The sequence below is a fragment of the Sminthopsis crassicaudata genome, chromosome 3 (genome assembly GCF_048593235.1).
Source record: "Sminthopsis crassicaudata isolate SCR6 chromosome 3, ASM4859323v1, whole genome shotgun sequence".
NCBI classification, from domain to species: Eukaryota; Metazoa; Chordata; class Mammalia; order Dasyuromorphia; family Dasyuridae; genus Sminthopsis; species Sminthopsis crassicaudata.
This window is the reverse complement of record NC_133619.1, coordinates 643027855-643099943: the sequence shown is the minus strand read 5'-3', so window position 1 is coordinate 643099943 and position 72089 is coordinate 643027855. Positions and strand designations below refer to the sequence as shown.

At 37.3% G+C, this 72089-nt stretch overlaps 1 protein-coding gene and 1 long non-coding RNA gene across 2 annotated transcripts; both read right to left on the bottom strand.

Annotated features, from left to right (window-relative positions):
* Window positions 1-14057: 14057 nt before the first annotated feature.
* Window positions 14058-29204, bottom strand: LOC141564538 (uncharacterized). The gene is made up of 3 exons (XR_012488648.1): window positions 28918-29204; window positions 22075-22271; window positions 14058-15227 (listed from the first exon to the last, which is right to left on the bottom strand). It is a non-coding gene; the product is annotated as an uncharacterized LOC141564538 (long non-coding RNA).
* A 5166-nt stretch (window positions 29205-34370) lies between these two features.
* Window positions 34371-65909, bottom strand: LOC141564537 (sulfotransferase 2A1-like). The gene is made up of 7 exons (XM_074307113.1): window positions 65630-65909; window positions 48611-48865; window positions 46147-46355; window positions 39225-39351; window positions 38389-38483; window positions 35625-35805; window positions 34371-34997 (listed from the first exon to the last, which is right to left on the bottom strand). The coding sequence occupies exons 2-7, from the start codon at window positions 48750-48752 to the stop codon at window positions 34879-34881; spliced, it is 873 nt and encodes a 290-aa protein (XP_074163214.1). The 5' UTR covers window positions 48753-48865; window positions 65630-65909; the 3' UTR covers window positions 34371-34878.
* Between the last annotated feature and the right edge of the window lie 6180 nt (window positions 65910-72089).

Sequence of the window (72089 nt, the reverse complement as noted above, 5' to 3'; positions counted from 1 at the left end):
AAACTGCTGCATGGTTCTTTGAGAATGCTGAAATCCTAATTAAGGAACTGGGGTTACAGGAGTGGAAAAACAGATCAGAGAGACTGCTGGGTGTCTGATGTCTGGCTGTTTCTAAGAAATAATCCCCCAAACTGAGTCTGTCAGGGCAATTCCAACAGAATAAGGGATTTCAAAGTTAAAGCATAACCAGCAAATCATAGTCCAGTAAAGTTAAGGACGTCCAATTCAATCTGAACTAGTGAGATAGGGGGTAGGGCAGAAGTACCTAAGAAAATATACCAGCTTCCCTAATTTTCTATATCTTCCTCCCTTTTTTTTTTCTTACAGAAAGTTATTATCAAATAACCATTCCATATATAAATCCCAAAAGTGAATCAAAATTCCTTTACATATACATATACATAACAGATTAAAAATCCCTGAAATATAACAGTAATAGTTATACAAGTTTAACAATTTCCATTCCAAGTCTCAAACACAATAATACACTTAAAATTTTAAGAATAATTCAGCCACTTTCCCACTCCCCCATATCAGTCCAAATTACATCAGAAGTTGCTAATCAGTAAAATAAGAGAGTATTGCCCATTATCCTGAACATATGCAAACAGGCAGTCAGGAAACTGAGGTAAAATACTGATAAATTTTTTTTTAAAATTTTTATTTTATTTTATAATTATAACATTTTTTGACAGTACATATGCATGGGTAATTTTTTACAACATTATCCCTTGCACTTACTTCTATTCAGATTTTTTCCCTTCTTCCCCCAACCCCCTCCCCCAGATGGCAAGCAGTCTTATATATGTTAAATATATTACAGTATATTCTAGATACAATATATGTGTGTAGAACCGAATTTTTTGTTGCACAGGAAGAATTGGATTCAGAAGGTAAAAATAACAGTTTACATTCATTTCCCAGTGTTCCTTTTCTGGATGTAGCTGGTTCTGTCCATCATTAATCAATTGGAATTGGATTAGCTCTTCTCTATGTTGAAGAAATCCACTTCCATCAGCATACATCCTCGTACAGTATCATTGTTGAAGTGTATAATGATTTCCTAGTTCTGCTTGTTTCACTCAGCATCAGTTGATGTAAGTCTCTCCAAGCCTCTCTGTATTTCTCCTGTTGGTCATTTCTTATAGAACAATAATATTCCATAACATTCATATACCATAGTTTACCCAACCATTCTCCAATTGATGGACATCCATTCATCTTCCAGCTTCTAGCCACTATGAAAAGGGCTGCCACAAACATTTTGGCACATACAGGTCCCTTTCCCTTCTTTAGTAGTTCCTTGGGGTATAAGCCCAGTAGTAGTATGGCTGGGTCAAAGGGTATGCACATTTTGATAACTTTTTGGGCATAATTCCAGATTGCTCTCCAGAATGGTTGGATTCTTTCACAACTCCACCAACAATGCATCAGTGTCCCAGTTTTCCCACAGCCCCTCCAACATTCATCGTTATTTGTTCCTGTCATCTTAGCCAATCTGACAGGTGTGTAATGATACCTCAGAGTTGTCTTAATTTGCATTTCTCTGATCAATAGTGATTTGGAACACTCTTTCATATGAGTGGAAATAGTTTTAATTTCATCATCTGAAAATTGTCTGTTCATATCCTTTGACCATTTATCAATTGGAGAATGGCTTGATTTCTTATAAATTAAAGTCAATTCTCTGTATATTTTGGAGATGAGGCCTTTATCAGAACCTTTAACTGTAAAAATTTTTTCCCAATTTGTTACTTCCCTTCTAATCTTGTTTGCATTAGTTTTGTTTGTGCAGAAACTTTTTAATTTGGTGTAATCAAAATGATCTATTTTGTGATCAATAATGGTCTCTAGTTCTCCCTTGGACACAAACTCCTTCCTCCTCCACAAGTCTGAGAGGTAAACCATCCCATGTTCCTCCAATTTATTTATGATTTCATTCTTTATGCCTAAATCTTGGACCCATTTTGATCGTATCTTAGTATGTGGTGTTAAATGTGGGTCCATGCCTAGTTTCTGCCATACTAATTTCCAGTTTTCCCAGCAGTTTTTGTCAAATAATGAATTCTTATCCCAAAATTTGGGATCTTTGGGTTTGTCAAAGATTAGATTGCTATTTTTATTCACTATCTTGCCCTGTGCACCTAACCTATTCCACTGATCAACTATTCTATTTCTTAGCCAGTACCAAATGGTTTTGGTGACTGTTGCTTTATAATATAGCTTTAAATCAGGTACACTTAGACCACCTTCCTCTGACTTTTTTTTCATTAGTTCCCTTGCAATTCTCGACCTTTTATTCTTCCATATGAATTTTGTTGTTATTTTTTCTAGGTCATTAAAATAGTTTCTTGGGAGTCTGATTGGTATAGCACTAAATAAATAGATTAGTTTGGGGAGTAATACTGATAAATTTCTCTGGATAACCAAATACTGCCATGGTTTTCTGTAAGACCTCATGAATGGCAGTATCAAAGGCCTTAATAAAAACAAACATTTTGTAGTGACCTTTGTGCTTCTCCTGGCACTTTTCTTGGAGTTGTTGAGCAACACACATCATGTTAAGCCTTTCTCAACCCTCTTATTACACCCCTGTGGACTACTCTAACCTGGTAGCTCCCCTTAGAGCTACTCTTAATGCCTATCTGTTGACAGCAAGGCTAAGCCACACTTAACCATCTTCAGGCATCAACCCGGATCCCATAGAGACAGACCACCAGGAGGTAGGGGGGAAGCAAAAGAGAACTTTATTCTGAGATATACATATTTATACCCCACTGATGATATGGGGAAAGGGGGAGGTCCTCTAGGAACCTGGCATAATGGGATTGGCCGGAGAAGAAGGAGGGAGGCATGCTAGGCTTTGAGAGCACTAAGGAGGGAGGTGTGGTACCTGGAGTCAGACACCTCTTCCTGGGGCTGTGTCCTACCTCCATGTAGGACTTGCCTGCACCTCAGAACCTCTCATCCCTCAGGTCCTCCCACATGCCTTGAACTGCATTCCTTACTTCTAGAGGCTTTTTAACCCTTACACCTCTGAAGCTACACAGGCTTTCAGGTAAATGTCCATCTTCCAGGTGAAAGATCAGCCTACTAAGGAGAACTCTGGCAAGAATTTTGTCAGCAATGACTAAGAGAGAGCACCCCACTATCATTATCTCAGGACAATCTGTTTCCTTTTCTTTTACAGGTGAACAGCAGAGACTTCCTTTAGCTCCTGGAGATAACCTCCTCTTGCCATTTAATCTAGAAAATTTTGCCCCACATTGGGCGCCAATATGTAATGTGCTGTTGTCTCCAGAGACTGCCGATTGCTCTCTGGGAGGAGATCTGCTGTGTCAACTCAAATCTCTGGGACAGATTCTTCTTCCTGTAGAGAGCCCTTGTCTCCAGACAGTTGCTGCCAACTCTGGTCCAGAGTAGAGAATCTTCTTCCTCCAGAGAGCAGCCTCAAGTCTGGTCCAGACAAGACTCTATCTCTTGAGTGCCGCCCTCTTTTATCCTCCCAGAGAATGGGCATGGGGTAATGCAAGGGCTTCTGGGAAAAATTACTTTCACCAATGAACTTGCTCTGCCTAAGCATGCAAGCTCCTCCCCAGGAGTTCAAAGGGGTTAAACTCCTAGTAAAGACCAGAACTAGAGAATTGTCAAGTACCGACTTAGCACTTAGTAAGAACCTAATATCTCATTATCGCATTAGCACTTAGTAAGAACCTAACATCACACCACCTTGGTGGCAGGCTCTCCTCCACTTCTCTGCTGAAACCAAGACTCCAGAAGGCCTCCAGAAAACCAGCCAAGCCCCCAAGTGAAGGAGACAATAAAGGATTTGGACTTTAACCCCTGGATACTTGAGTGGTGATAACTGAACTGAAAGGAAGGCTGGGAGACCCCAAGAAAACCTTAATAGAGAACACTACATTTTAGAGAGAAAATTACACTCATGTCTTCCTGACTCCTGGCTTAGTGCTCTATGCCCTGTGACGCCTTCCTGGTGGCCCCATGTTCCCCACTCTTATTTGTTCCTTTAAAATCAGGTCTACCATTAAGGAGTCACATTCCAGGAACAGTACTCAGGCCACAAAATTAATCAGCATAATAGCTCCATTCTGGGGCCTGGGATTCTGATTGGTGAGGTTTCATCAAAACCTGCCCTTCCCAGGCTCACCACACTGCTCTTTCTCCCCAGCCATTTCATGGCCCACCAATGGGACTAGGATCTTATTCCCCCCATTTTTTTCACCTGTGACTGGAAAAGTTACCAAATTAGCCTCAACTTTCTTGGGAAGTATGCATCAGCCAGTTGCCCTGGGACATAGCCCCTCTTCCTAGGCCAAGTTTTTCCTTAAAAGGTGGTGAGATTGTTCTTGTCCTTTAGCTGGCTCTAGTGATTGACATGCTGATCACCTGAATACCAGATGTCCAGAAGGAGCTCCCAGTATTCATGGCTGCTTGGTTGCAAAGCCTGATGGACAACTGGTGCAAGGAAGTTATACTAGGCTGAATTGTAATGTTAACTTTCTGTAAGTCTTCTGGAATGGGTTTTGGTTTCAGTGGAGGAATGCAGGAAGCAGGAAAGCCACCACGAGTCTGATCAAAGATGGAATCTCTGTGGCTGTCCTTGTCCTAAGTTTAAATATTCTATTAGAAGTACATCATCATAGGTGCCAATCTTATAGAATAGTTCTTGCAGAACTATACTAAGTATATATAAACTAGATAATCATTATTTTAATTCCACTGAATTAATACCTTGTTTTAGGATGAAATCAATTATATTGAGCCTTAAGTATATTTCTTCAGAGTTCCTGCCCTTTATATTGAATCAATTCAGTGTCCTTGTGAAGAAACAACTTTGTAAAGTTTTATTTTGGTTAAGCAAAACTGCTTTTGTGACCTGTGAAATGCTCTACATTGGTCTCCTTTGGTTCCAGCCCAGAACCTAACTTATTAAAATACCAGCCTATATCAGCCTGCTTCAGACACTCTCCAACTGCACTCCCAAATGTTGTGACTTCCCTGGCCAACACTCCCTTCTGACTATGTTTTCCCTATTAAAATGTAAAATCTTTCAGCACAGGGACTGACTTGCTTTTTATATGTGTAACTCTAATGCTTAGTGAAGTGCTTGACATAACTGAGGGCTTAAATTCTCATTCATTAATATTTAATAATTTTTTTTTCAAAATTGACTTTTTGTATTAGGCTAATTCATCATCTTGATAGCTATACTTTAAAATTTTATCTATGGACATGTAATAGCATAGCTTTAGATCCAGTCTTGAATTTCATTTCCTCTGAATTCCTCAATATCTCACCTTCTATTGTTTTTCCTAAATTTGGGCTTTAATTAGGTCCCTATTTATGCAAATAATTAATTCCATAAAGGGGTCCTATGCCTTCTAATTTTAATTATTCAGAGTTATTATTATGAAACATATATCCACTTGCTAGAGCCCAATGAAAAAATGCAATGTGAATGTGAATCATGTGTGCATTTACGACATTCATTCCGCACACTAACCAGGACCCGGCTGTAATTCTCTATATACTCAACTTTAGTCAATATAGGTGGAAAACTTTTTTTTTAACCTTTCCTTTAAAGCTTTTGAGGGTATATTTGCAAAACTCAAAAAAAAAAAAAAGTCTTCTCACCAGCTTTCTTTATATGTAATTTATCCTTTGTTGTGTGCTGTTATTTTAAGCTAGAAGTGTTCCAGGAACCAATGGATCAATGGGGATGCAAAATCATCTCATTTTGCAAGCTATTCATCATGACCAGGTTGAAGTCACTGAATTTATTTCATCAAGGCAAGCATTATTTAACATTACATAATCTCTTAGCATTATGAATTTGTTGAGAAATGATTACAGTCACCATCATATCAACATGCAGATCATGCCCACAACATTCAGCATTCATTTATGTTTAAATCATAGGCTTAAAAGGATCATTCCATAATAACATTCAAAGTGTGTGTGGCAAAAGTATAATTAGGATGTTGAGCAAGGGATCCACACTGGAAGCTTTCCTTTGGGAAGCAGCATGGATATCCTGTGCCTCAATGTTCCTTTTCTTTCTGCTAGCTATAGAAATAGAAGAGAATACACAGTGAAAGAATAGGGATGCAGGGAGGAGGCAGAATTATCACTATTTGCTTATCATATATCATATATGTCAATATATAGATGGGTTGATCAATTAGAGAACACCAGATATTCTCCATCTCAGCATTGATCCCATAGGAACATCCCCTTCATCTTCTCTTGGTACAGCTTGTTGAATGTTTCCATTTGAATCACCGTGAAGTAGTTTTCCCAGTCTCCACAGATTCCTGCCAGATATGGAATAAGGGCAACAGGTGCTGGGGTCATGTTCTTAGTGATCATTTTTTCCATACCCTTCTCCTTCCCTGTTTGACTCAGGAAGAAGAAATGGGTAGTCTGTAGTGACTGATATTTATGGGACAGCACCCTTCCCTGCAACCAGTGAGTTCTCTTTATCATTCATGTAGTATTGACAGACAGTCTTATCTCTTCCTCTTATTCCTTCTCTGCTTGTTTTTCCTCAGACCCAGAAGAATTTGGGAGAGGTTTTCTTGGATACTCATGCATCCTGTCTCTGAGTGTATCATTGCATAAAAATATACTACTATAAATTACATTAATGAAACAAATTCTTTGACTGCCCTCTTTCTGTCCTACTGTTTTGTGATTCACACTTTCTCTGATTCTGTTTCTGGATACCTAAATGTCAGTTGGGAGGGAAGAGAACCACCTATTTAACTCTCTTGTGGTCCTAGACCATTGCTTCTCACCTTTTCTTATCACCATAATTTTGACAGATTCCATATTAAAATGGTTTGTTTCCCAGGATGTGCTTTTTCATGATTTGGAAGGAAGCATTCTCCATGAATGAATTAATTTCTTCCTCTCTCAATTCCTTGTCCAAGAATTGGCAAATTTTTCCCACACTGACCTTATGATTCAAGGAAAAAATACAACAACCTATAATGGTGGGATGGAAAAGTCCTAGGAAAGAAAAGGAGAGCCCCAAAGTGTAACAGAAGCAGAAATAGGGATTTTAGATGAAAAGAGAAAAGAAAAATCTGAAGGGAAAGATTTGAGGGAAAAAGAGAAAGCACTATGGACAGGGAGAAAAGACAATGTTGTAGGTGCTAAGGAATAGTGAGAGTGGGAAGGAGCACAAGATCTGAAGCAAGAGTGAAAAGGGAGTCAAACAGGAAAGGATAGAAAGAAGATTATTTGGAGGTAGAGTAGGGAAGAGGAACAGGAAGTGAAATAAGAAATTATGGTAAGTGGATAAAGAACTGATGTGGGAAGTAGAGATAAAGAGAGAAAGATTGAAAAGAGAAGACAAAGCAAATGAGAGAAAGAAAAAACAATTGGAAGAGATGAGGAGAAAAAGGAAAAGAAAATAGACAAGCTGGAGTAAAAGAGAAGAGAAGATAAAAAAGGAGAACTGGAAAAAACAAAAAATAGAAGATTTGGAGAAAAAGAAAGAAATTACATGAAAATAGAAGAGTTGAACAGAAAGAAATAAAGGAAGAGAGAACCGAAGGAAGAGATAGAGGGAAAGAAAAAGGAAAAGAAAATAGGGAGAAGAACTGTAGACAAAGAAAGGAAAGAAAAATTGGAAGAAGAGATGGAGGGAAAAACAGAAGAGAAAACAGGAAAAGAAATTGGAGCAAAAGGAAAAATGAAAACAGAAAAGAAAAAGAAAAATAAATAAAAAAGAGAGAAAAGGAGATAGAGGGAAAGAGAAAAAAGAAGAGACAATGGGGGTAGTAGCTAGGTGGATAATGCACCAGCCCTCAAGTCAGTAGGACTTGAGTTCAAATTTGACCTCAGACACTTAATACTTCCTAGCTATGTGACCCTGGGCAAGTCACTTAACCCTAATTGCCTCAGGGGAAAAAAAGAGAAACCAGGAACAAGGGGAAAAGAAAAAGAAAGAAAAGAAGAAGATATGAAGGGAAAGAGGAAAAAAGAGCAAGCTGGACCAAGAGTTTGAAGGGGAAGTTAAGGGATACTGAGTAGGTGGGGGAAAGGGAAACACTTGCTATTAAAAGGAAATGCAATAGTTGAGGAGATGTAAAAGAGAGAGAAGAGGGATTAGAAAAAAGTAGAGAAGAGAAGAGCAATAGGGTAAGGTCATAGAGGGGAAAACAAGAGAACTCTGAGGAAATTTTTTAAAAGCAAAGAAATGAAGAAGGAAGAAAAGGACTAGGCAAAAAAAAGGAGGATTGTTAGAAGAAGAAAAAGATTAGGGATGAACAAAATCAGAAAGAAAGAAAAGGAAGGAGATCAGACAGCAGGGAAAATAGATGTGGAGGTTGGGTAAGAGAAAACTTAAGAAATTCCTGAGGAGAAGACAAGAGGTCTTTCTTACTCAGGATTGTGGGAGTTTCTCCCACCAAGTTCCCAAACCACACAAAGAAAATCAGCCTCATATGGCTGTCACAGGGAGAAACTTCTGACAGATATGGAGATATCCTGCAAAAAGCTCTTGAGAAATGCCATGTTTTCTCCATGGAAGAGATTCAGAGCAAGGGGATATAATTGTCCTGTCGGCTCTTCAATTATAATCCTTCTCTAGGAGGAGATTTCTTTTCTGTAAAATCTTTTCCTCTGTGAGCAGGTTTCTTGGGAAGCTTCTGGAACCTCCAGCCAGACTCTCTCCTTCCAGAGCACCATCTCAACTCAATCTCCTGTCACACTAACTCCAGGCTCAATGCTGCCTCTTTTATCCTCCCAGAAAATGGGCATGTGAGAACTCAGGGGCTTGTTGGAAAATTACTTCAATCAATGAACTTGCTCCTTTTAAAGATTGTGTAAACTTCTTTTCAGAACTCTTTTAAAGGTGTAAACTCCTTTAAATATGTAAACTCCTCCTCAGAGGTTCAAAGGTGTAAACTCCCCCTAAAGGCCACAACTAAAGGTGTGAATGCTGAGCTAGAGAATTGCCCAGATAACCTGAGTTCTCACCTTGTAATCCTAACATAACTGGACCAGAGGATGGATGCAGGATCAGAGCTAGCAGATACTATAAAGAACACTTAATAGTCTGATTTTTGTTTTTTTAAATAAGTTACTGCATCATATGTTGGTACCTTCAGAACCAAACACTGTCATATGGAGTCTGGCCTCTCTGAATTGGGACTCAATCTTCCTTTCTCTTTCTCAGCTGCTCTGTTGATGCAGTTTCTGACATGCTGGGTTGATACCCAAGCTTTCTCCTTAGGTCTGTGTGCTCCTGTCCTATTCCTAGATGTTTGTGCCTGCTTTCCCCTATTTCTTTACCCAGTGTCAGCCTCTGATGAACAAGGCCCTCCATGTCTTTGTTTGGGGCATTTCTTCTGACTTTCCCCCATGTTTGGAAAGTTCTTCACTTTCCAATAAACAGAATAGACAGTCTATTCTGTCTTACCTCTCTGGCTTCTTTAAACTCCTAACTGAAATCTCACCTTCCACAGGAAGGCTTTCCCAAGGCCTTCTGTCTCCTAAATGCTTCCAATTTATTACACAATCCTATTCTGGTTTGAACAAAGTTGTTTGCACATTTTTCCCCCCAATTAGATTTTATGCTCCTTGAGGCCAGGGATTATCTTTTGCCTTTCATTGTATTCCTAGCACTTAACAAAATATCTGGCACATAATACTTCCTTAGAAAATATTTTGTTTTTGTACAAATAAAACTAATGTGGACAAGATTAGAAGGAAAGCAATAAACTGGGAAAACATTTTTACATTTAAGGGTTCTGATAAAGGCCTCATTTCCAAAATATATAGAGAATTGACTCAAATTTATAAGAATCCAAGCCACTCTCCAATTGATAAATGGTCAAAGTATATGAATAGACAATTTTCAGATGAAGAAATTGAAACTATTTCTAGTCATATGAAAAGGTGCTCTAAATCACTATTGGTCAGAGAAATGCAAATTTAGACAACTCTCAGACACTATTATATACCTCAGATTGGCTAAGATGACAGGAAAAGATAATGATGAATGTTAGAGGGGATATGGGAAAACTGGGATACTGATTCATTGTTGGTGGAACTGTGAATGGAGCCAACCATTCTGGAGAGCAGTTTGGAACTATGCTCAAAAAGTTATCAAACTGTGCATACTCTTTGAGCCAGCAGTGTTTCTACAGGGTTTACATTCTAAAGTGATCTTAAAGGAGAGAAAGGGAACATGTTTGTGGCAGCCCTCTTTGTAGTGGCAAGAAACTGTAAACTGAATGGATGCCCATAAATTGGAGAATGGCTTAATAAATTGTTGTATATGAATTTTTTTTATTATAGCTTTTTATTTACAAGATATGTGCATGGGTAATTTTTCAGCATTGATAGTTGCAAAAGCTTTTATTCCAATTTTTCCCCTCCTTCCCCCCACCTTCTCCCCCAGATGGCAGGTAGACCAATACATGTTAAATTTGTTAAAGTATATGTTAAATACATTATATGTATACATGTCCATACAGTTATTTTGCTGCACAAGAAGAATAGGACTTTGAAATAGTGTACAATTAACATGTGAAGGAAATAAAAAAATGCAGGCAGACAAAAATAGAGGGATTGGGAATGCTATGTAGTGGTTCACACTCACTTCCCAGAGTTCTTTCATTGGGTATAGCTGGTCCTATTCATTATTGAACAATTGAAACTGATTTGGTTCATTTTCATTGTTGAAGAGAGCCATGTCTCTCAGAATTGATCATCATATAATATTGCTGTTGAAGTATATAATGATCTCCTGGGTCCTGTTCATTTCACTCAGCATTGGTTCCTATAAGTCTCTCCAGTCCTCTCTGAAATCATCCTGGTGGTCATTTCTTACAGAATAATAATATTCCATAATATTCATATGGTATGTGAATAAAGAATAATGTTAAGGAATATTGTTGTTCTGAAAGAAATGACCAACAGGATGATTTCAGAGAAGCCTAGATAGAACTACATGAGCTGATGCAGAATGAAATGAGCAGGACAAGGAGATCATTGTACACAGCAACAAGAAGACTATACAATGATCAATTCTGATGGATGTGGCTCTCCTCAACAATGAATTGATTCACACCAGTTACAATTGTTGAGTAATGAAGAGAACCATCTATACCCAGGGAGAGGACTGTGGGAACTGAGTGTGAACCACAACATAGCATTTTCGCTCTCTGTTATTTGCTTGCATTTTTGTTTTCCTTCTCAGGATGGAAGATTCTTCAAGATCTGGTTTTTCTTGTGTGGCAAGGTAACTGTATGTATATGTATACATATATTGTATTTAACATATATTTTAACATGTTTTGGAATACCTGCCATTTAGGGGAGGGAGTGGGGGGAAGGAGGGGAAAATTTAGAACACAAGAATTTGCAAGGGTCAGTGTTGAAAAATTACCCATGTACTTTTCCTTAAAATAGTCAGGAGCATATATTTAAAACTATCAATAAGCATCATATGTAATGGGGAAAAATTGGAACCTTTCCCAGCAAGATCAGGAGTGAAACAAGGTTGCCCACTATTACCATTATTATTCAATATTGTATTAGAAATGCTAGCCTGGGCAATAAGAGTCTAGAAAGAGATTAAAGGAATTAGAGTAGGTAATAAGGAAACCAAACTATCACTCTTTGCAGATGACATGATGGTATACTTAGAGAATCCCAGAGAGTCTACTAAAAAGCTATTAGAAATAATTCATAACTTTAGCAAAGTTGCAAGATACAAAATAAATCCACATAAATCCTCAGAATTTTTATACATCACCAACAAAATCCAACAACAAGAGATACAAAGAGAAAATCCATTCAAAATAACTGCCGATAGCATAAAATATTTGGGAATCTATCTACCAAAGAAAAGTCAGGAATTATATGAGCAAAATTACAAAACATTTTCCACACAAATAAAGTCAGATTTAAATAATTGGAAAAATATTAAGTGCTCTTGGATAGGCCGAGCAAATATAATAAAGATGACAATACTCCCTAAACTAACCTATTTATTTAGTGCCATACCAATCAGACTCCCAAGAAACTATTTTAATGACCTAGAAAAAATAACAACAAAATTCATGTGGAAGAACAAAAGATTGAGAATTTTAAGGGAATTAATGAAAAAAAAAATCAAATGAAGGTGGCCTAGCTATACCTGATCTAAAATTATATTATAAAGCAGCAGTCACCAAAACCATCTGTATTGGCTAAGAAATAGATTAGTTGATCAGTGGAATAGATTAGATTCACAAGACGTAATAGTGAATAGCTATAGCAATCTAGAGTTTGACAATCCCCAAGATCCTAACTTTTGGGATACGAATTCATTACTTGACAAAAACTGCTGGGAAAACTGGAAATTAGTATAGCAGAAACTAGGCATGGACCCACACTTAATACCATATACCAAGATAAGATCAAAATGAGTCCATGATTTAGGCATAAAGAATGAGATCATGAATAAATTAGAAGAACATAGGATAGTTTACCTCTCAGAGGAGGAAGGAATTTGTGACCAAAGAAGAACTAGAGATCATTATTGATCACAAAATAGAAAATTTTGATTACATCAAATTAAAAAGCCTTTATACAAACAAAACTAATGCAAACAAAATTAGAAGGGAAGCAAGAAACTGGAAAACATTTTTACAGTTAAAGGTTCTGATAAAGGCCTCATTTCCAAAATATATAGAGAATTGACTCTAATTTATAAGAAATCAAGCCATTGTCCAATTGCCAAATGTTCAAAGGATATGAACAGACAATTTTCAGGTGATGAAATTGAAACTATTTCTACTCATATGAAAGTGTGTTCCAAATCACTATTGATCAGAGAAATGCAAATTAAGACAAATCTGAGATACCACTATACACCTGTCAGATTGGCTAAGATGGTAGGAAAAAATAATGTTGAATATTGGAGGGGATGCGAGAAAACTGGGACATTGATGCATTGCTGGTGGAGTTGTGAACAAATCCAACCATTCTGGAGAGCAATCTGTAATTATGTCCAAAAAGTTATCAAACTGTGCATACCCTTTGAACCAGCAGTGCTACTACTGGGCTTATATCCCAAGGAAATACTAAAGAAGGGAAAAGGACCTGGATGTGCCAAAATGGTTTGTGGCAGCCTTTTTTGTAATGGCTAGAAACTGGAAAATGAATGGATGCCCAACAATTGGAGAATGATTGGCTAAATTGTGGTATATGAATGTTATGGAATATTACTGTTCTGTAAGAAATGATCAGCAGAATAAATACAGAGAGGTTTGGAGAGACTTACATGAACTGATGCTGAGTGAAATGAGCAGAACCAGGGGATCATTATACACTTCAACAACAATACTGTATGAGGATATATTCTGATGGAAGTGGATACCTTTGACAAAGAGAAGATCTAATTCATTTCCAATTGATCAAGGATGGACAGAATCAGCTACACCCAGAGAAGGAACACTGGGAAATGAGTGGAAATTGTTTGCATTTTTTTTTCTTCCCAGGTTATCCAACAAAGCCCAGAAGGAAAACAAAATTTGGGGGAAATTTATATAATTAGTTTATCAGATATAGGTCTCATATCTAAAATATGTAATGCTGTCAAATCTATTAGAATATGAGACATTCCTTAATTTATAAGTTGTCAAAGGATAAATGAATAATAGGATAAATGACCAAATGGACTTACTGATGTAAGAGGGACATATTCTAGAGGAGGAGAAGTGATGTAGTTAATCTCTACAGATTCTACATTCAGTATTCAGATGATGAATTTCATGAATCATTTTTCTGCTATGTGACAAATCTTGAATTCAGTTTGAATGTATGTATATGTGTGCATGAGAGAGAGAGAGAGAATAAAAGACACACACACACACACACACACACACACACACACACACACACACACACAGTAATCTTGCATAGAACTGATCTGCTCTCATCATCCATGCTCACATTCCTGCAGCTCTTACAAAGACAGAACACTCATTCTCCCCAGTTTTCTCTGACACTGAGATTTCCCAGTCATTTGCACATTTTCTCAATCACTGATTTATCTTTATTTTACTTTTTTTTTTCCAAACTAGAATGTACTCATTAGAAAACTTAAGATTGGCTTTAACCAAAGAATACTCTGTCTTCCTCAAAAAAGTTGTTATAAGGAATACCTCAAAGTTATAAAGCATAGCTTTCAAATTGAAAGAGCAGCTTCCCTTCTCTGCCTGCTCATAACAGCAAAATAATCAAAATAGTTAGGATGTGTGTGTATGTACAGATACACATAAATAAGTTTTGAAAATGTTTTAGAGCTATATTTTCATTTTGTTCTTACAACAACCTGGTTCTATTTACTCCTACTTTACATATAAGGAAATTGAGGCAGACAGAATTTAAGTGAGTTGTGGTGATAAAATCCTTCTAAGGGAAGAAATAAATTCTAATTCTGCCTGCAAAACCAGCCCCCTAGCCACTGGTAGTACAAAGTACAAAGTTCTCACTCTAAAAAGCATCAATGACATTTCTCTATATGATGCCATTTAAGTAGAATATCTACTTCCACCTTTCCCTCAGCTGTTGTCCCTTCGATCTAATCCCTAGGTGAGTTGTTTGATCAAGGTGTTTTTCTCATTCTTTCAAGTGCTTTTGGGAAAATCCACCACCTTTCCTGGTCCCTTATCTCTTATCCTTCCCTTTTGTTTTACTGAAGGAATCATCCAAAGGGGAGTAAATAGAGGCTCCAATTGTCAAGTAGCCACCTCACATATAAGTCCTGAAAGTGAATTAAAGTTCCCGTACATAATAAACTAGTACAGTAGGGATTTTCTACCTTGGAACTTATCCAAAGATCCCTCAAATAATTATGTGTTCTGAAGTGAATATTGTGTTTAATTAGATGATGCACATAAGCATCCTTTACAGCATTAGTTACCCAAATTTTAACCCAATATTTTTCATCGTACATCCTAAATACATTATAATAGGGGACCCAGTTAGAACCAGTTTCAAATTCCTCCCGAATCAATGGGGCTCAAAGTCCATTAGGGACAGGGGCAATGGTCTCATCTTGTGAAACTGCTTTCTGCTGAGAATGGGCACAGACTTGAATCCTATTCCAGGAAGGGGTGTGGTATGGTGTGCTGGAAGCATCCAATGGGCTGATCCGGGTCCCAAAAGTAGGTTAGGGTTAGCTGTAACATGACCAAAATCTAGGACAGAAAACAAATTTAACAAACAGAGGTTAGAACAGTCTGACATAGAAAGACTGGTTCACAAGGATTGCTACCAAATATGAAAAGGCCAATGTGTAAAGGTCAGTATAGATTGGCCAGCAGCTTCCCATGTTTGTCTCACAGGACAGACAAATGGTAAAGATGTGTCATCTGTAGTTTCAATAAACAAAACAGGAGTTACAGCTCACAGACAATTGTGTCCATTTTCCTCCCATTATTTTAGAAACCTTTAAGGACTTGAATACCTATAGACACAAAGATCTAGTAATTGATAGATAACTAGGCTAAATACTCATTTGCATAATTATTTAGGCCCTAATGATTACATATAATCAGATAGAAATCAGCTGTAAGGAATAAGCAGGGACATGGCTATAATAAAATATAAGCAGTCAAAACTGATTCCACAGCACATACATGACACAGAATAAAATAGTCTTTACTCAGTTTTCCTTCACATAATTGTCCCAATAACTTTCAGATGGTGGAGCTTTAAAACTCCCAAATAATATTAGCTACAGACCAAGAAATTTTACTTCCAATAACAAATCTCATTAACCAAAGCTTCAGATGAATCCTAAACAGGTATTTACCATGAGTATTTTAACATTGATAACAGTAAAAGATTTATGCCAGAAAGTTCACAGCTCATCTTTCATATCTAAGTAGATGGTTTTTTAAAGTTCAACATCACATAAATAATTTTGCTTTAGAATGCCCAATACATATTGTCCATAACAGAATCATGTTCAAAGAGACATAGACAAAAACTATTGTTCTCAGGGTCCCTTTAAATAATGGATGCAGGGCAATTGATTGGTGATGTTGTAATGTTCTCTCTAAAATTTTTAAATTATTTCCAGATCAAAAGGAGTGTATCTTCTCCATTGTTGACCTGAAGAGTCAAGGTCTTCAATCACAGGGTATGCATTTATTAAACCAGATACATCCTGTCCTTTTTTTTGCCTTAACCAGTGCCTTTTGTAATCTTGATAAAGGTTGCTTCATAAGTGGTGCTGATTGTGTTAATGCCTCTCCTCCGCCTCCTTCTCCCTCCACCCATGAAGGGCTGACTGAGGGAAGTAGGTCAGGGGATGGAGAATGCCCTAATGGCTTCTGCTCTGAAGCACCATACTCAGAATTGTACTTAACTCCCTTCTAGTCTAATTCTTCATCGTTTTCACCTAGATTATCTGGATCCTCCCCCTCCTGCTCTTTTTTCTTTTTCCTTATTCTATAACTTATATAATTTCTTAAAGCCAGTTGTATTAAATTATATGTATAAAGTGTTTCTTTGGAAATCACATCCATTATCACTGTAGTATTGACATAGTTGCTGTCCTACTAATTTCAGCTCTTCTGGATTAAATTCTTTTTCCTTAGAGAACCAAGAAGATGTGTAATGTACCGTTTCTAAAAGTTCAATGAGCTGCTCCCACGTTACAATTAAACCTTGGCTTTTCATATGTCTGACAATGCTCTCCACACATTTTCCTTTAATTGGAAAAGAAGGCTGTTTACTAAACATCTTTCCCATTTTAGCTAAAGTTCTACTTTAGCCCTTTAACAAAGTTTCCTTGTCTATTTTTGTATTCACCCTGATTTCTGGGTGGAGGAGACTTTTCCACTAAAATCAGCATCAGAGACTTTTCCACTGAAATCAGGATCAGAGGTTTTTCTACTGAAATAAGGATCCTGTCAGCCCCACGTTGGGTGCCAAAATGTAATGCTCTCTGTTTGGTTTCCTTGGGGTCTCAGGAGCAGCCTTCCTTTCAGATCAGTAATCATCACAAGTACAGCCAGGTGTCAAAGTCCAAATCCTTTATTATCTCTTTCAAAATCTTGTCTCCTTCACTTAGGGCTTAGCTAGTTTTCTAGGCCTTCCAGAGCCTTGGTTTCAGTGGAGAAGCAAAGGAGGAGAGCCTACCACCAAGGTGGTGTGAGATGGGATGAATCTGTCTGAGTCAGGGCTTGTTCAGCCTTCAGCCTCCAGCCTTCTGTCTGCTTGTCTCTCTGAATGTCTCTGAATCTCCCTGGCTGAGGCTTCTAGCTTATATGCTGTACACTGAATACAAACCAATCATGATATCACTAGGAAACCATTATTTGTTGTAGGATTAAATTAATGCTAAACTACATTTAACCATTGTCTCCTCAATTCCACTTAGTACCTTGTTTTAAGTTCTGGCCCATAATATCCCCTTGTAGGATTAAATCAATCATATTGAACCATGATAAATTAGGTAACTATTGTCTCTATGAATTCCACTGACTTAGTATCTTGTAAGAATCCTTTGTTTCAAGTTCAGAGTTCTGGCCCACAACAGGATATAGCATTAGCCCTGAAGTCAAAAGGACCTGAGTTCAAATCTAGTCTCAGACACTTAATACTTTTTAGCTGTGTGACCCTGGGTAGGTCACTTAACCCAATTACCTCAGCCAAAAAAAAAAAAGTTCAATAATGGGTGCAACTTTATGATTATTCCATACCATCAATGAAAACTCATGTAGAATATAGAAAATCTCAGTAAAGGAACCTGATTAGAATTAACATTAATAACTTGTAAAAGTAGGCTGTTCCTTTAAACAATAAAATACTCTCTGCAGCAGAGAGCCAGCTGAGTTTGTCTTCACTTCCAAAAACAAACAAACAAACAAACACAACAAACAGCCACAATGGGGGGGAAGGGGGAAGAAGGTGAGTTAAATTTTCACTTTTGAAGCCAAAAAATCTCTTCCATTTTCTCCCTTCCCAACCCTACTTCTTTCTATAATCAACTTTAAGAGTGCCAAGTCCTTCTCAGGATTTAGCCAGTCAGTGTGTTTTCTTTCTCCAAACAAACAACAAGTTTCTTCCTTTAAAAGACTTGCCTCAATTTTTTTTTCCCCTCAATCTAATCCTTTTCATTTTTCAACATGCTTTTCCCCTCTTTCTCAGTTTCCAATACTATCTCTCTGAAACACAACCCATCTCTCTCTCCTCCTTATTCCAAAATGCTTCTTCCCTCTCTCTCCTCCCAATCCCTTCCCAATATTATCTTCCCTTCTCCAATATTCTGCCTTTCTCTCCCTTTCTAACAAGTTCCATCTCTTTCTTTTCTCTCTGAGTAAAACATACTGTTTCCTTCTTTCTTTAATAACCTATCAAATCAATATTCTTTAATTTTTTTAGGTTTCAATATTTCAATATCAATTATCAATTTTACAATTTTCAACCTAACCCTAACCGTAATCCTATTTGATAGCCAAGTAAACATAACATAACCCATTGCAAAATGGATAGGAATCTAATGTAATTTACTGTAGAGGGCTGGAATTCTGAAAAGGTGTATTTGAATCTAAGACAGCAGAGCATTTAAGGCTAATTACCTACTCAAAGTATGATAATGGTTCTATAAACATATGATGATGTGACAGCACTCCTCAGGATTGACACTTGCTGAATGTTGTGCCCCTAGCATGGTGGGGTCTAAGAAAGGAGTAATTGCTTGCATTAACAAGAGATGGACAAGCATAACCATTCTCATACACTGCCTCATCCACCAACAAGTGCTGTGTAACAAATCACTGAAGTGGGACTCTGTTATGAAAATTGTGGTATCTTGTGTTAACTTCATTAGAGCTAATGCAATAAATCACAGACAATTTCAGGAATTTCTGTCCGAGCTAAATGTTGAGTATGAAGATGTTCTATATCCACAGAAGTCCATTGGCTGAGCCGAGGGAGAGTTTTGAAATGTTTCTGTGACTTACTTCCATAGATTACAATTTTTCTGCTTTCAAAAGCCAAAGAAGTATCAGAGCTCAATGATGCATTATGGAAATGGCACCTTGCCTTTCTGACAGATGTAACAGAGCTAATCAACAATTTCATATGCAACTTCAAGGAAAGGGGAAGCTCATCTGTGGTATGCAATCACATGTCAAAGCATTTGAAGTAAAATTAGGCTTCCTCATCAAACAAGTGAAGAAGGAAAACTTGTGCCATCTCCCCACAACTCAAAATCTGTTAGAAAAACCGCTGATTGCATTCCCAAACAAAACATCTGTGGATTCATTGGAAAAATTGCAAAAGGAGTTCCAATTTAGATTTAAAGAGCTTCATCTCCATGAACAGGACATACAGCTTTTCCGTAACCCATTTTCTTTTTTTCTTTTTTTTTTTTTTTTTTTTTTTTGAGACTGGGGTTAAGAGACTTGCCCAGGGTCACACAGCTAGGAAGTGTTAAGTGTCTGAGACCAGATTTGAACTCTGGTCCTCCTGAATTCAAGGCTGGTGCTTTATCCACTTCGCCACCTAGCTACCCCCATAACCCATTTTCTATTGACATTGAAAATGTGGATACAATTTACCAAGGGGAACTGGCTGAACTGCAGAATTGTGACTCTCTGAAAGACGCATTCAAGACAAGCAGCCTTCATAATTTCTATACATCTCTCCCCTCTGAGACATATCTTCATCTCAGGAACCATGCACTCAAAATGGCAACCATTTTTGGCAGCACTTATATCTGTGAACAGACTTTTTGTGGAATGAAACATTTGAAATCTCCAAGCAGATCAAGACTAACGGACACACACTTGCATCACTTGTTATGACTAATAGTGACAAATTTTTCAGAGCTATTGTTCAAGAAATCAAAAATAAAAATTGAAGGACCAAAGTAAATTGTCTCAGCATTTTGAGAAGCAGAGTAAGAAGCAGCAGGAGGCCAGCTCTTACCCTAAATCTACCTGTCCCGAGGGCAGTCATTTCACAATCTCTAAATATTCCCCAAATTAGCAAAGCCAGAAGCAACAAATATGAGAATTGAAAGAGGTAAATTCTAAACAAGACTAATCTCTGTCTCTCTCTTTTTCTCAGTCTGTCTGTCCCTCTTTTTTTTCCTGAGGCAATTGGAGTTAAGTGACTTGCCCAGGGTCACACAGCTAGGAAGTATTAAGAGAGAAAAGAGGGGGAGAGAGAGAGAGACAGAGAGAGAGAGAGAGAGAGAGAGAGAGAGAGAAGAGAGAGAGACAGAGAAGGCAAAAGCAGCTAGGTGGTGCAGTGGATAGAGCACCAGCCTTGAATTCAGGAGGATGTAAGTTCAAATTTGCCCTCAGATTTGTGAAAGAGTCTTTACTATTGCTCAATGGACTTGATGAGGTTTAGATTTAGGGAACTCAAATGAAATTAGTGTTTCTGGTGGCTAGGGAGTTAAATGAGGTCTAGTGGCAGGTTTGGGGTTTAGCGAATCAAATGGAGAGGTTTGGCTCCCCTGCAGGATTCAGCACAAGGGTAGGGAGTTTTGGGAAGCCCCTTGTAAAGGAATTTATAGACCCCAAAACCCAGATTAATAAGAGAGGTTTATTATGGGGATTGGAAGTAAGGGTTAAAGTCTAGTTAGGGAAATAGGTGAGAGTAAAGAGAGGATAGCACTAGAAAGAGTATTCCAGTGGACAGAGGCTCCTTGGGATGCGAAGCATGGTACAGCTAGCATGTTTGGAACCTCTGCAAAGAGGATTTCAGTTTGGCTCTTGTTTATAATGAGAGATTTAGCTAAAGGGGGCACATGGGTAGAGTCCCAAGTTGGCTCCTTGTTGGGTTTCAACTAGGGGCTAGAATTTGAATTGAATTCAATGAGTTTCAGGACTGAGCCCACCCCACCCACATAACAAAGATGAAACTGTCCTTAGGGCAGGGTCCCTCACTGAGGCAGAATTGAAGGAGATTTTCTCCTTTAAGGATTTTCAGAGGTTTGAGGTCCCCTCTTCAGATTCACCCTTCAGCTCTGCCACATTCAGAAGTGAACTTGGTGGGGACCATTCCAGGTAAAGTGGAGCCAACTCTCCACAGGGATAAGGGTTGTAGAGGGAAATATATGTACCAGTCAAGGGGAATTTGGTTGTACTTCTGCTCAGGAACTATTCCATTGCAAAAACTAATGGCTGATGATTGTTTATCAATAATAACCTGTAACCATAATTATAGTTGTTAGAAAACGTTTCTGGAAGGTCTGGAGAGACTTACATGAACTGATGCTGAGTGAAATGAGCAGGACCAGGAGATTATTGTATACTTCAACAACAATACTATATGAGGATCAATTCTGATGGACGTTCTTCACAATCTTCAACAATGAGATGAACCAAATCAGTTCCAACAGAGCAGTAATGAACTGAACCAGCTACACCCAGCGAGAGAACTCTGGGAGATGACTATGAACTGCTACATAGTATTCCCAATACCCCTATTTTTGTCTGTCTGCATTTCTGATTTCCTTCACAGGCTAATGGTACACTATTTCAAAGTCTGATTCTTTTTGTGCAGCAAAATAACTGTTTGGACATGTATCCATATATTGTATTTAACTTATGTTTTAGCATATTTAACATATTGGTCAACCTGCCATCTTAGGGAGAGGGTGGGGAGAAGGAGGGGAAAAGTTGGAACAAAAGGTTATATACCTTATAAATAAAAAGCTATAATTAAAAAAAAAGAAAAGAAACTGTTTCTGGATAAGTAGACCCAATTACCCTTTGTATGTCTCTTCCACTGTATCCTTGAAGTTAAAACAAACAGATCTTACCTCTCTTCTTCATGACACGCATAAAAGCATATGTGCCATGGAAACAGACTTAAGTGGCCATAAGACCACCAAAAAGACCACCATCTTGGTCTCATACCTTCCCTGGCTTCCTGCAGGACTGAGCTCAATTATCACCTTCTGCTGGAAGCTTTCCATGGAACTCCTAACTCCCTGCTCTTTCCTCTCTGAGATCCCCCTGCATCCATTCTCTAGGTCACTTATATGAACTCAGTTATTCACATTTCTGCTCTTACCTTAGATTATCCCTTGTGGTAAGAGACTGAGATTTTCCTTCCCTCTGATCCCCAGCATTCAGCACAGTGCCTGGCATCCTGTAAGTGCTCCAAAGATGCTGGTGGAATCGCCATAGGCTGTTTGGTGTAGCCATCCACCTCCCCAGGCACATTTGAATTTCATCTCAACTTAGTAAGTAGCACTCTCTCAGGTAGAGCTGAGAAATTAAATGAGAAATGAATGAGATGAGGTGAGATCTTTCTTTTTTTTATTTTTTTTTATTTTATTATATATATATATATATATATTTATAATATCATCCCTTGTATTCATTTTTCCAAATTATCCCCCCCTCCCTCTATTCCCTCCCCCCGATAACAGGCAATCCCATACATTTTACATGTGTTACAATATAACCTAGATACAATACATGTGTGTGAATATCATTTTCTTGTTGCACAATAAGCATTAGATTCCGAAGGTACATGTAACCTGGGCAGACAGATATTAGTGCTAACAATTTACATTCACTTCCCAGTGTTTCTTCTCTGGGTGTAGCTACCTCTGTCCATCATTGATCAACTGGAAGTGAGTTGGCTCTTCTTTATATTGAAGATTTCCACATCCATCAGAATACATCCCCATACAGTATTGTTGTTGAAGTGTATAGTGATCTTCTGGTTCTGCTCATTTCACTCAGCATCAGTTGATGTAAGTCTCTCCAGGCCTCTCTGTATTCCTCCTGCTGGTCATTTCTTACAGAGCAATAATATTCCATAACCTTCATATACCATAATTTACCCAACCATTCTCCAACTGATGGACATCCATTCATCTTCCAGTTTCTAGCTACAACAAAAAGAGCTGCCACAAACATTTTGGCACATATATGTCTCTTTCCACTCTTTAGTATTTCTTTGGGATATAAGCCCAGTAGTAGCACTGCTGGATCAAAGGGTATGCACAGTTTGATAGCTTTTTGGGCATAATTCCAGATTGCTCTCCAGAATGGCTGGATTCTTTGGCAACTCCACCAACAATGCATTAGTGTCCCAGTTTCCCCACATCCCCTCCAACATTCATCATTATTTGTTCCTGTCATCTTAGCCAATCTGACAGGTGTGTAGTGGTATCTCAGAGTTGTCTTAATTTGCATTTCTCTGATCAGTAGTGATTTGCAACACTCTTTCATGTGAGTGAATATAGTTTCAATTTCTTCTTCTGAGAATTGTCTGTTCATATCCTTTGACCATTTATCAATTGGAGAATGGTTCGGTTTCTTATAAATTAGGGTCAGTTCTCTATATATTGTGGAAATGAGACCTTTGTCAGAACCTTTGTTTTTAAAAATATTTTCCCAATTTGTTACTTCCCTTCTAATCTTGTTTGCATTAGTATTATTTGTACAGAAACTTTTAAGTTTGATGTAATCAAAATCTTCTATTTTGTGATCAATAATGATCTCTAGTTCTCCTCTAGTCATAAATTCCTTCCTCCTCCACAAGTCTGAGAGGTAGACTATCCTCTGTTCCTCTAATCTATTGAGTATCTCCCTCTTTATGCCTAAATCATGGACCCATTTTGATCTTATCTTGGTATATGGTGTTAAGTGTGGATCCATATCTAATTTCTGCCATATTAATTTCCAGTTTTCCCAACAGTTTTTTCCAAATAATGAATTTTTATCCCTAATGTTGGTATCTTTGTGTTTGTCAAAGATTAGATTGCTATAGATGTACCCTTTTTTGTCCTTTGTATCTAATCTGTTCCACTGATCTACCGGTCTATTTCTTAGCCAATACCAAATGGTTTTGGTGACTGCTGCTATATAATATAGCTTTAGATCAGGTACACTTAGACCACCTTCCTCTGAGTTTTTTTTTTCATTAGTTCCCTTGCAATTCTCGACCTTTTATTCTTCCATATGAATTTTGTTGTTATTTTTTCTAGGTCATTGAAATAGTTTCTTGGGAGTCTGATTGGTATAGCACTAAATAAATAGATTAGTTTGGGGAGTATTGTCATCTTTATTATATTCGCTCGGCCTATCCAAGAGCACTGAATGTCTTTCCAATTATTTAAATCTGATTTTATTTTTGTGGCAAGTGTTTTGTAATTTTTCTCATATAATTCCTGACTTTTCTTTGGTAGATGGATTCCCAAATACTTTATACTCTCAACATTTGTTTGGAATGGAATTTCTCTTTGTATCTCTTGCTGTTGCATTTTGTTAGTGATATAGAAAAATGCCGAGGATTTATGTGGATTTATTTTGTATCCTGCCACTTTGCTGAAATTTTGAATTATTTCTAGTAGCTTTTTAGCAGAGTCTTTGGGGTTCTCTAAGTATGCCATCATGTCATCTGCAAAAAATGATAGTTTGATTTCCTCATTTCCTACTCTAATTCCTTGAATCTCTTTCTCGGCTCTTATTGCCGAGGCTAGAGTTTCTAGTACTATATTGAATAGTAATGGTGATAGTGGGCAACCTTGTTTCACTCCTGATCTTACTGGGAAAGGTTGCAGTTTATTTTTATTGCATATTATGCTTACTGACAGTCTTAAATATATGCTCCTGATTATTCTAAGGAATAGTCCATTTATTCCTATACTCTCAAGAGTTTTTAGTAGGAATGGATGTTGGATTTTGTCAAATGCTTTTTCTGCATCTATTGAGATGATCATATGGTTCTTATTAATTTGATTATTAATATGGTCAATTATATTAATAATTTTCCTAATATTAAACCAGCCCTGCATTCCTGGAATAAATCCTACTTGATCATAATGTATTATCCTGGAGATGATTTTCTGAAGTCTTTTTGCTAATATCTTATTTAAGATTTTAGCATCAATATTCATTAAGGCGATTGGTCTATAATTTTCTTTCTCAGTTTTCGATCTACCTGGTTTAGGTATCAGTATCATGTCTGTGTCATAAAAGGAGTTTGGGAGGACTCCTTCATCCCCTATTTTTTCAAATAATTTATATAATATTGGGGTTAATTGTTCTTTAAATATTTGGTAGAATTCACATGTAAATCCATCTGGCCCTGGGGATTTTTTCCTGGGGAGTTGATTAATAGCTTGTTCTATTTCTTTTTCTGAAATGGGACTATTTAAGCAATTTATCTCCTCCTCTGTTAATCTAGGGAGCCTATATTTTTGGAGGAAGTCATCCATTTCACTTAAGTTATCAAATTTATTGGCATAAAGTTGGGCAAAGTAACGCCTTATTATTTCTCTAATTTCCTCTTCATTGGTGGAAAGATCCCCCTTTTCATTTGTAAGACTAACAATTTGATTTTCCTCTTTCTTTTTTCTGATCAGATTTACCAAAGGTTTATCTATTTTATTGGCTTTTTCATAAAACCAACTCTTGGTTTTATTTATTAATTCAATAGTTTTTTTTACTTTCAATATTATTGATTTCTCCTTTTAATTTTTGTATTTCAAGTTTAATTTTTGGTTGGGGGTTTATACTTTGGTCTTTTTCTAGCCTTTTAAGTTGTAAGCCCAATTTGTTAATCTTCTCTTTTTCTATTTTCTTCAAATAAGCCTCTAAAGTTATAAAATTTCCCCTTATTACTGCTTTAGCTGCATCCCAAAGATTTTGGTATGATGTCTCATCATTGTCATTATCTTGGGTGAAATTATTAATTGTTTCTATAATTTGCTCTTTCACCCAGTCATTCTTTAAGATGAGATTATTCAGTTTCCAATTACTTTTTGGTCTATTTACCCCTAACTTTTTACTGAATGTAGCTTTTATTGCATTGTGATCTGAGAAGAAGGCATTTATTATTTCTGCCTTCCTACATTTAATTTTGAGATCTTTATGTCCTAGTATATGGTCAATTTTTGTATAGGATCCATGAACTGCTGAGAAGAAAGTATATTCCTTTCTATTGCCATTCAGTTTTCTCCAAAGGTCTATCATACCTAGTTTTTCTAATGTTATATTTACTTTTTTAATTTCTTTCTTGTTTGTTTTGTGGTTTGATTTGTCTAAATCTGAGAGTGCAAGGTTGAGATCTCCCACTATTATAGTTTTACTGTCTATTTCTTCTTGCAATTCTCTTAACTTTTCCTTTAGAAAGTTAGATGCTATACCGTTTGGTGCATATATGTTTAGTATTGATATGGCTTCATTATTTATGCTACCTTTCAGCAGGATATAGTTTCCTTCCTTATCTTTTTTAACAAGATCTACTTCTGCTTTTGCTTGATCTGAGATAAGGATAGCTACCCCTGCTTTTTTGGCTTTACCTGAAGCATAATAGGCTCTGTTCCAACCTTTTACCTTTACTCTGTATGTATCTCCCTGCTTTAAGTGTGTTTCCTGCAGACAACATATTGTAGGGTTCTGATTTTTGATCCAGTCTGCTATCCATCTCCGTTTGATGGGATCGTTCATCCCATTCACATTTACAGTTAAAATTACTAATTCTGTATTTCCTGCCATCATATTATCCCCAGATTATGCTTTTTCCCTTCACCCCCCTGATCCCCCTCCCCGATATTTAATTTACAGACCCCCCTTGTGACGTGCAACCCTCCCCCTTTTTTTTTTAGTATCCCTCCCCCCTCCCTCCAAGTCCCTTCACTTATTCTCCTTTTCCTTTTCCTTTTTCCTCTCCCCCCTTTTAATGAGGTGAGAGAAAATTCTCTGAAAAACAAATATGTTAATTATTTACTCTTTGAGCCTCTCCTGATGAGAGTAAGATTCACACAATGATTCTCCCCCTCACTAAATTCCCTCAGATATGGTGTATTTTCTATGCCTTTTCCTGGGATGTAGTTTCCCTCTTTTTATCATTCCTTCCCCTTTTTCTGAAACGACCTCCTTCTCTTTACTACCCCCCCTTTTTTTCTTTTATATCAGTAAAATCAAATTATCCTTGAGTACTTTTTATATACCCACAACAGAGTTACAGTTCTCAAGGGTTCTTTGTACCTTTTTCTGTTTCTCTTCAGTCTTGTGGATGTAGATCAAATTTTTTGTTTAAGTCTGGTTTTTTTCTTAGAAACATATAGAATTCCTCTATTTCATTGAATGACCATCTTCTTCCATGGAAAAAGATGCTAAACTTAGCTAGGTAGTTCATTCTTGGTTGCAGTCCTTGATCTTTTGCCTTACGGAATATCAGGTTCCAGGCCCTTCTATCTTTTAATGTGGAGGCAGCCAGATCTTGGGTGACCCTTATTGTGGCACCTTGTTTTTTTCTAGCTGCTTGCAGGACTTTCTCCTTTGTGTGGTAATTCTGCAGCTTAGCCACAATATTCTGTGGTGTTCTTTTTTTAGGGTCTATTTCAGAAGGAGTTCGATGAATTCTTTCCACATCTACTTTCCCTTCTGTTTCTATTATCTCTGGACAGTTCTCTTTGATAATTTCCTGTAAAATAGAATCTAGGCTCTTTTTTTGGTCATAGTTTTCTGGAAGTCCAATGATCCGCAGATTATCTCTCCTAGATCTATTTTCCAGGTCTATAGATTTTCCCAGTAAGTATTTGACGTTGTTCTCCAGCTTCTCATTTTTTTTGTTTTGTTTGACTGATTCTTGGGTTCTCTGTGAATCATTCATTTCTATTTGTTCCATCCTGACTTTTAAGGAGTTATTTTCTTCTTTCACAGTTTTTAGTTCTTTTTGTAAATGCCCAATTTCGTTTTTAAATGAATTATTTTGCTCTATTGAATTTTTTTCCATTTCCCTAATTTTTTTTTGAGAATTATTTTCTTTTTCCAATTCAGAAATTCTATTTTCTTGAGACTTTTTTATCTTCTCCAATTCAGAAATCCTACTTTCCTGTGATTTTTTTAACCTTTTGTAATTCACAAATTTTGTTTCCTTGCATCTCCTGTAAATTCTTTATTTTTTCCAACTCCAATTTCAGGACGTTGTTATTCTCTATCATAGCTTCCCTTTCCTTTCCCCATTTTTCTTCAAGCTTTCTTAACTTTTTAATAGTCTCATCTAGGAGAGAGTTATGTGATGGAGGGCAGGAATCATTCCCCTTTAGGTTGTTATCTGCTGTCTCTCTGCTGTTAACTTCCTCGGGGTTGGATATCCGCTCTTTCTCTGTGTAGAAGGAATCTATGGTTTTTCTGGCTTTTTTGTTCGTATTTAAAAAATCTTTTGGGGTCTGTCCCTGGGGTAGGAAATTATTTATTTACTTCTTTACCAGCTTCCTCCCAGACCGGATGGATGCAGCGGCTCTTGTGCCTGAGCTAAGATAGACCTCTGGGAGAGAGTTCCCCACCCCCTCCCTGGAAGTGCCTCAGAGGTGACTAGCACTGCTGTGCCCCGAGGGCGCTGTGTTTTAGTGGCTTCCCTGAGGTTGAGATTGAACAGTAAATACGGCACAAAGCCTAGCCTATGAGTCCCGGTGGGGCGTGGATGTCTGCAGCAGGTGATGTGAGAAGCCCCTGTGCTCAAACTGGAAGTGTCTGCCAGAAACCGTGGTCCCTAGTTCAAAGGTTCCGCTTCTCTGGTACTTCCGGATCTGAGTTCCACTCCATCCAGCTAAGCTAGGCAATATGTGTTGCCTTGGGCCGTATCCACCCACTTGTCAATCTCTTAACTATTCTCAGGTGGTAGCTGAGGCCACACCCCCTGGTGCTGAGATCTGCTGAGTCACCCCCAGGGTCCTGGAAAATCTAATCTATCTGAGTTTTTTTAAAGTATTTTAGCTTTCTCTTCTGAACTGCTATATTATAAGCAGAGAAGAGCTAACGGCCTGTGCCAGATTCCTTTATCTCAGTGGCTTCTCTGATCCCAAAGCCCTTCCTAGCTCGATCGGCGCAGTATGCTAGCACCCAGCCGTCTGTGCTGGCCTCTCTTCTTCCTCCCCTGGGAACTGACCTTTTCTGTTGAAACTCCAGATTCTCTTCAGCTGGTAAATCATGCTTCCAGTCCTTGTGGTATCTATCAGTCCAGGGCTATTTGTGAGGCTGATTTATCTAATTGGTTGTGAGGGATTGAGGACGTTCACAGAGTCGTGTGTTTCTTCTCCGCCATCTTGGCTCCGCCGAGGTGAGATCTTTCAAGACAGTTTTGAAAATCGAGTAAGGCTTCATCTACTTCAGTGTTTGAGTAGGCCTGAAGGACTTTGAACATCTACTCAAGGGCATAATTGCAGTCCCCTCTCATGATATCTCCTCCCTTTTTCAGCCAAATATGGGCAACTAAGTACTTATTGGTCAAGTGCAATTTCGTGGGTAGATCTCAAATTTAGAATGTAAGGCTCTCAGCCAATGAGGATGAGGGTCAGTGGTGGGAGTGGGTATTTTGCATTAGGGATTAAAGGTGCTGTCCTGCCCACAGGAGGCGCTCCCTCTCTTCTTGTCTGCTGGAAGGGTGGGACGCCCTTCTCATGAGAATGTAAAATAAACTTTGATTTGTTTTCTACAGCTCTCTCCAGCTTTTTTTTTTATTAAATGGTGACCCCTCACCTTTTCCATACCACACAGAAAGAATCTCCATCCTTTACACGCTGCCTCATAATTCTTCTGCTTGGCTCTTCTGACTCTGTCACTGCTCACTTTTACCTCTGGTAAGGAAGAACAAAGGTTATGTGGAGAACATTCAGGATAAGAGCATGAAATAAAGAAGGAAAAGGAAAGAAAATGGAAGCATGAAGGGAATTTGCATAGGTTTGAAGAAATGCTGAAAACTGTATTGGAGATGGGGAAATTTGAAAGGAATTGAAAGGTTTTCTGGAAATTTAGTAGTAGGAAGGGACTCAGGAGAGACAGAAGAGCTCTAATTCCAGTATATAAAGGGCCTACATATATACGAGGGGTTAGTGTTTTTTTAATTTTTTAAAAATAAATCCCCTCCTCCTTCCTCCTCCACAAATCTGAGAGGTAAACTATCCTATGTTCTTCTAATTAATTTTTAATTTCGTTCTATATGACTCATTTTGATCTTATCTTGGTATATGGTGTTAAGTGTGGGTCCATGCCTAATTTCTGCCATACTAATTTCCAGTTTTCCCAACAGTTTTTGTCAAACAATGAATTCTTATCCCAAAAGTTGGGATCTTTGCGTTTGTCAAATACTAGATTGCTATAGTTATTGACTATTTTGTCCTACACACTGGCCTTCTTAAAGATACTCTGACTATTACATAATTGGCCATGAATTTTTGAAGAAAAAGTTTCTAAAGTTCTTCTTAAAGGACCAACCATCTTTACAGATGCATACAAATATAACATCTGTGCTGTATACTCTCCTGACTTAGCTATAAAACAGAAGTTTTTTCTGTGCACTCAGCAGAAGGAGTTGTATGCAATCATGATAGCTCTTACTTATTATCTAGTCGATTTAAATATAGTATCTGATTCAGCCCATTCAGTAGGTGTGGTGCAAAGAATTGCCACAGCCCAGATAAAATTTGTAGCCTCTACCATATTTCAGGTTTTTAAGAAACTTCAAGAGCAAGTGAGAAAGCATCTAGGTAAGTATTACCTCTTCCACATTCGCTCTCATACTGGTATTCTAGGAATTATTTTTCTTGGAAACAAAAAGCAGCTTGTCTTCTCACCATGTTAGCCAACATTCCCCTATTTCGGCTCGCCCAAGAATCTCATTCTAAATATCATCAGGCTGCTCAAGCTTCATGTCTCCAGTTTGGGATAACAAAAGAGGGAGCTAGAGGCATAGTAAAAGCCTGTCCAGCTTGCCTTCCTTTCCATGCTCCTATGCTCCCTCCAGGTAAGAACCCTCGGGGTTTGAGACCCGCTGAAATTTGGTAAATGGATGTGACCCATTATAAATCTTTTGGTCGTCTGTCTTTTATCCACGTTGTGCTAGACACCTTTTCAGGATTCAAAAGAGACAGCCCCAGTGGTCACTGAATTCCTTATACAAGCATTTGCAATCATGGGTGTGCCACAAGCAATAAAAACAGATAATGGATCTGCATAGACTTTTTTTTTTTTTTTTTTTTTTTTTTTTTTTTTTTTTTGCTGATTTGATTGAGGTTAAGTGACTGGGGGGACAGCTAGGTGGCGCAGTGGATAGAGCATCAGCCTTGAATTCAGGAGGACTCGAGTTCAAATCTGGTCTCAGACACTTAACACTTCCTAGCTGTGTGGCCCTGGGCAAGTCACTTAACCCCAGCCTCAAAAAAAAAAAAAAAAAAAGAGGTTAAGTGACTGGCCCAGGAACACACAGCTAAGCAGTGTTAAAGGTCTGAGACCAAAATTGAACTCAGGTCTTCATGACTTCAGGGATGGTGCTCTATCCACTGCGCCACCTAGCTGCCCCTCTGCATATACTTCTAAACATTTTCCATACTTTCTTCCTCAGTATCAGATTTTACACACCACTGGCATACCCTTCAATTCTTAAGGACAAGCAATAGTGAAAAGGAGAAACAGAGATATCAAGACCCTCTACCAGAAACCAAAGAGAGGGAGAGCCACAGATAACCCTAGAGAACTTTTAAACTTAATGCTTTATACTATTAATTTTTTAAATTTTTGATGAAGATGGGCTGGCTTTGGCAGACAGGTTTCACAAATTGCTGGAAGGCCAATGTCTAGCTGGACACTGGAGCAGCTCCACTATCTTTAGATAATTGCCAGGTGATGTGAGGAGATCTGGAGAGCAGTGAATGGGAGGGACCAGGCAGAAGAACTGCTTGGGACAGAAGGTTTGCTTGTGTATCTACAAATGGAGCAGAAATCCAATGGGTTCCAATGAGCTGTATCCACCTTGTCCATTGGAGAGAGATGGAAAAAGTGAAGCCCCTCTGCTTATTGAGGCTTGAGGCAGGCATGAAACCCACTCTGCACGTTAAAAAAAATGTACAAACACTTTTGCAAAGATGATTTCATTTGGCACTGATGGAGAGAATGTGGGCCCAACACAAAACTCAGTAGACCTGAAAAATGAACTGCTCTTGTGAAAGAAATCAGCAAGTGTCCCATTTGAATAGCCCAGAGTTAACCAAGGTTGACAAATGAAAGTCACCTTACTAGAGCTGGATATTTTTCTGGATTGGCCATGGTGATGGGGAGAGGTATGAAGCAGGAGGAGATTTTGAAATCTAGTCAACTAATTGACTAATCTAGTCACGTTTCTCTGCCTACTGAAGGAGTGAATAACAGGTACATGAAAATGTGATTTCCATTGTGGAAAAGCACCAAAACACCCTTATCAGTGTATATTATCTCACCATGACAAACCCTGATAAGGTCAAAGAAAAACTTTATATAAAAACCTGAAGATGCTCATCATCAATGTGTTTATAATACATTATAATATCAGACATATTCCTTAAGAGGGCTACAGTCAGAAACAGCAACGATCACTTATTACTGAAGACTTGCACATCTCATCCTCTCATCACCAACATTATCCTCATACAATTATTTAGGGCACTTTAGCCCATTTCTCATTCCAGGAGGCACATAGTGTGATCCTTTAACAAAAAGCCTGCTCAGAGAACTGGGGGCTGTCAAGGCGCACTTCTGATTCAATCCAGGGAGAAGACAGCTCTACAGCCTGAGTCTCTGGTGAGTTGTGATTATGGCTCCCGGTATATCTGCCCCTGCTGATTTATCATTTGCTTGTCTCCATGGGACTCTGATTTAGGTAAAAATGATAAAACAGTAAGGATGGTATCTTTTAATTCCTGCATCAATTGGATTTATATGAGGCAGAGTTGGACAAAGTCATCAGCCTCACTCTGTCCTTCAACGTCATCAATTTGGCAACACCGAAGTCAAGATGCTTGGCATGGGTTGGTTTGGAGTAAGGACTTTGGCACTTTTTGATATCTAACCATGCTCTGATTCAGCTGATAGCTCCATTCTGGGGCTGGGGATTCTGATACTTTCATCAAAACCAGCCCTTCTCAGACTCACCACACTGTTCTTTCTCCCCAGGTATTTCCTAGGCCACCAATGGGACTAGGATCTTATTCCCCCCATTTTTTTCACTTGTGACTGGAAAAGTTATCAAATTAGCTTCAACTTTCCTGGAAAGTATGCATCAGCCAATCTCCGTGTGGGACATAGCCCCCTTCTGCAGGCCAACCAGCTAGTGTTTCCTTTAAAGGTCTTAAGATTGCTCTTGTCCCTGGCTGGCTCTAGAGATTGACATCCCTTCCTGATATCAATACCAGGTGTCCAGAAGGAGCTCCCAGTATTCATGGCTGCTTGGTTGCAAACCCTGATGGACAACTGGTGCAACAAAGCTACACCAGGCAGAATCAGCTCAGGGTGTCCTTGTTGAAGAACCAACTTTGTAAAGTTTTATTTATACTTAAGCAAAGCTGCTTATGTGACCTGTGAAATGCTACACCCCAGTACCTAACCTATTGAAATACCAGCCTGTATCGGCCTGCTTCAGACACTCTCCAATTCCACTCCCAAACCTTGTGGCTTCCCTGGCCAACACTCCCTCCTGACTATGCTTCCCCTATTAACATGTAAACTCTTTCAGCACAGGGCCTGGCTTGATTTTATATTTGTAACTCTAGCACTTAGCAAAGTGCCTGACATAGACTGAGGACTTAAATTCTCATTCATTAATTTTTCATTATTTTTATTCAAAATTGATGCTTATATTAGGCTACTTCATTATCCTGATCCCTATTCTTTAAATTTTTATTTATGGACATGGGATAGCATGGCTTTCACTCCTTTCTTCGATTTTATTTCCTCTGAATTCCTCAGTATCTCACCCTCTATTGTTTTCCCTAAATTTGGGCTTCAGTTAGGTCCTAATTGATGCAAATAATGAATTCCATAAAGGAGTCCTATGCCTTCTAAGTTTCATTATTCAGATTCAATATTCATTATTATTATTATGAAAAATATATCCACTGGCTAGAGCCCAATGGAAAAAATGCAATGTGAATGTGAATCATGTGCACATTTATGAGATTCATTATACACAGTAACCAGGACCTGGCTGTAATTCTCTATAGACTCAACTTTGGTCAATATAGGTGGACAGCATTCTTTCTTTTTCTTTTTTGTTTTTTTAACCTTTCCTTTAAAGCTTTTCAGGTTATATTTGCAAAATTCCAAAAAAAAAAAAAAAAAGTCTCCTTACCAAATTCCTTTTTATGCAATTTATCCTTTGTTTTGTGTGGTTATTTTAAGCTAGAAATGTTCCAGAAATCAAAGGATCAATTGTAATGCAAAAATATCTCGTTTTGCAAACTATTCATCATGACCAGCTTGGAGTCATTAAATTTATTTCATCAAGGCAAGCACTATTTGACATTACATAATCTCTTAGCATTATGAATTTGTTGAGAAATGATTACAGTCACCATCATCTCAACAGGTAGAACATTCAGCTTACAACATTCAGCATTTATTTATGTTTAAATCACAGGCTTAAAAGGATCTTTCCACAATAATATCTTTTTGTTTTGTTTTGTTTTGTTTTTTTGTTTTTGTTTTTTACTTAATAATTTTTTATTATATATTTATTTTTTATAATATTATCCCTTGTATTCATTTTTCCAAATTATCCCCCCCTCCCTCTATTCCCTCCCCCCGATGACAGGCAATCCCATACATTTTACATGTGTTACAATATAGTCTAGGTACAATACATTCCACAATAATATCTAATGCATGTGAGTCAAAAGTATAATTAGCATGCTGAGTAAGGGACCCACACTGGAAGCTTTCCTTTGGGAAGCAGCATGGATGCCTGTGTTTCAATTCTAATTTTCTTTCTGCTAGGTATAGTAATAAGAGAATAAAAAGTAGAAGAGAGATGCAAAGGAGGAGCCAGAATTATCATTTGTTGATCATATAGGGATGAATCAGAGAACACCAGATGATCTCCATCTCAGCATTGATCCCATGGGAAGAGATCTTGGTCCATCCCCTTCATCTTCTCTTGGTACAGCTTGTTGAATGTCTCCATTTGAGTCACTGTGAAGTGGTTTTTCCAGTCTCCACAGATTCCTGTCACATATGGAATGAGGGCAACAGGTGCTGGGGTCATGTCCTTAGTGATCATTTTTCCCCATCCCCTTCTCCCTTTCCTCCTTGGCTTAGGAAGAAGACATGGGTAAACTGCAGTGACTGATATTGATGGGATAGCACCCTCCCCTGCAACCAGTGAGTTTTTCTCTTCATCATTCATCATTTAAGCAGTATTGACAGGGAGCCTTGCCTCTTCCTCTTACTGCTCCTCTGCTGAATTTTTCTCAGATGCAGGAAAACCTGGGAGAGGTTTTCTTGGAAAGTCATACATTCTATCTCTGAGTGTATCATATACATATATATATATATATATATATATATATATATATATATATATATATATGTATATATATATATATATACTACAGTATTATAAATACATATATAATATATTTTGCTAAAACAAATATACTATATATAGTATAAGTATACTACAGTCTATTATATTAATGGGACAAATTCTTAGGCTGTCTCTTTTCTGTCCTACTGTTTTGAGATTCATACCTTCTCTGATTCTATTTCTGAGTGCCTAAATGTTAGCTGGGATGGGAAGTGTGGTGAACCACCTACTGAACTCTCTTATGATCCTAGAACATTGCTTCTCACCTTTTCTCATCATCATAATTTTAACAGATTCCATATTTCCAGAAAATATAGGTTCTTTGTTTTCCAGTATATAGTTTTTCATGACTTGGAAGGAAGCATTCTTCACGACTGAATTAATTTCTTCCTCACTCAGCTCCTTGCCCAAGAATTGACAAATTTTTTCCACACTGCCCTTAAGGTTCTAGGAAAAATTACAACAACTTATAATGGTGAGATGAAAAAGTCTTAGAGAAAGAAAAGGAGGGAAAGGGAGTGGACAAATGTGTAAGAGAAGCAGAAACAGAGATTTTAGATGAAGAGAGAAAGAAAAATCTGAAGGGAAAGATTTGAGAGAAATAGTGAAAGAACTAAGTAAAGGGACAAAAGACATTAGATTGGGTGCTAGGGAGTAGTAAGAATGGGAAAGAGGATGAAAAGACAATCAAGTAGTGAAGGAGAGAAGGTAGACAATTTGAAGGTAGAATAGAGAAGAGGAAAAGGAAGTAAAATAAGAAATTATGGTGAGTGAAGAGCTGGTATGGAAGGCAGAGATAAAAAAAGAGAAGAATTGACACAAATGAAAGAAAGTAGAAAATAATTGGAAAAGATGAGGAGAAAAAGGAAAAGAAAAAAGAGGAGCTGGAGTAAAAAAGAAGAGGAAAAAAACAGGAGAAATAGAGGCAAAAACAAAGGAAGAAACAACAAATATGGGAGATGGAGAGAAAGAAAGAAATTAAATGAAAATAGAAAGAAGATAATTCAGTTCCAATTGATCAGAAATGGACACAATCAGCTGCACCCAGAGAAGGAACACTGGGAATGAGTGTAAACTGTTTGCATTTTTATTTTTCTTCCCAGATTATTTTTACCTTCTGAATCCAATTCTTCCTGTGCAACAAGAAATTTGGTTCTGCACACATTTGTTGTATCTAGGATATACTATAACATATGTAACATGTATGGGACTGCCTGCCATCTAGGGGAGGGGATGGAGAGAAGGAGGGGAAAATTCAGAACAGAAGTGAGTGTGAAGGGATAATATAAAAAATTGCCCATGCATATGTACTTCCAAAAAAAAGGTATAAATATAATTATATAATTATAAAATTAATAAAAAAGAAAATAGAAAGAAGAGTTGAAGAAAAAAACTAAAGAAACAGAACAGAAGGAAGAGATGGAGGGAAAGAAAAAGGAAAAGAAAATAGAGAAAGAAATGTAGGGAAAGGAAGAAAAGAAAAAAAATTGGAAGAACAGATCGAGGGAAAGAAAATGGAAAAAAGGAAAAAATATTGGAGTAAAAGAAAAAAGAAAACAGAAAGTAGAGTAATGGAAAAAAATGAAAAAGGGAAAAGAGGAGGTGGAAGAAAAGATAGAAAGGAAGAGAAAAAAGGAAAAAGAGAAAAAGAGAAAGAAAGAAAACAGGAAGAAAATATGAAGGGAAAGAGGAAGAAAGAGCAAGCTGGAAGAAGAGTTTAAACGAGAAGTTAAGGGATACTGAGTAGATGGGGAAAAGCAAAATATATCTTATTAGTAGATGGAGTGGTTGAGGAGAGGAAAGAAAGAGGGAAAAGGGATTAAAGAAAAGGGGGGGGAAAACCCCATCAGGGTAAGTTCATAGAGGAATATGCAAGAGATCTCTGAGGAAATTTTTTAAAAACTAAGAAATGAAGAGGAAAGAAGAGGTTTAGACAAAGAGACAGACGATAGAAAAAGAAAGAGATAAGGCATGAACAAAAGTATAATGAAAGGAAAGGAAAGACATTAGGCAGGAGAGAAAGTACATATAGAGATTGGGTAAGGGAAAGCTCAAGAGATTCCTGGGAAATTACTCAGGATTGTGGGAGCTCCTCTCACTAAGTTCCCAAACCACACAAAGAAAATCAACCTCATGTGGCTGTCACAAGGGAAGCTTCTGACAGATATGGAGATATCCTGCAAAGAGCTCTTGACAAATGCCAGGTTCTCTCCATGGAAGAGATTCAGAGTGAGGGGACATGACTGGACCAGAGGATGGACCCAGGATCAGAACTAGCAGGTACTGTAAAGAATACTTGATGGTTTGGTTTTTTTAAACAAGTTACTGCATCATATATTTGTACCTTCAGAACCAAACACTGGCATATGGTGTCTGGCCTTTCTGAACTGGCACTCATTCCTCCTTTCTCTTTCTCAGCTGCTCTGTTGATGCAGTTTCTGACATACTCCAGCTTTCTCCTTAGGTCTGTGTGCTCCGTCCTATTTCTAGATGTTTGTGCCTGCTTTCCCCTCCTTCTTAACCCAGTGTCAGCCTCTGATGAACATGGCCCTCAATGTCTTGGTTTGGGGCATTTGTTCTGACTTTCCCCCATGCTTGGAAAATTCATCACTGTCCATTCTGTCTGACTTCCCTGGCTTTTAAAAACTCCTAATGGAAATCCTACCTTCTACAGGAAGCCTTTCCCAAGCCCTCTTCATCCTAGCCTGCCCGTCTCCTGAATGTGTCCAATTTATTACAGTACTGTTCTTATTCATATAAAGTCATTTGCACATTCTCCCCAATTAGATTTTATGCTGTTTGAGGGCAGGAACTATCTTTTGCCTTTCTTTGTATTCCTAGCACTTAGCAAAATGCCTGGCACGTAATCCTTAGAAAACATTGTTCCTTTTCTGAGTGAAACAATATGCAACCTGTCATGCAGAACTAAGATATATGCAAGATTAATTGGAAAGAATTGAAAAAAGGGAAGGCAGTAACATTAATGGGGACCCCTGGAAAGATGAAAAGGGAAAAGGACAGGGACCTTACTTGATGAAGTTCCTCATAGGTTAGGAACAAAAACTTCTCAGAATTTCTCATGGGAAGCCATCCTTTGATGTGGTCAAACCAGGACCCAAGTGGTACTGAAAATGAATGGAAAAGGAGAGATGGGAGCCCAGGTTATTTTTGTTTCAGGTTGATAAGGTGCTTACCTGCCCTAGATGCCTGTCAGAATGAGAGTCATGGACAAAGAAGTAAGTTCTGCTCTTATGTTATACAGTAAGAGGGGATAGTGGGGTTGGGAGTGGAGAGAGAGCTTGATTCCTAATCACAGAAAAATGTCATTTAAGAGCAGTCTAGCTAGGAGAAGAGCCCAGGGAAGTCACAAGTACAACCAAGAACTTGGTTCAGGTGCTGGCCTTAGCCTGAGAGTTCTCAGCAAGAGAAAAGGCTAGGTTGGACCCCTGAAGTAAATGATATTAAAACTTCACTATGGAAGAAATAGGGGAACTTGAATGGTTTACATTTCAATCCAGGCCCTGATCTGCTCTCTTGAGACTTTGCTTTTCAGAAATACAACTGGTCTTAGATTCAAAAGGCCTGGGCCCGAATTATTGTCATGTCTGAAAATTTCTTGGTCATATAGTCTTGAAAAAATCCCTTTTGCAGTCTTCACTTCTAACACTCTTCTCTAAGATGGGGGAGGCAGTCTTTGCACTGTCTATATTGCTGAGCTGTTGGAAGGCATGTGCCTCCCAGGAAATGAAAGGATGTCAATAAAATAGGGATTTTCATTATGATGGTAAAAGGGTGCTGAGAACATATAGAGAAAAGTGATAAGGATGGGAAGTAGGATGCAGTTCCATCATTCCTTCTTCACTCACATTTTCCCTGCAGGAACTCTTCAAAGAAATGCTCAAAAGTTGAGTATAATGGGTAACGTGGGACATGATTTTTATAATGGTATAAAGATACAAGGACGTCCCTTGGATTCCTAGCAACATAAAGGATCTGAAAGAGAAATCGGAAGATTGCATGGTTAGCACATCCATTTTCCTTCCTCATGAAGCATCTCTAGCTGGGAGAGCATTTGACCCATTTTTTGGAGCTGCCTTCTCCATCCATTTCTTATATCTCTTGTCTTTACTACTGTGCTGGCAGGTAACAGGTGCTTAATAAATCTTTTTTGGCTGGCTGACTTAATTGTCTTTGACCATTGGTGCTACTGGTAAACTGTTTCTATTGTATGTAATTACTCATAGATGCATCACTCATGTTGGTAACTACATATTTCTGCTATGGTCATGGCAGCACCTACTCACCCCAGGGGCTAGATTGCTTTTCCCTAAATACTCTCATAATATCAGATCCTGGTTCTCATAGAAAAACCACCTCAGAATTGGAGTTACACTTAGATTTTGTCAAAATTCTACACGTGATTCTGTTGTAGGGAAAATAATTTCCTCATTCATGACTTTAATTTTGAGTCCTTGCCAATGTCTTTCTATTAATGCAAAGCAGCTATTCACAATAATGACAGTATTCGACATCAAATATACTTATTTACTTAGCAATAAGGAAAAATAAAGAAAGAAAGGGAATCAGCATTTATTAGATAGTGACTTAGAATAAAGGCATGACAATATCCTGGCTGAGGATGGCATTCAAATAAAAAGGACAGATAATAATGTGTATGGCAGGAGTCTTGTAACTCAAATTAAACTAGTTTTCAATTGAAAAGTATGAGAAAGAGAAGCATATAATAGAAAGGATGTCTATTCTGGAGGAATTGGAAATTCTGTATAAAGAAAGGACAGAGAGGAAAGCAATTCTAGGGGCATACTGAGTGCTTATCAAACGTTTCATTTGATTGACTAAAAGAAGTAAAGGGATTATGATCAGAAGTAAACAAAGATGCTCTGGAAATATTCTAATTAACAAAGACTGCAGATAATGCAAATAAAGTCTCATCACAGAGAATGTACCCTAAAAGTCAAAATGGGCCCAGATAATATAGGGAAAATGGAGGGTAAAGGCAAATGAAGGAGGGAGTCATGACACTAATATCTTCAATATGACTGAACAACTTGTTCAAAGATCTTTCAGTAAATGTACTGTTCCATATAGTAGAAATGTTAGCATCTCCTTATATATCCTAGACATTCAGGGTTCTCTGGAAAGAGGGGTTGGACACCATATGTGACAGCGTTGATGTACGTCTCTTTCCAGCTTCAGCCTGAAAATCTCTATTCTTCCCTTTATATTCATCATCTTCTCCTCTTCAGACTTTTTCCTTGATTACTTTTCCCTTGATTCCTTCTTCTCTTCTTCCTTTAACTCAAGTTGTTCTTCAGAAAGCTCTAGCATTGCAGAAGAAAAGAGGCAGAAGGGAAGAGAAGCAGCCATCCAGTCAAACCCCTACATTATTGAAATATTTATTCTTTTAGTGCCATCTGCAACCTCCTTGTCTTCCTTTTGCACCTCCTCTTCCCTCTTCCTCTCCTAATCCCAGTTCTCTGATTCACAGCCTGTATGGTTCAAGTACACAATAAACCTATCTGCTTGAAAGGTATTAAATAGTGAAGTTCTTAGATGCTTCCCCTAATGTTCCAATTTTACTTTGACCCATGGAATACCAAAGGAATTGTTGATGAATAAAATCTTAGTGGCCAGAGCCAGATCTTTTAGATCTCTTTTTGTCTGATAAACTAGAAATTAGGGATTGCCCTGAGTGCTGAATAGCCTGGGAAACAAAGACCACTTTAATTACTATTAAGAGCTGAGCCAACACTATAAAACTGACAATTCTACCTAAAGTAATTTACTTATTGCTATGCCAACAATTATTTAATAGGGCTGGAAAAAATAAAATTCAATTGGAAGAATGAAAGGTGAAGAATATCCAGGAAATCACTGAAAAGAAATGTGAAGGTAGGTGACCTAGTCATACCTGAGTTCCAATTTCATTATTAAGTGGTAATTATCAAAACACTTTGTCCCTAGCTAAGAAATAAATTGATGGATCAGTAGAATAGATTAGGTATACAAGATATTATAGTAAATGACCATAGTAATCTAATGTTTAACAAACTCAAAGATTTAAGCCTTTTGGACATAAATTCTTTATTTGATTAAAAACTGCTGGGTAGACTGGAAAATAATCTGACAGAAACTGGTTACAGACATATTTCATACTGTATACCATATCGTAATGTTCTTTTCTCTAAATTGTAATGTTCTCTGGGAGCAGGTTTCTAGGGGTGCTTCTGGACGCAGCCTTAGTTTCAGTTCAGTTCAATAATCCTAAATGCAGCCAGGAGTTAAAGTCCAGATCCTTTATTGTGTCCTTCAAAGTCCTGAATCTTTTCCTGGGCCCGGTTAGCTTTAATAGAGGCTTATCTCTCTCCTTGGTTCCAAGAGCTCCCTCCGAATCTCTCCAGTACAAAGGTGGAAGTTGGAATGAATCTTGACTCCCTCCCAGAGCGTGGGCTTGTGGCTTTCTGACTTGTGAATCTCCTAGAAATCAATTCTAGATGTAAATCTCCTGGAAGTCCCCAATCTATGTATGCTCTCCAAAGGTGTGAACTCCAATGTGTGAACCAATGTGTGCACTCCTTTAAAGGTATGAACTAAGCACCTAGTTTCAAGTTCTGGCCCATAACACCATATGAAGGTCAAAATGTATACATGATTTATTCAAAGATGGTGATACTAGTAGGAAAGTAGAAGAGTATAGAATAATTTAATTGTCAAATCTGTGGAGAATGGAAGAATTTAACATGAAACAAGATATAGAGAGCATTACAAAATGTAAAATGCATAATTTTGACTCTATAAAAATGAAAAGTTTTTGCACAAAACCAATGCAACCAAAATTAGAAGAAAAACACAAAACTAGGATAAAAATTTATAATGAGTATCTATGATAAAGACCTCATTTGTCAAGTACATAGATAAATTTATAAGAATACTAGTAATTCCTCAGTTGGTAAATCGTCAGAGGATATGAACTGGCAGCTTTCAGCCAAACAAATCCAAACTATCTGTACTCATATAACTTCTAAATCACTACTGATTAGATAAATGCAAATTAAAACATCTCTGAGATGCCACCTGACATTGATCAGATTGTCTAATGTGACTAATAAGAAAATAATAAATTTAGGAGGCTATATGGGAAAACTAGGACACTAATACACTGGTACTAGAATTGTGAACTCATCCAACTATTCGGGAGAGCAATGTGGAACTATAGAATATAAAACTTTGCACCCTTTGATCTGACAGCGACATTATTTGGCCTGTATCCAACAGAGGTAACAAAGGGGAAATAATCTATTTGTACAAAATTATTTATAACAGGTCTTTTTGTGGTGGCTAAGAATTGGTAGGGGAATGCCTATGAATTGGGGAATGGTTGAACAAGATAGTACATCAGATTGTAATGGCATATTTAGAAAACTAGGAAAGATTTATGTGAAACAATAAAAATTGAAATGAGTAGAACCAAAAGAACATTATATACAGTCACAACAAAATAGTATGATGAACTGTTTCTCAGCAATATTATGATCCAAGATAATTATGAAGAACTCATGATAAAAATCATGAGAGAAATCTTTAGAGAAAGTACTAATGGTTAGTTTTTGCTTTTGTTGAGGCAATTGGGGTTAAGTGACTTGCCCACAATCTCACAGCTAAGAAGGCTCAAGTGTTTGAGAGCAGATTTGAACTCAGGTCCTCCTGACTTCAGGGCTGTTATTCTACCCACAGTGCCACCTAGTTGCCTCAGTGCTTTTTCAAAGCAGATTAAACATACTATTCCTCCATTCATTTCTTTTTTCATTCATTTCACCTTTATTTCCTTGGGAAAGCTGAGCTATGAGTGCATCTAGTGACAAAAAAGGGCTGATATTATAAAGATAAATATTGCTCAGGTTGCCCAAAAAACGAATTTAAGTTCAACTTTAAATTTAATTCAAGAACTACTAAACCTAACTTAAATTTAAATGATAATCAAAAGGGGGACATCTCTTTTGATATGTAAACAAACTTCTTCAGAGGATAATGAAAATTTTACAAAAACAGTGCAGGCCTAAAAGCAGCCATCAATGGAACGTAAGAGCCATGAACCAAATTAAGTTGGATATGGTCAGATAGGAGATAGAAAGATTAAACATCCACATCGTAGGCGTCAGTGAAATTAAATGGAAGGGAATGGCTGAATTTGATTCACATGATTACTACATATGCTACTGTGGATATCAAGTGATATTTGTTCAAATCTAAGACAAGCTCTTCAAGGTCACAGAAACACAAGCAAGTTCTCTAACCATTGATGCTAAAGAGAACAAAAATCACACTCATGAATGGATTGCAATATTAAAATAGGAAGTTTTAAAATAATTGGAATAACAGGCAAGGTTGGTTTGGGTACAGAAAATAAATCAGGGCAGAGACTAATAGAGTTTTGTCAAAATAACTTATTGATCATAGCAAACACTTCTTTTCAACAACCTAAAAAAATCCTCTACACATGAATATAGTCAATATAGATGGTCAATATAGAAATCTCATTGTTTATATATCGTGCATTCAAGCGTGGAGAAACGCTATGTAGTCAGTTAAAATAAAACCTAAAGCTGACCATGATTCAGATCCTGAACTTCTTGTAGCACAATTCAGATTTAAATGGAAAAAAGAGGGGGAAACCATCTGAACCTATAGGCATGAACTAATTTATATTATTTACGAACATGAAATGGAGGTTAATTGATAGATTAAAAGGATTAGAGCTGGTATACAGAGCGCCTAAAGATCTCTGGACAAAAGTTGCAAGTATTGTCTGGGAGGCAACCACAAAGACAAAGCATTCCAGATAAAAAGAAGTGTGAAAAAGCTAAATGGTTGTCTGCTGAAGTTTTACAAACAGCTGAGAGAAGAAGGTAAATTAAATATATGCCCAAATGAATGCAAAATTTCATAGAATACCAAGGAGACACAAGAAGGTTTTCTTACATGAGCAATGGAAAGATGAAGAAGAAAACAATAGTGTAGGATAGACAAGAGATTTCTTTAAGAAAATTAGAGATTTCAAGGGCAAGTTTCAATGGACAAGATAAAAGACAAAAATTGTAGGGGTTTAACAGGAGCAGAAGAGATTAAGAAAAGATGGTGAGAATGCACAAAAGAAGCAGACAAGAAATCTCTTACCATCACTGATAACCAGGATGGTGTGGCTACTGATCTAGAGCTAGACATTCTGGAGGATGAAGTCAAATGGGTCTTAGGAAGCCTCACTAAAAATAAGGCTAAGAGAAAAACTCTGGGAAGATGGTAGAGTAGGTCAGAACATTTCAAGCCCTCCAGATTTTTCCCACAAACAGAACAAATTTGTGCCTCAGAGTGAACATAGACTTCAGAAAAACAAAGACTTTTGAAGAATGGTGATTCTCCTGAGAACAGAAGTTGAGAAAAAAGTCCCCAGGATGAAGTTTAACTCAGATGAAGAGCAAACAGCTCCAGGCTAACTCAACAGAAATAGCAAGTGAAGAACCCTGGGGCTAAAGATTCAGTCAGAATCACAGGAACTTTCACCTCAAAGACAGTGTGGGAAATTAGGGCTTTGAGTACTGGAAGACCTAGGGAATTTCTGCTGATTAAGAATACCAGCAGCTGTGCGGCTGAGATAAGGCTCTGCAAAAGAAGAAACCAGCATATCCAGTGAGTAGTATAATTCTTTGAAATGTTTCTCTGCCCAGAGAGAATTTATAAAAGAACTCAAAAAAGAATTTGAAAATCAAATGTGAGACACTGAGAAGAAGAAAAGAAAACAAAACAAACCAAAAAAAAATCCAAGAAAAAACAAGAAGATTGTGGAAAAAAAGGTAACCATTTGAAAAAGGAGATAGTATCACAGATGAAAATAACTCTTTGAAAATTAAAATTAGGCAAGGGGAAGACAGTGAAGCTATAAGAGACCAGGAAATAACAAAATAAAATAGAAAAGGATGAAAAAAAAAATAGAACAGAATTTGAAATATTAGAAAAACAGATCTGGAGACCACATTAAGAAGAGAAAATATAAGAATAATTAGGCTACCTGAAAGCTGTGACCAAAAAGGAACCTTGACACAATAGTGCAAGAAATAATCAGATTATCCTTGAGTATAGAACATGAGGAGAAAGTAGAAATGGAGAAAATCCACTTACCATCTTAAAGGGATCCTTTCAGCCCCAATTAACCCTATCTGTCCCACCTCCTCATTGCTCCTGGCTTTCTCCTTTGGAGCAAGCATCAAACAAACAAACAAATAAAACCTAACCACTTGTATATATGTTGGCCCACTAGATATTGGAAGAAGAACTCTTCTGTCTCTCTGAGTCCCTTCCTACTACTAAATCATCAGGAAACCTTTCAATTCCTTTCAAATTTCCCCGTCTCCAATACAGTTTTCAGCATTTCTTCAAAGCTATATAAATCCTCTTCATGCTTCCATTTTCTTTCCTTTCCTTTCCCTTCTTTATCTCATGCTCTTGTTCTGAATGTTCTCCACATAACATTTATCCTCCCTTGCCAGAGGTAAAAGTGAGCAGTGACATAGTCATAAGGAACAAGCAGGAGAATTATGAGGCAGTGTGTAAATGTTGGAGAGCAAAGAGAAACCTCCATCTGCTTCCTCCCGTTCCTGAATTCCTATGAAATATGAACCAGAAATGTTGCTCCAGCCTCTCTCTGTCCCATCCTCCTTCCACCTCCTAGATATCTGTTTCTTTCTCTTTTAACTGGGGCCCGCATGTGCTCACCTTGGCCTTGCTGGTGAAATAGGACTTAGGGAAGAGATGGACTGGGAGATGGGAAGTGAAGAGACCGGAGTCTGTCCTGTTCTTGATCATTTCCATGGTATTTTTAAACTCGATCCAGGGAGAACGTTTCCAATAAGGGACAGATTTAACCCAAGTGGGGTCCCCTTTTGAGTAGATCAGGCTGAGGATGTGTATCATCCAGTGAGTTCCTGCATGGAATAAAAACAAAAGGTGGGTTAGGGTCTCATGATTATTTTATTCACAGAATCATAGGTAGGAGAGGCAGGAGAGATTTCACAGATTTCAGTCTTGCCCACATTTGAACAAGCCAGTGGAAAACTTCCACAGGAGGAGGGGAAAGGACTCCCAGCTCTACCTGAGAGAGTGCTACTTACTAAGTTGAGATGAAATTCAAATGTGCCTGGGGAGGTGGATGGCTACACCAAAGAGTCTATGGCGATTCCACCAGCATCTTTGGAGCACTTATGGGGTGCCAGACACTGTGCTGAAGAAGGCTGGGGATCAGAAGGAAAGAAAAACTCAGTCTCTTACCACAAGGGGCTCATAATCTAAGGTAAGAGGAGAAATGTGAATAACTGAGTTCATATCAGTGACATAGAGAATGGATGCAGGGGGATCTCAGAGAGGAAAGAGCAGGGAGTTGGGAGTTTCATGGAAAGTTTCCAGTAGAAGGTGATAATTGAGCTCAGTCCTGCAGGAAGCTAGGGAAGGTATAAGACCAAGATGAGGAAGGGGAACCTTCCAGGCATGGGGGAGCCGGCCAGCACAAAGTCTAGGCTCAGTGTACAGTGTGTCAGTGTATTGTGATCAGAGTTGGGAGACTTAAGCATGTGGTCCCAGAATTCAAGTTGTTCACTATAGTGGCGTGAGATGGACCAGACAGTGCAACTCTGTGAAACATCCCACTAGCTAGTCCTGCCTGGAAGTTTGCATGAGAGATGTAAGAGAGAAATAGGTATTATGGGAAAGGTCTATCCCTGGTGGGATTGAGAAGTTAAGACAGAGATTTCTGGGTCATAAAGAAGGAATAAGACTTCACCAGAAAGTTGAGGGGGGTTGTTTGATTGGTGGTTGTTGTTGTTGTTGTTGTTGTTTTTTTTCCTGAGCAACTGGGGTTAAGTGACTTGCCCAGGGTCACAGAGCTAGGAAGTATTGTGTCTGTTGTGACCAGATTTGAACTCAGGTTCTCCTGATTTCAAGGCTTGTGTTCTATCCACTGTGCCAGGTAAATGTCCCCAACTTTACCAGAGAAATGGGTATGGGAAGTGCATTCTGTGTTTTGAGTTCTGCATAAAGGAAGGTATGAGAGGAGGGCAGCAGGGAGCATTTCTAGGGCTGGGTCAGCAGGGCTGTAGCACAGCATATGTACAAGTGCTCCTTTGCCCTGTGGGTCTGAGGACTTGACTTGAGTTCTAATCCCAGTTGTATCATTTCCATGCAAGCTAGGGGACCTTCCAGAGACCTTGGAGTGTTGGAGTTAATGAAGCATTAGTTGTAGAGTCAGGAAGCCCTGGGTTGGAATGTTGCTTCTCCCAAAGTCATCTGCTGAAACATCAAATGCTGTCTGAGTTTTAAGTCTCTCTGGAGCATAATCCCTTTCCAGTCTTCTTACCAGTGACTCTTTCCCTGACTACCAGTGACACTGAGCTCTGGGAACAGGAGCATGAATCTGGCCTGGCCCTCCTGGGGTGCCTCAAACACTTCTTCCTTTAAAGAGGATTAGGACACATTCCTGAGGGACAAACATAAGCAAAGGGGGACCATGCTGTCAGGATTATGGGTCTTCTCTGTCTGTTTTTTGGTAGCTTTATGGCTCCTGGCCACCTTCTTTCCTTCTCAGACCGTGGTGTTGGTGTTCAGTTTTTGAAGTCTTATCTGATACTTTCTGACAGCATTTGGGGTTTTCTTGGCAAATATAGTGGAGTGGTTTGCTATCCATTCTCCAACTTATTTTACAGATGAGGAACCTGAAGCAAAGAGGATTTAATGATTTGTCCAGGAAAACAGAGCTAGGAAGTGTCTGAGTCCAGATTTGAACTCACAAAAATGAATCATTCTCATTCTACTGTACCTAAGTGCCTAAGACACTCTGTTTATATTTTGGGTTCTTAATTTGAGGTCCATGAATCTCCAGAAATATCTATAGAGATATTTCAGAGGATCCATGTAGTTGAGGGGGACAACTTTACAAGTTTAGCTTTCCATTTAATTATTTCAACATTTTATTCTCAAAAGGGATCTATGAGCTTCACCAAACTCCCTGCCAGAGAGACCAGGGTGCACCAAACCTAGGAATCTCTGGTCACCAATGAGAAGGCTGGGCTACCTGCAGTCTAAAGTCTCTTTGTTCTCCAAGGACTGACCTGGAATATAGAGGAACAGAAGAAAGCTCATCTCTTCTAGCCTCCTTCTCCATGTCCTGTTTCCTTCCCCTGCTCCTTACCTGACTTGGGGTAGGTCACTATCATGACATCTTCATCCTGAAGCTCAAACTCATCTTGCATTCTTTGAATATGTTCCACATCATGATAACTGGGAAGGAGAGGGACTCCCTTGAAAAAGACAAATTTTGTGGGGTTCTCCATGTAGGCAGTTGACTTCTAGTTAGCTGACAGCTTTCTCCTGGAACTTTGCAACTGCTCCTCCTGTTCCTGCTGCTGTTTTCTTGACTCTGTCCAAGCTCTAGTTAATTGCCCACCTGTTGAATAGCCAAAGGGTAGGTGAGAGGAATAAGAAGCATTGGAATGGGGTTTTCTGATATAAGAATTATCAAATCCAAGAACCCTTGGGTCTTTCTGGCAAGAAGTACATCTGAACATGGGCACATGGGGTGAGAACAACAAATATTAGCCGAACAAGACCATATCCTGAGTCATTTTCCATGGCATATATGCTTTTAAGGCTTTTTAAGGGATATCATGGAAAACAGAGGACAGATCTATTTGTTTTTGTTTTGAGAACAGAGTGGAAAATAAATGCAAAGGGTAATTGGGACTACATGTCCAGAAATATTTTCTAACAAGTATAATTATGTTTACAAGTTATTATTGAAAAGCAATATCAGCCAAGAATTTTTACAATAGAACAATTCCTGATAAGCTATAGCAAGAGCAGAAGTACAACCAATTCCCCATAACTGTACATATATTTCCCTCTAAAACCTTTATCCTTGGGGAGAGTTGGCTCCACTTTACCTGGAATAGTTCCCACCAGGTTCACTTCTGAATGTGGCAGAGCTGAAGGGTGAAGCCTTTGAACAACAGAAGCCCTTACATTCCCCTTATCTTGTTAGAGAGACCACCATACATTACCCAACCCATAATAAGCAACTCTGGACAAATGACAAACCCTCTGTCCTCTATTGAGTAATAACAAAGGCCAAGAAGACAGAAGCCACTGCTTTCCAAAAGTGGCCTTGTGAAGGACTGTTCTGGGGAATTTGGAGCTCTATAAAGCTATTGGTTGCTTCTTCTGATTATCCTCCTTCACTCAACCTTGTCTATAGCCAGAGACCTTCAGAAAAACATGGACTTTGCAGGAATAAAGGGAGAAATTGAAGAACCTTTTGCTTTAGGTCTCCTAGAATTGAATGCATCCCTGACAGGGTTTTATTCGTATAAGCAGACTGGGACTGTGAGCATTTCCTCTGAAAGGCTGGAGAACACTTCTTGGCATTTGTCTTTGACTGCTAAAGTGGGTTTGACACTCATTCACGCAGATATACGTGCATCTATCACTGAAAGCAAATCAAAGCCTCTTTCAAGAGTCTTTACCATGTATTACAAATTCCCTTGTCTGCATCTCAGGGCAAGCCACAGTTGTTTTTCTGTTTAATAGCAAAAGCAGTAAGTTACTGATCAATAATAATTTCTACTAAAACATTTCACTTGGTCATTTTTTTAAATTTGTTTAACATATTGTAATAGAAAAAAAAATCCATCATTAAAAATAAAGGAAATCATCATATTTTGGTAACATTTACATAAATGAATTATAGTTCAATCACAACCCAGAAGGGCATAGAAAGTAGTTGTCCTGGATAGATTAATGTGGGGCTTAAAGTCAGTCCTTAGGCCCAAAGGGGAAATCTGCCCCAAAGGGGCAGAATCTCTGCAGTATGCCACTGCTATTGGCACTAGGTAAAATTCAGGGCTCAGCCATCCAGAAGTCCTCTGGAGTCTTCCCACGGACCCCTAGAACTATGGGTAGAGGTGGGGGATTGGGGTGGAGGTTGGAAAATTTTTATTTCATTTCATTAACCTCTTATTGAAATTTTGCACTCTCAATGATTTCAAAATTGTGTTCTGATAAGGGGATTATAGAATTCAGCAAACTGTCTGCCAGAAGGTTCCATAACATGCCAGAGTATAAGAACCTTTGCCGTCCAAATCTTTTGAGATTCTCCATGCAGGCAGGTTTCTCCAGGATGGGTAACTGCTTTCTCTTGAATCCCCCCCATTCCACATGCCTATTCATTTTGAAGAGGGCAGAGTGGATTCATTAAGAAGGTTTAGAAGTTGGGGTGTTTGGTAAAATCATGAACAGAGTCAAGGAATCTGAATCTCTGAGGTTTTCTGGCACAAAGAACAGCTGGCCCTAAATACACAGGCTAAGAACAAAAAATATTAGCTCAATGATAACACTTCCCTTAATCAGTGCCCATGGCATGCATATGTCTTCAAAACTGCTGGAAGACTGCCTTGGAGGAGAGAGATGAGGCATGGCTATTTTGGTTCTAGGGGCAGAGTTGGAAAAGCTGATTTGGGCTGGGTGTCTGGAAAGACTTTCTAATGACTAGTATCCTGAGAAGACTTAACAAGAACAGAAGCAGAACCACATCCCCTTGAACTGTAAACACACTTTCCCCTCTGGAACCCTCAGCCTTGGGCAGAGTGGATTCAGGGTGTTTTTACTGCTGCTCTCATTTCCTCTGACCAGATTCGTTTGTGAATGGGTTTTAGCAACAGAAAGCCCTCTGTTCTGCCTCTCCTGCCAGAGGGACCATCTTGCATCATTTTGCACATAATAGGCAACACTAGACAAAGGACATTATATGATCCTATATCTTCTATTCAGTTGTAAAGAGGACCAGGGAAAAGGCATACCATTGCTTTTATAAAGTGATTTAGATTTCCATTTCAGATAAAGAAATTGAATACATCATATATAAGCTTTTAAAAAAAAAACAACGACAACACTAGGGCTAGGTAGATTTACAAGTGGATTCTATCAAATGTTTAAAGGTCAACTACTTCCAATAATAAATAAAATATGCGGAATAAAATGCAAAAAAGGAATCTACCAAACTTGTTTTGTAAAACAATTATCATACTGCTATTCAAAACAGGAAGAGTAAACATACAGAAAGAAAACTGTGGGCCAAGTTCACTAACAAACATGGATGCAAAAATCTTAAATAAAATAATACCTAAAAGATTAAAACAATACATAATAAATGGGATTCATACCAGCAATGCAGATATGGTTTACTATAAGCCAATTATTAACATAATTAAGTATATCAATAATAAAAGTGAAAAAGTATGATTATCTCAACAGATGCAGAAAATGTTTTAATAAAGTACAATGTATAAATTATTTTTAAAAACCCTTGAAAATATTGATATAAGTGGATTTTTTTCTTAAATTGATTAAAAAAATCCAACCATCTAAAACCATTATCTAGTATTATTTGTAAAGAAATTAGGCAAAGAAATCTTCCCAGTATGATCAGGTATGAAACAAAAATACTCATTGCCACCAATATTGTATTGGAATTCCTAGCAATAGCAATAAGAAAAAAAAGACATAAAAGAGATCTGAATAGAAAACAAAGTGATAAAACTTGCTTTCTTTATAGATGATATGGTGTATTTGGAAAATCCCAAAGACTCAACTGATGAGAGTTAGGTAAGGGGTAACCTCTTTGGGTTTGGCAGAAGGATACATAGTTAAATGCAGTCTAGTGATGGCACAGAGTCCCCTGTAAAGGGATTTACAGACCCAAAAACCTAGATTGATTAAAAAAAAAAGGTTTATTGTAGTAGTTTGGAAGTAAGGGTAAAGGTAGAAAGACGCCAGGGCCAGAGGTGGTGCCAGGCAGACAGGAACCTTTGCACAGTCAGTGTAAGGACATCATGTTTAAGTCTCCAGGGTTCCCTTTTTATAATGGGGGCTCTTGGTGATCTTGAAGGTGGGTGGAATCCCAGGCTGCTGGCAGTTTTGGCCAGGGTTAGCATTGAATAGAATTCAATGGGTTTTTAGATAAGGAAGAAGCTATTTGTGAGGTTTGGGGAAACTTGAGCAGATAGTGGAAGGCTGGGAAAGCCCAAGTTAGCTCAGATCTGGTGGGGGCTGGGAAAGCTCAAGTTCATTGGAATTCAAAAGAGTGCTTTTGTAATAGGTAATGGAGATAAACTGAAACCTTTCCCAGTAAGATCAGAAGTGAAACAAGGTAGCCCACTATCACCATTACTATTCAATATTGTGTTGGAAATGCTAGCCTCAGTGATAAGAGCTGAGAAAGAGATTAAAGGAATAAGAGTAGGTAATGAGGAAATCAAACTATCACTCTTTGCAGATGATATGATGGTATACTTAGAGAACCCCAGAGATTCTAATAAAAAGTTACGAGAAATAATTCACAACTTTAGCAAAGTTGCTAGATACAAAATAAATCCACATGAATCCTCAGCATTTTTATACATCACCAACAGAATGCAACAGCAAGAGATACAAAGAAAAATTCCATTCAAAACAACTGTCAAGAGTATAAAATATTTGGGAATCCATCTACCAAAGAAAAGTCAGGAATTATATGAGCAAAATTACGAAACACTTGCCACAAAAATAAAGTCAGATTTAAATAATTGGAAAGATATTAAGTGCTCTTCGATAGGCCAAGTGAATATAATAAAGATGATAATACTCCCCAAACTAATCTATGTATTTAGTGCTATACCAATCAGACTCCCATGAAACTATTTTAATGACCTAGAAAAAACAACAACAAAATTCATATGGAAGAATAAAGGTCAAGAATTTCAAGGGAATTAATGAAAAAAAAGTCAGATGAATGTGGTCTAGCTATACCTGATAAAAACTATATTATAAAGCAGTAGTCATCAAAACCAGTTGATATTGGCTAAGAAATAGACTAGTCGATCAGTGGAACAGATTAGGTACACAGGACAAAATAGGGTACAACTATAGCAATCTAGTGTTTGACAAACCCAAAGATACCAACATTTGGGATAAGAATTCATTACTTGAAAAAAAGTGTTAGGAAAACTGGAAATTAGTATAACAGAAATTAGATATGGACCCACATTTAACACCATATACCAAGATAAGATCAAAATGGGTCCAGGATTTAGGCATAAAGAATGAGATCATAAATCGATTAGAGGAACAGAGGATTGTTTACCTCTCAGACCTGTGCAGGAGAGCAAATGAGAACAAGAGATCATTATTGATCACAAAATAGAAGATTTTGACTACATCAAATTAAAAAAAATTTTGTACAAATAAAACTAATGCAAACAAGATTAGAAGGGAAGTAACAAATTGGGAAAATATTTTTAAAGTTAAAGATTCTGATAAAGGCCTCATTTCCAAAATATATAGAGAACTGACTCTAATTTATAAGAAATCAAACCATTCTCCAATTGATAAATGGTCAAAGGATATGAACAGACAATTCTCAGAGGAAGAAATTGAAACTATATCTACTCATATGAAAGAGTGTTCCAAATCATTATGATCAGAGAAATGCCAATTAAGACAACTCTGAGATACTACTACATACCTGTCAGATTGGCTAAGATGAAAGGAAAAGATAATGATGAATGTTGGAGGGGATGTGGGAAAACGAAGGCACTAATGCATTGTTGGTGCATTTGTGAAAGAATCCAGCCATTCTGGAGAGCAATCTGGAACTATGCCCAACAACTTATCAAACTGTGCATACCCTTTGATCCAGCAGTGCTACTACTGGGCTTATATTCTAAAGAAATACTAAAGAAGGGAAAGGGACCTGTATGTGCCAAAATGTTTGCGGCAACTCTTTTTGTAGTGGCTAGAAACTGGAAAATGAATGAATGTCCATCCATTGGAGAATGCTTGGGTAAATTGTGGTATATGAATGTTATGGAATATTATTGCTCTGTAATAAATGACCAGCAGGATAAATACAGAGAGGGTTGGAGAGACTTACATGAACTGATGCTGAGTGAAATGAGCAGAACCAGGAGATCACTATACAACTTCAACAACAATACTGGATGACGATATATTCTGATTGAAGTGAATATCTTCAACATAAAGAAGATCCAATTCACTTCCAGTTGATCAATGATGGACAGAAACAGCTACACCCAGAGAAGGAACACTGGGAATTGAATGTAAACTGTTTGCACTACTGTTTCTACCCAGGTTACTTATACCTTCGAAATCCAATTCTTACCATACAACAAGAAAATTGGATTTACACACATATATTGTATCTAGGTTATATTGTAACACATTTAATATGTATGTGATTGCCTGTCATCTAGGAGAGAGAGTAGAGGGAGGGAGGGGAAAATTTGGAAAAATGAATACAAGGGATAATGTCGTAAAAAAAAAAAATTACTCATGCATATGTACTGTCAAAAAATTATAATTATAAAATTAATTTTAAAAATATGAGCTTGAATTATTAAAAAAAAAAAAAAGAGTGCTTTTTACCAGGACTTGTGAATCAAAGATCCTAGCTTCTTTAGCCATGGGGGAGTGGGGGTTGGGAATCAAAAAGGAATCTTAAAGGTATCTCAACCCATATCACAACTAAAAAGTTAGTGGAAACAATAACTTTAGGAAAGTAGCAGGATGTGAAGCAAATCCACACAATTCATCAGCATTCCCATGTATCACAAACAAAACTCTGCAAGAAGAAATAGTAAGAAATATCCCATTTCAAATAGCTCAAGATAATATAAACTACCTGGGAGTATATGCACAATGAAGTGTAAAATGAATAGTTGTACCTACATTCAATTAAAAAGGGATTGTACAAATAAAAGAAATATAGCCAAGATCAGAAGGAAAGCCAAAAATTGGGAGGAAGAATTTTATAGACAGTTCTCAGAAAAAAAGGTGTCATATATGCCAAAAGAAATGTAAGAAGTATATAAATAAATTATATAAAAAACTTTTTATACAAACAAAATCAACTATAAATTGGAGAGATATTAAATGTTCATGGATAGACAGAAGCAATATAATAAAAATGATAATTTTACCCAAACTAATTTATAAATTCAATGCCATCCTAATCAAATTACCAAAAAATTATTTTACTGAATTAGAAAAAGTAACAAAATTCATTTGTAAGAACAGTCAAGAATATCAAAGGAATTTTTTTTTTTAATGTAAGGAGGGAAGTTTAGTAGTACTAGTATCTTATCAAGCAATAATTGTAAAAACTATCAGGTAGTATTAAGAAATAGGAAGGCAGATCAATGACAGAAAGTAGAAACAATTTATAGCAGCAAATAAATATAGTAATTAGTAATTGAAAAAAATGTGAAAACTTAAGATTTTGGGATAAGAAGTTATTTTCTGATAAAAATTTTTGAGAAAAATGAAAATCAATATGGCATAGTAATGGGCACAGACCATTGTCTTACTCCATTTACCTAGATAAGATTAAAATGCATATATAATCTAGTTACAAAGAGATATATTATCAGAAAATTTGAATACTGAAACATGTCACTTACAAAACTTATATATAGGCAATAATTTATGAATAAATAAGAGAGAGGAAACACAATCAAGTGTAAAATGAATAGTTGTACTTACATTCAATTAAAAAGGGATTGTACAAATAAAAGAAATGTAGCCAAGATCAGAAGTAAAGCCAAAATTGGGAGGAGAAATTTTATAGGCAGTTCTCAGAAAAAAAGGTTTCACATATCAAATATACATAAATATATATATAGTATACATATATATAAAACATTGTCAAATCTATATGAATATGAGTCACTATCCATCCAACTGATAGATGGTTAGAGGATATGAACAGGCAGTTTTCTATTCTAGAATCACATTTATGAGCCTATGAAAAAATATCTAAATCATTGATTAGAAAAATTCAAATTAAAACAACTTTGAGATGTCATTATAGAACAACAAGATTTGCTAAAATGATTGAAGGGAAAAGCAACAAGTGTTGGAGGGAATGTGGAAAAATTGGGATGTTAACTCATTTTTGATGAAATTGTGAAGTGATTTAATCATTCTGCAGAGCAATGTAAAATTTTACTCAGAATTATTAAATTCCCTTTGATCGACAATACCACTGCTTGGTGTATTTTTTCAAATGATCAGGAAAAAAGGAAAAGATCCTATATCTTCTAAACTATTTAGAGTAGCTCTTTGTGTGGTGCAAAGAACTGGAATTTGCAGACACCTATCAATTGGGAAATGATTGAAGAAGTTGTGGTATATTATTGTAATGGAATACTACTGTGCTATAAGAAATGATGAACTCAGAGATCTTAGGAAAAAAAAAAGGTAGACTTGCATCAAATAATTAAGAGCAAAGGGAGCAGAACCAAAATAATTTTGCATACAGGAACAGCGATTCTGTTTTAAGAGCAACTTTGAAACTTATATGAACTGATGCAAAGTGAAATGAATGAGCAAAAGCAGAAGATTACACCCAGAAATAACAATATTGTGTGATGATGAACTGTGAATAATTCAGCTATTCTCAGCCATACAGTGATCCAAGACAATTCGTTAGGCCTTATGATAAAACACATGATCTATTGTCAGAAAGAGAATTGATAGAGCCTGGATACAGATCTAAGTTATTTTTTCTTTATGATCTTTATTTTCCTTTGGTTCCAAATTCTTTCCCTTTCTCTCTTTCTTCCCTCCTCATTGATAATGCATATGAGAAGTTACATAAAACTTGCTCATAGAAAGCATATTGCAAAAGAAAACATAGATCTTCTTCCCCAAAAAATAAGCATCAAGATAAATAGTTTTTCATTTATTTTTTTTGAACATTTTTAAAATTAGTTTTTATAAATATAACATTTTCTTTGACAGTACATATGTATAGGTAGTTGTTTTTTTTTTTTAACATTATCCCTTGTACTCCCTTCTGTTCCAAGTTTTTCCCCTCCTTCCCTCCACCCCCTCCCCTAGATGGCAGGCATTCCCATACATATTAAATATCTTATAGTATATCTTAGGTACAATATATATGTGCAGAACTGAATTTTGTTGCTGTTGTTGTTGCAAAGGAAGGATGGTATTCGCAAGGTAAAAATAATCTGGGAAGAGAAACAAAACAAAACAAAACAAAACAAAACAAAACAAAAGAAAACAAAACAAAACAAAACAAAACAAAAAGACAATGCTCACAGTTTACACTCATTTCCCAGTGTTCCTTTTCTGGATGTAGCTGATTCTGTCCATCATTGATCAATTGGAATTGGATTAGCTCTTCTCTATGTTGAAGATATCCACTTCTATCAGAATACATTCTCATACAATATCATTGTTGAAGTGCATAATGATCTCCTAGTTCTGCTCATTTCACTCAGCATCAATTGATATAAGTCTCTCCAAGTCTCTCTGTATTCCTCCTGTTGGTCATTTCTTACAGAACAATAATATTCCATAACATTCATATACCATAATTTACCCAACCATTCTCCAATAGATGGACATCCATTCATTTTCCAGTTTCTATCCATCATGAAAAGGGCTGGCACAAACATTTTGGTACATACAGGTCCCTTTCCCTTCTTTAGTATTTCTTTGGGATATAAGCCCAGTAGTAATATGGCTGGGTCAAAGGGTATGCACATTTTGATAACTTTTTGGGTATAATTCCAGATTGCAATCCAGAATGGTTGGAATTTTTCAAAACTCCACCAACAATGCATCAGTGTCCCAGTTTTCCCAGAGCCCCTCCAACATTCATCGTTACTTGTTCCTGTCATCTTAGCCAATCTGACAGGTGTGTAATGATATCTCAGAGTCGTCTTAATTTGCATTTCTCTGATCAATAGTGATTTGGAACACTTTCATATGAGTGGAAATAGCTTTAATTTCATCATCTGAAAATTGTCTGTTCATATCATTTGACCATTTATCAATTGGAGAATGGCTTGATTTCTTATAAATTAAAGTAAGTTCTCTGTATATTTTGGAGATGAGGCCTTTATCAGAACTTTTAACTGTAAAAATGTTTTCCCAATTTGTTACTTCCCTTCTAATCTTGTTTGCATTAGTTTTGTTTGTGCAGAAACTTTAATTTGGTGCAATCAAAATTTTCTATTTTGTGATCAATAATGGTCTCTAGTTCTCCCTTGGACAAAAATTCCTTCCTCCTCCACAAGTCTGAGAGGTAAACCATCCCATGTTCCTCCAATTTATTTATGATTTCATTCTTTATGCCTAAATCTTGGACCCATTTTGATCTTATCTTAGTGTGTGGTGTTAAATGTGGGTGCATGCCTAGTTTCTGCCATACTAATTTCCAATTTTCCCAGCAGTTTTTGTCAAATAATGAATTCTTATCCCAAAATTTGGGATATTTGGGTTCATCAAACACTAGATTGCTATTTTTATTCACTATCTTGCCCTGTGAACCTAACCTATGCCACTGGTCAACTAGTCTATTTCTTAGCCAATACCAAATGGTTTTGGTGACTGTTGCTTTATAATGTAGTTCTAGATCAGGTACAGCTAGACCACCTTCATTTAATTTTTTTTCATTACTTCCCTTGAAATTCTCGACCTTTTGTTCTTCCATATGAATTCTGTTGTTATTTTTTCTAGGTCATTAAAATATTTTCTTGGGAGTCTGATTGGTATAGCACTAAATAAATAGATTAGTTTAGGGAGTATTGCCATCTTAATTATATTCGCTCGGCCTATCCAAGAGCACTGAATATCTTTCCAGTTATTTAAATCTGACTTTATTTTTGTGGCAAGTGTTTTGTAATTTTACTCATATAATTCCTGACTTTCCTTTGGTAGATATATTCCTAAATAGTTTATACTATCGACCGTTATTTTGAATGGAATTTTTCTTTGTATCTCTTGCTGTTGGATTGTGTTGGTAATGTATAAAAATGGTGAAGATTTATGTGGATTTATTTTGTATCCTGCCACTTTGCTAAAACTCTGAATTATTTCTAATAGCTTTTTAGCAGAGTCTTTGGGGTTCTCTAAGTATAACATCATGTCATCTGCAAAGAGTGATAATTTGATTTCCTCTTTTCCTACTCTAATTCCTTGAATCTCTTTCTTGGCTCTTACTGCTGAGGCTAGAGTTTCTAGTACTATATTGAATAGTAATGGTGATAGTGGGCAACCTTGTTTCACTCCTGATCTTACTGGGAAAGGTTCTAGTTTATCGCCATTACATATGATGTTTACTGAAGGTTTTAAATATATGCTCCTTATTATTTTAAGGAATAGTCCATTTATTCCTATACTCTCAAGCGTTTTTAGTAGGAATGGATGTTGGATTTTATCAAATGCTTTTTCTGCATCTATTGATATGATCATATGGTTTTTATTAATTTGATTATTAATATGGCCAATTATACTAATAGTTTTCCTAATATTAAACCAGCCCTGCATTCCTGGTATAAATCCCACTTGGTCATAGTGTATTATCCTGGGGATGATTTTCTGAAGTCTTTTTGCTAATATCTTATTTAAGATTTTAGCATCAATATTCATTAAGGAAATTGGTCTATAGTTTTCTTTCTCAGTTTTTGATCTACCTGGTTTAGGTATCAGTACCATGTCTGTGTCATAAAAGGAATTTGGTAGGACTCCTTCAATCCCTATTTTTTTCAAATAGTTTATATAGCTTTGGAGTTAGTTGTTCTTTAAATGTTTGGTAGAATTCACATGTAAATCCATCTGGTCCTGGGGATTTTTTCTTAGGAAGTTGGTTAATAGCTTGTTCTATTTCTTTTTCTGAGATGGGACTATTTAGGCTACTTACTTCTTCCTCTGTTAATCTGGGCAAGCTATATTTTTGAAGGTATTCTTCCATTTCATTGATTGGCATAAATTTGAGCAAAGTAGCTCCTAGCTATTGTTGTAATTTCCTCTTCATTAGTGGTGAGTTCTCCCTTTTCATTTACAAGACTAATTTAAGGGCCCTTTAAGTGGGCGGACACGGCACATCGCGATATTGAGGCCCAGAAGTAATTTCTGTGGATATTAGGACTGCCTTGTAGGTGGGATCCTGTCCATTTTGAGAGAGCTTCGTAATGGGTGACTCTCTTGCTGATAGGCTGTGTGTGTGACCTCACAGGCCCTTTATAAGCCCACTGCAGACAGCAGTCACTCTCTTTAACCTTGCGCTCTTCACCCTGGCTTCCTAGCCTGGGTGGCCAAGCCAAGATGGATAGCCAAAAGAGGTAAGTATTTTGGTAGTGAACATGTGGGTCTTCTGACCAGGTGTTCACTAGGAAACCAACAAGTCAGGGCATCAGTCAGGGCATTATGTGAGTAGGTATAATAAAGGCTTTTAAGATTACACGTGGCTGTTCTTGAGTGCGCTACCGGTTAGTAAACTATAGATTCAAGAGACTGTGGCCAGAGACCTTTGAAGGCCTCAGAGGAGGCGAGCCGGGTAGAGTTCACACTGCAAAGGTCACTGGTCAAAGGTACTCTGTTGGGCCTAGGACAGACTAGTAATTGTAACTGCCAGGAGAGCACGTTACAGACTAACAATTTGCTTTTTCTCTTTCCTTTTTTTAATCAGGTTTACTAAGGGTTTGTCTATTTTGTTGTTTTTTTTCATAGAACCAACTCTTAGTTTTATTAATTAATTCAATAGTTTTTTTACTTTCAATTTTATTAATCTCACCTTTTATTTTTTTGAATTTCAAGTTTTGTGTTTGTCTAGGGGTTTTAATTTGTTCCTTTCCTAGCAATTTTAGTTGTAAGCCCAATTTGTTGGCCCTCTCTTTCTCTATTTTATGCAAGTAGGCCTGTAGAGATATAAAACTTCCCCTTATTACTGCTTTGGCTGTATCCCACACATTTTGGTATGATGTCTCATTATTGTCATTTTCTTGGGTGAAGTTATTAATTATGTCTATGATTTGCTGTTTTACCCAATCATTCTTTAGTATAAGATTATTTAGTTTCCAATTATTTTTTGGTCTATTTTCCCCTGGCTTTTTGTTAAATGTAATTTTGACTGCATTGTGGTCTGAAAAGGATGCATTTACTATTTCTGCCTTACTGCATTTGATTTTGAGGTTTTTATGCCCTAGTATATGATCAATTTTTGTATAGGTTCCATAAACTGCTGAGAAGAAAGTATACTCCTTTCTGTCTCCATTTGGCTTTTGCCAAAGATCTATCATATCAAACTTTTCTAGTATTCTATTTACCTCTTTGACTTCTTTCTTATTTATTTTGTGGTTTGATTTATCTAATTCTGAGAGTGCAAGGTTGAGATCTCCTGCTATTATAGTTTTGCTATCTATTTCCTCTTGCAACTCTCTTAATTTCTCTTAAGAATTTAAATGCTGCACCACTTGGTGCATATATCTTTAATATTGTTACTGCTTCATTATTGATGCTACCCTTTAGCAGGATATAATGCCCTTCCTTATCTCTTTTAATTAGATCAAATTTTGTTTTTGCTTGATCTGAGATGAGGATGGCTACTCCTGCTTTTTTGGTTTTGCCTGAAGCATAGTAGATTCTGCTCCACCCTTTTACTTTTAGTTTGAATGTCTCACCCTGTTTCAGGTGTGTTTCCTATAAACAACATATAGTAGGATTCTGACTTATAATCCAGTCTGCTAACTGCTTCCTCTTTATGAGGCAGTTTGCCCCATTCACATTTATTTAGTCACATTTAGTCATTCTATATTGCTTGCCATCCTATTAACCCCTGCTTATGTTTTTCCCCTTTCCTTTCTTCTTACCCCCCTACCCAGTATTAAACTTGTGAACACCACTTGCTTTTCACAGCCCTCCCTTTTTAGGATCCCTCCCCCACCTTAAAGATCCTCCCCTTATTTTACCCCTTTTCCTCGAAATTTCTGTATTCCCTTCCCCTTAGCTTACTCCTTCCCTCTCACTTTTCAATGAAGTGGAAGAAGTTTCACCATAAATCGAATATGTCTATTGATACACACTAAGTTCATCTCTCTCCTTTCTTTCTCTCAGATATAAAAGGTTACCTTTGCCTCTTCGTGAGATGTAGTACCACCACTTTACACCTTTTTATGATATAATTTCCTTTCCACCTCTAGTTTCTAGGACAAATTATACATATGTTCTTTACATATTTTTATGGCAGAAGTATAGTTCTCAAGATTTCTTTTTACCTTTTTAGAAATCTCTTGAGTTCTGTATTTGAAGATCAAACCTTTTATGTAGGTCTGGTTTTTTCATCAAAAATAGATGGAATTCATTTATTTCATTAAATGTCCATCTTCTTCCCTGGAAAACAATGCTCATTTCTGCTGGGTACATTATTCTTGGCTGCATACCAAGTTCCTTAGCCTTTTGGAACATCATGTTCCAGGCCCTTCGTTCTTTTAATGTGGACACTGCTAGATCCGGGGTTATCCTTATTGTGGCTCCTCCATATCTGAATTGCTTTTTTCTAGCAGCTTCCAATATCTTTTCCTTTGTCTGATGATTCTTGAACTTGGCCACTATATTTCTTGGCGTTTTGATTTTAGGGTCCCTTTCAGTAGGTGAACGATGAATTTTTTCAATGTCTATTTTACCCTCTGTTTCCAGAACGTCTGGGCAGTTCTCTTTGATAATTTCCTCAAAAATGATGTCCAAGCTCTTTTTTTCCTCACATTTTTCAGGGAGTCCGATTATTCTCAAATTGTCTCTCCTGGATCTGTTTTCCAGGTCTGTTGTCTTTCTAGTAAGGTACTTGACATTCTTTTCAATTTCTCTGGTTTTCTTGACTACCTCTTTGTTTCTCCTTAAGTCATTCATTTCTACTTGTTACAGTCTAATTTTCAATGATGTATTTTCTTCACTCACTTTTTTTATATCTCTTTGTAATTGTCCAATTGAGTTTTTATCTTCTATGGAATTTTTTTCCATTTCATCCATTTTATTTTTTAGAGATCTGATTTCTTTGTCCAGCTCACTAATCCTGTTTTCCTTGGAGTTGTTTACCTTTTCTAATTCACTAATTTTGTTTCTCAATGATTTGATCTCTTTATTCACTCTGGATGACTTCTCCAGGCTATCTTTCCAAGCTTCCCTTTCATTTTCCCATTTCTCTTCTAGCTCTCTTGTGAGAGACTTTTTGATTTCCTCTATGAAACTCTTTTGTATTGAGGAGCAGTTCATATACCCCTTAGGGGATTCCTCTGTGGAAAGTCTGTTTTTAGTCTCCTCAGTATTTGAAGTCTGCTCTCTCCATACAGAAGCTGTCAATGGTTAGAGCCCTTTTGAATTTTTTGTTCATTTTGTCAAGAGCGGAATGGAAGAAAACAAATTGACAAGAGAAACAATTGGTCTGTTTTGCGGGGGCTGGGACTGGATGGTGTTAATGGGCTTCCTCTACAGACTGGGTGTTGAGCAGCAGAGAGCCACTAACAGAACAGTGATGGCTGGGCTGCATCTGCGATCTGAGGCTCTGAGAACGAGCTGAGTCACTCCAGGTGGGGGTTGGGGGTAGCCGGTTCTGAGAGTTGCTAGCTTTCCGGGGTTTTAATCTTCACCTCCGGTGTTTACACCCTCTTCCTACTCCTGGCTTGCTGCCAAGACAAAATATCCACACTGGGGAAAAAGTCCTTTAGCAGAAACAGCAGAGCTGTTTCACAGTCTGAGCTGTGTGAGCTGTCTGTCTCACTCTGGCTGCCTGCCCTCAGTCTGTGCCCAGTCTGTTCAACCCTCCCCCGAGCAAATACAGACCTTCTCTGGCGAATTTCAAGGATGTCTTCTCTTGGTGATTATTTGTGGGTTTCTTTTCTGGTCAAGCATTAACTCTGAGGCTTGTCATGAAGTAAGTCCTGAGAGAAAACATGGAGCTCAAGCAGCTGTCTGCCTCCACACCGCCATCTTAGCCAGAAGTCCATAGTTTTTCTTTTAAAAAAACTATCCTTCAACTTGTATTTAGACACAATCTGTTCTTTCTCTTGGTGTGAAGAGAAGTTTTCATCATAAGTCCTTCAGAGTAATCTTGGATTATTGTTTTGCTGAGAATAGTGAAGTCATTCGCAGCTGATCATCCCACAACTTTGCTATTACTATATATATAGTACATTTCACTGTGCTTGGGCTCATGGAGTGTTGAAAGCCGCAATGTCTAAGCTGATTGGCAAAGCCCAGCACTGAGATCAAATGTGCACAGCACTCATACAGGAGCATTTCCTTCTATGATTCTCATTAGTGGACCACTATTTCCTATATTAGTAATAATTGGCTTGATTACAGCACTAAATATTATCTTACAAAATCTGGTGACAAGGGGAATTTGGGCAAGTTAACTAGAAATGATTCCTCATGGATACTTCTGTCCTAATAAAACTAATCTCTCACGGAGACAACTGATAAAGGGGAGAACACCATGGAAAGCATTGTTACTATGGGTAGAGATCCAAAGGTCTAGGAAATAATGGTATTTACCAACTTAGACTCACAAAAGATCAGTATGCCTAGGAACCAAAAGATGATTAAAGTATAACTAGGAATTGCCCTAAATGCCTATGTGTATGGTTCCAAGTCAGGGAAATAGAGGAATCAAACAATCCATAGAATTGACAAAGAAGACATAAGTAAACTAACAAAATTCACTGACATTTAACCTTGCATAACATTTACCTTTTGTTATTAGCTTCACGTAATATAATCAAAAATTAACATTTTACCATAAAAAACTTATTCAAATACTACATGTCAAATGTAGTAACACATAAAGGCCAATAAATCAGACACATTTCTGAAGACTATGTTGACATAAAGAAATATATATGATCATGATCTAGTATAAAAATAAAGCCTGAAGGAACCTGAGAGAAGTGGGAGCATCACTTCCATCAATTCCTCACTCAAACTACCCCCTGACTCCTGTCTTCCCTTGACACTGACCCTATTCCTCCCTGCTCAGCTCCCTGGACCCCCTTGCCGAGGTTGGACCCCTACAATGGAGGCCTTTACAGGTTTTTCTGATAACGTCCTACTCATCATTTCCTCCAGAAAAATCTTTCATCATAATCAAATACCAGAATTTATTTAGCCATTCTCTAATTAATGGACATCCACTCAATTTTTAGTTTTTTGCTCTGAGAAAAGAGCTGATATGGCCAAGATGGCGGAGAAGAAACACACGACTCAGTGACCGTCCTCACTCCCTCGCAACCAATTAGATAAATTAAGTCTCAGAATTAGCTCAGGACTGATAGATACCACAAGGACTGGAAGCACGACTTACCAGCTGAAGAGAATCTGGAGTTTCAACAGGAAAGGTCAGTTCTCAGGGGAGGAATAAGAAAGACCAGCACAGACGGTGGGGTAGGGGCACACTGCGCCCATTGCGCTGGGAAGGGCTCTGGGATCAGAGAAGCCACTGAGGTAAAGGAATCTGGCACAGGCTGTTAGCTCTTCTCTGCTAATTATTTAGCAGTTCAGAAGAGAAAGCCAAAATATTTTAAAACTCAAATTAGATTTTCCCCGATCCTGGGGGTGACTCAGCAGACTCGGCACCAGGGGGTGTGGCCTCAGCTACCACCTGAGAATAGTTAAGAGATTGACAAGTGGGTGGATACGGCCCAAGGCAACACACACTGCCTAGCTTAGCTGGAGGGAGTGAAACTCAGCTCCAGGAAGTCCCAGAGAAGCAGAACCTTTGAACTAGGGACCACGGTTTCTGGCAGACACTTCCAGTTTGAGCACAGGGGCTTCTCACGTCACCTGCTGCAGACATCCACTCCCCACCCGGACACATAGGCTGGGCTTCGTGCTGTCTTCACTATTCTACGCCCTTGAAGCACAGTAGTGCTAATCACCTCTGAGGCACTTCCAGGGAGGGGGTGGGGAACTCTCTCCCAGAGCTCTATATTTGCTCAGGCACAGGGGCCGCTGCATCCATCCAGTCTGGGAGGAAGCTGGTAAAGAAGTAAATAATTTCCTACCCCAGGGACAGACGCCAAAACATTTTTTTAAATATGAGCAAAAAAGCTAGAAAAACTATAGATTCCTTCTATACAGAGAAAGAGCGGGTATCCAACCCCGAGGAAGTTGACAGCAGAGAATCAGCAGATAACAACCTAAAGGGGAACGATTCCTGCCCCCCATCACATAACTCTCTCCTAGAAGAAGCTCTTAAAAAATTGAGGGAGATCGAAGAAAAATGGGGAAAGGAAAGGGAAGCTATGATAGAGAATAACAACGTCCTGAAATTGGAGTTGGAAAAAATGAAGAATTCACAGGAGATGCAGGGAAACAAAATTAGTGAATTAGAAAAGATTAAAAAAAACACAGGAAAGTAGGATTTCTGAATTGGAAAAGATAAAAAAGTCTCAAGAAAATAGAATTTCTGAATTGGAAAAAGAAAATAATTCTCAAAAAAAAAATTAGGGAAATGGAAAAAAATTCAATAGAGCAAAATAATTCATTTAAAAACGAAATTGGGCATTTACAAAAAGAACTAAAAACTGTGAAAGAAGAAAATAACTCCTTAAAAGTCAGGATGGAACAAATAGAAATGAATGATTCACAGAGAACCCAAGAATCAGTCAAACAAAACAAAAAAAATGAGAAGCTGGAGAACAACTTCAAATACTTACTGGGAAAATCTATAGACCTGGAAAATAGATCTAGGAGAGATAATCTGCGGATCATTAGACTTCCAGAAAACTATGACCAAAAAAAGAGCCTAGATTCTATTTTACAGGAAATTATCAAAGAGAACTGTCCAGAGATAATAGAAACAGAAGGGAAAGTAGATGTGGAAAGAATTCATCGAACTCCTTCTGAAATAGACCCTAAAAAAAGAACACCACGGAATATTGTGGCTAAGCTGCAGAATTACCACACAAAGGAGAAAATCCTGCAAGCAGCTAGAAAAAAACAATTTAAATACCAAGGTGCCACAATAAGGGTCACCCAAGATCTGGCTGCCTCCACATTAAAAGATAGAAGGGCCTGGAACCTGATATTCCGTAAGGCAAAAGATCAAGGACTGCAACCAAGAATGAACTACCCAGCTAAGTTTAGCATCTTTTTCCATGGAAGAAGATGGTCATTCAATGAAACAGAGGAATTCTATATGTTTCTAAGAAAAAAACCAGACTTAAACAAAAAATTTGATCTACATCCACAAGACTGAAGAGAAACAGAAAAAGGTACACAGAACCCTTGAGAACTGTAACTCTGTTGTGGGTATATAAAAAATACTCAAGGATAATTTGATTTTACTGATATAAAAGAAAAAAAGGGGGGTGTAGTAAAGGGAAGGAGGTCGGTTCAGAAAAAGGGGAAGGAGTGATAAAAAGAGGGAAACTACATCCCAGGAAAAGGCATAGAAAATACACCATATCTGAGGGAATTTAGTGAGGGGGAGAATCATTGTGTGAATCTTACTCTCATCAGAAGAGGCTCAAAGAGTAAATAATTAACATATTTGTTTTTCAGAGAATTTTCTCTCACCTCATTAAAAGGGGGGAGAGGAAAAGGGAAAAGGAAAAGGAGAATAAGTGAAGAGACTTGGAGGGAGGGGGGACGGATCCTTAAAAAAAAAAAAAAAAAAGAGGGAGGGTTGCGTGTCACAAGGGGGGTCTGTAAATTAAATATCGGGGAGGGGGATCAGGGGGGTCAAGGGAAAAAAGCATAATCTGGGGATAATACGATGGCAGGAAATACAGAATTAGTAATTTTAACTGTAAATGTAAATGGAATGAACGATCCCATCAAACAGAGACGGATAGCAGATTGGATCAAAAAGCAGAACCCTACAATATGTTGCCTACAAGAAACACACTTAAAGCAGGGAGATACATACAGAGTAAAGGTTAAAGGTTGGAACAGAGCCTATTATGCTTCAGGTAAAGCCAAAAAAGCAGGGGTAGCTATCCTTATCTCAGATCAAGCAAAAGCAGAAGTAGATCTTGTTAAAAAAGATAAGGAAGGAAACTATATCCTGCTGAAAGGTAGCATAAATAATGAAGCCATATCAATACTAAACATATATGCACCAAGTGGTATAGCATCTAACTTTCTAAAGGAAAAGTTAAGAGAACTGCAAGAAGAAATAGACAGTAAAACTATAATAGTGGGAGATCTCAACCTTGCACTCTCAGATTTAGACAAATCAAACCACAAAACAAACAAGAAAGAAATTAAAAAAGTAAATAGAACATTAGAAAAACTAGGTATGATAGACCTTTGGAGAAAACTGAATGGCAATAGAAAGGAATATACTTTCTTCTCAGCAGTTCATGGATCCTATACAAAAATTGACCATATATTAGGACATAAAGATCTCAAAATTAAATGTAGGAAGGCAAAAATAATAAATGCCTTCTTCTCAGATCACAATGCAATAAAAGCTACATTCAATAAAAAGTTAGGGATAAATAGACCAAAAAGTAATTGGAAACTGAATAATCTCATCTTAAAGAATGACTGGGTGAAAGAGCAAATTATAGAAACAATTAACAATTTCACCCAAGATAATGATAATGATGAGACATCATATCAAAATCTGTGGGATGCAGCTAAAGCAGTAATAAGGGGAAATTTTATATCTTTAGAGGCTTATTTGAAAAAAATTGAGAAAGAGAAGATTAACGAATTGGGCTTACAACTTAAAAGGCTAGAAAAAGACCAAATTATAAACCCCCAACCAAAAATTAAACTAGAAATACAAAAATTAAAAGGAAAAATCAATAAAATTGAAAGTAAAAAAACTATTGAATTAATAAATAAAACCAAGAGTTGGTTTTATGAAAAAGCCAATAAAATAGATAAACCTTTGGTAAATTTGATCAAAAAAAAGAAAGAGGAAAATCAAATTGATAGTCTTACAAATGAAAAGGGGGATCTTTCCACCAATGAAGAGGAAATTAGAGAAATAATAAGGAGTTACTTTGCCCAACTTTATGCCAATAAATTTGATAACTTAAGTGAAATGGATGACTTCCTCCAAAAATATAGGCTCCCTAGATTAACAGAGGAGGAGATAAATTGCTTAAATAGTCCCATTTCAGAAAAAGAAATAGAACAAGCTATTAATCAACTCCCCAGGAAAAAATCCCCAGGGCCAGATGGATTCACATGTGAATTCTACCAAACATTTAAAGAACAATTAGCCCCAATGTTATATAAATTATTTGAAAAAATAGGGGATGAAGGAGTCCTACCAAATTCCTTTTATGACACAGACATGGTACTGATACCTAAACCTGGTAGATCGAAAACTGAGAAAGAAAATTATAGACCAATCTCCTTAATGAATATTGATGCTAAAATCTTAAATAAGATATTAGCAAAAAGACTTCAGAAAATCATCTCCAAGATAATACACTATGATCAAGTAGGATTTATACCAGGAATGCAGGGCTGGTTTAATATTAGGAAAACTATTAATATAATTGACCATATTAATAATCAAATTAATAAGAACCATATGATCATCTCAATAGATGCAGAAAAAGCATTTGACAAAATCCAACATCCATTCCTACTAAAAACTCTTGAGAGTATAGGAATAAATGGATTATTCCTTAGAATAATCAGGAGTATATATTTAAGACCGTCAGTAAGCATAATATGCAATAGAAATAAACTGCAACCTTTCCCAGTAAGATCAGGAGTGAAACAAGGTTGCCCACTATCACCATTACTATTCAATATAGTACTAGAAACGCTAGCCTCGGCAATAAGAGCCGAGAAAGAGATTCAAGGAATTAGAGTAGGAAATGAGGAAATTAAACTATCACTTTTTGCAGATGACATGATGGTATACTTAGAGAACCCCAAAGACTCTGCTAAAAAGCTACTAGAAATAATTCAAAATTTCAGCAAAGTGGCAGGATACAAAATAAATCCACATAAATCCTCGGCATTTTTATATATCACTAACAAAATGCAACAGCAAGAGATACAAAGAGAAATTCCATTCCAAACAAATGTTGAGAGTATAAAATATTTGGGAATCCATCTACCAAAGAAAAGTCAGGAATTATATGAGAAAAATTACAAAACACTTGCCACAAAAATAAAATCAGATTTAAATAATTGGAAAGACATTCAGTGCTCTTGGATAGGCCGAGCGAATATAATAAAGATGACAATACTCCCCAAACTAATCTATTTATTTAGTGCTATACCAATCAGACTCCCAAGAAACTATTTTAATGACCTAGAAAAAATAACAACAAAATTCATATGGAAGAATAAAAGGTCAAGAATTGCAAGGGAACTAATGAAAAAAAACTCAGAGGAAGGTGGTCTAAGTGTACCTGATCTAAAGCTATATTATATAGCAGCAGTCACCAAAACCATTTGGTATTGGCTAAGAAATAAACCGGTAGATCAGTGGAACAGATTAGATACAAAGGACAAAAAAGGGTACATCTATAGCAATCTAATCTTTGACAAACCCAAAGATTCCAACATTAGGGATAAAAATTCATTATTCGGAAAAAACTGTTGGGAAAACTGGAAATTAGTATGGCAGAAATTAGATATGGATCCACACTTAACACCATATACCAAGATAAGATCAAAATGGGTCCATGATTTAGGCATAAAGAGGGAGATAATAAATAGATTAGAGGAACAGAGGTTAATCTACCTCTCAGACTTGTGGAGGAGGAAGGAATTTATGACCAGAGGAGAACTAGAGATCATTATTGATCACAAAATAGAAGATTTTGATTACATCAAACTAAAAAGTTTCTGTACAAATAATACTAATGCAAACAAGATTAGAAGGGAAGTAACAAATTGGGAAAATATTTTTAAAAACAAAGGTTCTGACAAAGGTCTCATTTCCAAAATATATAGAGAACTGACCATAATTTATAAGAAACCGAACCATTCTCCAATTGATAAATGATCAAAGGATATGAACAGACAATTCTCAGAGGAAGAAATTGAAACTATATCCACTCACATGAAAGAGTGTTCCAAATCACTACTGATCAGAGAAATGCAAATTAAGACCACTCTGAGATACCACTACACACCTGTCAGATTGGCTAAGATGACAGGAACAAATAATGACAAATGTTGGAGGGGATGTGGGGAAATTGGGACACTAATACATTGCTGGTGGAGTTGTGAAAGAATCCAGCCATTCTGGAGAGCAATCTGGAATTATGCCCAAAAAGTTATCAAACTGTGCATACCCTTTGACCCAGCAGCGCTACTACTGGGATTATATCCCAAAGAAATACTAAAGAGCGGAAAGAAACATATATGTGCCAAAATGTTTGTGGCAGCTCTTTTTGTTGTAGCTAGAAAATGGAAGATGAATGGATGTCCATCAGTTGGAGAATGGTTGGGTAAATTGTGGTATATGAAGGTTATGGAATATTATTGCTCGGTAAGAAATGACCAGCAGGAGGAATATAGAGAGGCCTGGAGAGACTTAAATCAACTGATGCTGAGTGAAATGAGCAGAACCAGAAGATCACTGTACACTTCAACAACAATACTGTATGAGGATGTATTCTGATGGAAGTGGAAATCTTCAACATAAAGAAGATCCAACTCACTTCCAGTTGATCAATGATGGACAGAGGTAGCTACACCCAGAGAAGAAACACTGGGAGGGGAATGTAAATTGTTAGCACTAATATCTGTCTGCCCAGGTTGCATGTACCTTCAGATTCTAATGTTTATTGTGCAACAAGAAAATGATATTCACACACATGTATTGTACCTAG

What these genes read in the sequence shown, in the direction of transcription:
- LOC141564537 (XM_074307113.1), bottom strand. Translation starts at nt 48,752, where the DNA reads ATGGAGAACCCCACAAAATTTGTCTTTTTCAAGGGAGTCCCTCTCCTT. An exon ending in ATTTCACCAGCAAGGCCAAG is followed by an intron (nt 39,352 to 46,146) that starts GTGAGCACATGC and finishes TTTCTCTTTCAG; the next exon opens with ATCCTTTATGTTGCTAGGAA. An exon ending in AGAGTTCCTGCAGGGAAAAT is followed by an intron (nt 38,484 to 39,224) that starts GTGAGTGAAGAA and finishes ATTCATTTTCAG; the next exon opens with TACCACTTGGGTCCTGGTTT.